The 72,089-nt window shown below is 32.7% G+C and overlaps 4 protein-coding genes and 2 pseudogenes across 9 annotated transcripts; 3 read left to right on the forward strand and 3 right to left on the reverse strand.

Moving 5' to 3' along the window:
* Positions 1-7,852: 7,852 nt before the first annotated feature.
* Positions 7,853-8,646, forward strand: LOC124837403 (ethylene-responsive transcription factor 1B pseudogene; annotated as a pseudogene).
* A 6,775-nt stretch (positions 8,647-15,421) lies between these two features.
* LOC148194197 (uncharacterized) lies at positions 15,422-16,023 on the reverse strand. Its single transcript, XM_088097834.1, has one exon. It carries the CDS (start codon positions 15,985-15,987, stop codon positions 15,697-15,699), a length of 291 nt encoding a protein of 96 aa, XP_087953960.1. The 5' UTR covers positions 15,988-16,023; the 3' UTR covers positions 15,422-15,696.
* A 9,065-nt stretch (positions 16,024-25,088) lies between these two features.
* LOC124837413 (serine/threonine-protein phosphatase PP1-like) lies at positions 25,089-27,279 on the forward strand. 2 transcript variants are annotated; one of them, XM_088097021.1, is made up of 4 exons: positions 25,089-25,467; positions 25,895-26,454; positions 26,549-26,746; positions 26,921-27,279. In XM_088097021.1, the coding sequence occupies exons 1-4, from the start codon at positions 25,293-25,295 to the stop codon at positions 26,957-26,959; spliced, it is 972 nt and encodes a 323-aa protein (XP_087953147.1). In that variant the 5' UTR covers positions 25,089-25,292; the 3' UTR covers positions 26,960-27,279. The 2 variants fall into 2 exon arrangements, with proteins under 2 accessions (XP_087953147.1, XP_047168718.1); XM_047312762.2 differs by having other exon boundaries at positions 25,102-25,467; positions 26,924-27,279.
* Positions 27,280-31,390: 4,111 nt separating this feature from the next.
* Positions 31,391-33,943, forward strand: LOC124837431 (low affinity inorganic phosphate transporter 1-like). The gene is made up of 3 exons (XM_047312792.2): positions 31,391-31,463; positions 32,032-33,068; positions 33,146-33,943. Exons 2-3 carry the CDS (start codon positions 32,052-32,054, stop codon positions 33,731-33,733), a joined length of 1,605 nt encoding a protein of 534 aa, XP_047168748.1. The 5' UTR covers positions 31,391-31,463; positions 32,032-32,051; the 3' UTR covers positions 33,734-33,943.
* Positions 33,944-37,084: 3,141 nt separating this feature from the next.
* Positions 37,085-41,458, reverse strand: LOC124837419 (cryptochrome-1-like). Of its 5 annotated transcripts, none has more exons than XM_088097321.1 (7): positions 41,001-41,444; positions 40,828-40,894; positions 40,373-40,763; positions 39,727-39,948; positions 38,777-39,483; positions 37,613-38,246; positions 37,085-37,221 (listed from the first exon to the last, which is right to left on the reverse strand). In XM_088097321.1, the coding sequence occupies exons 3-7, from the start codon at positions 40,680-40,682 to the stop codon at positions 37,205-37,207; spliced, it is 1,890 nt and encodes a 629-aa protein (XP_087953447.1). In that variant the 5' UTR covers positions 40,683-40,763; positions 40,828-40,894; positions 41,001-41,444; the 3' UTR covers positions 37,085-37,204. The 5 variants fall into 5 exon arrangements, with proteins under 5 accessions (XP_087953447.1, XP_087953446.1, XP_047168736.1 ...); XM_088097320.1 differs by having other exon boundaries at positions 40,828-40,913; XM_047312780.2 differs by having other exon boundaries at positions 40,373-41,258; positions 41,375-41,458.
* A 5,644-nt stretch (positions 41,459-47,102) lies between these two features.
* Positions 47,103-50,858, reverse strand: LOC148194198 (uncharacterized; annotated as a pseudogene).
* Positions 50,859-72,089: the final 21,231 nt, after the last annotated feature.

Raw genomic sequence — 72,089 nt, forward strand, 5'->3', positions numbered from 1 at the left:
TTTTCAACTAGTTGAAATAAAAAAATGTGTCAAATAGTGTAAATAACTCAAATATTATCATCAAATATTTTTAAAACATTAAATAAACTTAGCAAAATTTGGTTAAACTAAATCCTTCAAAGGACTAAATTGGGTTAAAATTTCAAACACATTTATCCCTATCTTTAAAATATATTTTAAAAACCTAAAATCTTAAAAAAAGTGAAGTTAATCGTTTATTTAATTAAATACGTGAAATGTTATTAACAAAATGTTTGTTTTAAATGTATATATAAAAAATGTTTACTAGTAAATATCGTAAAGGAATATTCATTATTAAAATTATGATTTTAAGAATCGATTTAACCATAAATGAAAAACTATTTTATGATCAAACTACATTTACACATAGATAGGGAGAAATTGATATGCATTGGAAGTGCTAAAATCTGAGATGTCACATCTATCCTAATCCTTTGCGTCAACTGATTTACATTAAACGGTATAGTTATATAAGATTAGACATAGGTTTTAGTAAAGTAAAGATAGGTAGGTATCACTTTTTATGACAATTTTTGAAGCTGAAGTGAACTGAACAAGTCAAGCTGAGAAGAAGAAGATGGTAGAAATTTGTGATGGGAGGTCCCTCCAAATGCAATTCTGGGTTGATGCAATGTTTATAGAAGTTCAAATGGATTTGTACACTTACATTTCTTTTACATATAATTTCTATAATCATGACAATGCACTTTTTCTGTCAGTGTTCATTGAACCTCAGAATTTTTTAACATTTCCATTAATGGAATCATTTTGTTATTAGTGATTTGCATAAATAGTAATAAAAAGAATTAAGTCTAACATTTCTCTAAAGGCATAACAGTGCAACTTTAATTTTGGTTAGAATGTGAACTTGTTATTTTTTTCTTTAATTAGAATTTGAAAAAATAATTGAAACAAATCTACGAATAAGAAAAAAAATTAAAAATTTATATATATTAATTTTATGATAAATATTATAAAATTGTGTCTATAATGACTTTTTTCTTTTTAATTAAGAATGTGAACCCTTTTAATTTGTGATTCTTCCCATTCAAAAGGGCCTACCATCATGACCTAGGTTGGAGCTTTCTCAACAATTTTTGTCGACTATCAACACTACTAATCATACTTTGGTTTCCTTTCCAAGTTTTAAATCGACCAAACAATTAATTGAAAAGAAAACAGCATACATGATAGTGAAATGAAAGAACATAAAATTGACCTCTCGACGTAATTTTTTTTTTCTGGAAACATGTTTTTACATAATCATGTTTTAATTTTCTTTCCTTGTTTACTCACGTATTTATCAATTATTATGACTAATTACACTGCTATATGAATTGAAAATTATACCATGTTTTTTATATATCTACGTTTAATGAAGAATAAACTTTCATATATATATATATATATATATATATATATATATATATATATATATATATATATATATATATATATATATATACACACAAACGTTAACTATTGACGTCTAACCATTTAAAATAGTAGTTTATTATATGCGTTGCAGAAAACATGTTTTTTTTTTATAAATAACATTTAACATAAATAAATGATTTTAATATATACATCGTATTCTGATTAAAAACTTATATAAAATATATTTGAATTTATAATTTTTTAAAATATCTAAGAATTTTGAAATATTATTTTTAATTATTTATAACTTAACAAAAACTGTTGAAACTAAAATTAGACGGAGCTAAAAGAGAGCATATTAAAATGAACAAGTACGTACAATAAAAGGATGGTCGAGAGGTTTTCTTTTTACAGTTGCGGTTATAGTAGTGTTTGAGTATGTTTTTTATTATTTTAGATAGGCATTGATAGTCTAAAATTTATATAATGATTTCACAGTACGAGACTTATTTTAATATATTATTTGTTTTAGTACTAAGGATAATTTAAATATATATTTTTTTAATTTTCTTGAATGTCTTTTAAATATGTAACTATGATAAAATTTTAAGTTTTAAAACAAGTAATAAGACCTCAAATATGATAATTTAAATATATATTTTTAATCTTCTTAAATGTCTTTCAAAAATATAATTGTGATAAAAATTTAAATTTTAAAACAAGTAATATCTCTAATATCATAATTGATTATAATAATATTATTTTAGTAGTCTTGAGATTAAAATATTAATATTATTTGTAGAAACAAAAACAATTTTTCGAAATGATTTGAGATTAAAAAAAACACTACAATCATGGCTTTAGATGGATGTGGAAAATTTCAATCTACCTTATCTATTCTTAATGGCAAAAGTTATGTTGGATTGTGAGAATGAAACATGTTTTTGTTAAGTACATTGTTACATAGCCTTTAACACAAACTTCATATTTAAGTTTATTTATTATGTTTTACATAACCTCAATATTACAAAATAATCCCTAATTACATATAATTTAAGACCTGAGCCCGACTTCTAGTCTGACCAAAATATTAATCTAATTCAGAAGTTTTAGGACTTTGTCCAATTTGTTTCAAACACGGTTTGTTTAATTTTTCGAGATGCAATAATCTTTGACATTGACAATGGTGATATACCATTATATTTAAATATGTTAGATTTATTTGAAATAATTCAGGAAAATCAGACATTGAATATTGCAGTGATTCAACTTTGGATTATGTGAGTACACTTTAAATTCATATTATTTAAAAAACTTATGTTTTTTGAAATCAATTTAAACACTGTGAAGTTGTGTCGATGTAGGTATCTGAATGAAATAATTGTCAATGTAGGTATGATAATATCTATGGTTTCCTTAAGCCTATGAAGGTTAAAAAATAAAACAATGTAATCTCAAACTTTACCTTCAACCATGAATTCATGCATTCGAGAAAAAAGTTTACATCATCCCTTATTTTCGTACGTATGTTGAATTCAATCACTTTACTTATTATCTAACTAATTTCAAATTATTAAATAAAATCCTTATTTAAAAGGTCTTATTGGTAATTGATTATTATTTATCTTATAAATCATATTATCGTCTGATTTTGTTTATTATATAAAAAAACAAAGAATTAAAAACTTTAATACAAATATATATGTTAATTACAAAAGTAATGTATTTTATCCATTATGATTATGTTGTAAATAACAATTAACTTCTCTTTTTAGTGTTATTTTATAATATTTCATAAATATTATTTCTCCTTTATAATTAAAATTAATATATAATGAGTTTCACATTTAAATTCTTTATTTATTAAATCATTTTGGATATATAAAAAAATAATAATAATATTATAAATATTATCATATACGCCCTTCCTTTATTCAATATACATAACATCCCAAAAATACAGTCTAAAACTATATGATAGAATAATCACATTGAATAATATTACATATCAGTCTTACATTAATAGAGAATGTACGCTTGTGGTCGAACGGCCTTACAAAAAGACAAGAAAATTAAATATGTACAACCTAAGCATTTCCCGACCGAACGGTTTACAAAAGAGCTATACCGGACAGTCATTCAAAAGAAAAGGGAAAAGATGATCGGACGATCATCTTACAACTAATACTAATAAACTGACCGAACAGTTCTACTGTTCGGTCTTAACTTCTACTTCAACTAAGTTCTCTTCTTCCAGCGCTTCTTCCAGCAGCTCGTCTCCTTCTGCTCACATCCACATGGATGATCATTGCAACAGAAAGATAATCGAACGTACAAAACAGACAAGACAGGAAACATAGGGTAAGCTTATGTAATTCAACTCATATATCAGCATATATTTCACACAATTCAATCACACAAGATAATTCATTAACTCATTCATGTAAAGCCTAATAGTAGACTGACTGTCCGGACTGTATGAATTTTGTGTAGCTACGACGTTCGTTCACCCGGGTGATGTAGTAATTGGGATACCCTCAACAGCTGTCACCCGAGGTTAGTCCTATCTGTTCAAATTAACCATAAGAACTAAGACCTCCTGTCGTTCCCACGCATGACTTACCTTTCTCTACGTGAGAACAAGTAATCACGGAACATCAGGATGAACCGCCAGCTTAGCATGCTCACATTCATACTTTACCAAATTCCAATATCCATTCATGAGATATTCCTCCCCGGAATACTCGTTAAAAATCAATTACGTTTCCTCCATAAAATAATTCATCATCTTTTACTATTAAACCTCAATTTGAACGAAGATCCAATGAATTTGAATAAAATCCCTTAGGATTGCCAAATACCAAACATTCACCCCCAACTCAGAACGAGACCGAACACTTGGAGCGAGACCAAGAGGTCTCCAGTTCCAGAACAGATTAAGACCGAGAGGGTTACTATCGAGTTGAGAAAGAACCAGAGTACAATCATATATCACAAGAACGAACAAAATGAATGTTATTTACCAAGTGAGCCAATTTAATGAACTGAATCTTGAGAGTTCAAATCGAACACTGAAAAACCCAGGCCAAGTACTAAGACTCTAGGCTGAAACCAATGGAGATAGACACTTCAAGACATTCAAAGGATAATATTTAAAAGAATCACATGAAGGAACCGAACGCTTATAATTACTTAGCTTAAATGAGTTTAACATCAAGAAAATCTAATGTCAATCAAAGACCGAGCACGGTAGAGAGAAAACAATATTGAATTTGGACGAACGCTATTTTCATCAGGGTAGATTATAGAAAAGAGAATGAGCGCTTGGTGTAAGACCCAACACTAAATAGTACGAACGCTTGGTGAAAGACCTAGCTCTAAATCGTACGAACGCTTGGAATATAAGATATTATTTAATTAATATTCAAGAACGAACGAACATACTACTACCTATAGACATACTTAAATTTATATCAAAATGTCAAGGAAATAATATCCTTGGTGGAATGCCTGTACACAAATTGTACTAGACAAAGACGCTCGTCCCCAACATAAACTCCTTCCAAATGAAAGAGTTCAGTTCTAAACGAGTCTCCGAGAAAAACCGAACGGTCAAAGACCATTCAATAACGAACATACATTATCACAGGGAATTTCATACTTAGAATTATTTATCTCAATTCGTTTCTCAACATCTATATTCATAATTTCATACATCCATATCATATTGAATTTTCATACAGCCAAAAGATAACAACAATCATATTTCATATTAATTCATCAACTCAACGAGCATACATACAATCCAAATAAACATAGAAATCAAATTAAATAAACTTTTCTTACCTCTAATGTGACCGAGCGTTCACAGAGGCAGAATACAGTTCACACCACTACAAGTCCTTCTACCCTCAATGCTCAACAATTCCCCAAAACTAAACCAAGTAAAATCAAAACACTATCAGAACTACAAATTTTAGAAAGTAACCAACACATGAAACCAGAACTTGGTTTGCATGTCCAGAAAACCGCACGGCTGAGTGAAGAGAAGAACTTACCAGCTCAGCTTCACAAACCGATCGGTTTAATCAAAAGCTCTTGACACCGAGAGAGTAGAAATGGTGCCTTGATCGGAGGAAGAAACGGTGAGGCTTTCCTAGAGAGAAGATGAAGAAGATGTAGTGAGAAGGAGGAGAAAATGAGATTTTTCAAAATCTGGGGAAGAAGGGTGCATGCAGTGAGTGGCGTGAATTACTGAAACTTAGAGTTTTCCTTCCAACGTCAAAACCGAACGGCCACTCAGCTGCTCACACCTGCCTTCCACCATCTGAGTGTCAGACCCCCTTCTTGACACATGTAATCCACTAAGATGGTCCTTGAGTGGATTTTAATGGTTCTGACATGTCTCAAGAATGCCTGTATCTTTTAAATTATTTTCATAAAAGTGAATGAATTTAAAGCAAATTACGAATTTCTACACTTTATAAATAATTCATAAATATTATTTCTTCTTATTTTAGGATAGTTAATATATAATGAGTTTCACATTTAAATTCTTTATTTATTAAATCGGTTTGGATATATAAAAATAATAATAATAATTTGTAAATATTGACACCGTACCCTTATTTAATATACATTTTGTCTCAAGAATGCCTATATTTTTTAAATTATCTTCATTTAAAAAGTGAATGAATTTAAAGTAAATTACGAAGTTTTGCATTTTATTTTTCTTTCCGCTTCTCCACTTAAGTTAAAATATAGGAATATATTTCATAATATGAAATCTTGAAACATTATACAAACACTGTTGGGCACATAAAGCATGAATAGTGGTACAAATGTAAGATCAAAATAATGTAATTTGGTTTTCTTGATTTGACATTAATATATTTTAATAATTTTTTAACAATAAATTACGTTTACTATTTTATTATTTGAAACAGATCAATTATAAATCACTGCGTTGAAAAAAAATTGTAAAAAAAAAATGGTTGGAAAAGATATTTTTCTATTTAAAAATCATAATTTTCCTTCTGAACTTGACGTGGTTTACGTATGTTCAATGATTTCCAACCTAATGATCGCCGTAAATAGAGGGGATGCACTCCTACCATAAAATGGGTCGAAAATTTAAGCTAATTTTATTAAGATCGGTTGAACTAATACATTAATTTTATTTATACATATGTATTTGAAAAATATTTAAATATTTAATTATTTTTAAATTTCTAACTGATTAATGTTTTTAATATGATAAGTTAAAATTATTGTTAATTTTACTTATTTAATTATTTTATAGCAATTAATAATTAAAATTTAATTTATAAATATTAATGATTTAAGTTATGCTATATTATATATATATATATATATATATATATATATATATATATATATATATATATATATATATAAACTATTTTTTAATATTAGAAAAGTGTGATGTTTGATCCGAAATATTTAAAGATGTATTAGAAATTAATATTAGAATAAAAAATATGTAATAAGAAATTCAAAGTTTTTTATATTTTTTTAAAAAATTATTCATTGTGTTGATAAATTAATTAATTTATTTTTTATTAGTAAATAGATATATTTTATTTATGTTATTGAAGTGTAATTTTTGTTATGAATGTGTGTGGTTTTTCTATGTTTTGTATTATTATTTTTTATTTAAAAAAGTTTTCATTGATGAATTTTGGAGTGTCAGTTAAGAGGTCAAAGTTATAGTAAATTTTAAGATGAATTTGTTTGTAAAGTGAAAAAGTCTAGTTAAATGATTAATACGTGAATAAAAGTTACAAAATTTAAATTTAGTTTAAAACAATAGTAAAATATATTACAAAATATAGTTTTTAATTAATAAAAAGTAAGTTTTTTATATAAAAAATTCATATTAACATAATTATTTTTGTGATTAGTATTTATTAACAACACTAAATTAACATTTCTCTTAAGAAAATACTCCACCTGACACGTTACTTCCTCTCCCCACCAAAACATCCAACACACTTTGTTTCATTAATTTATTACAAACATGAATATTATAAATGAGAACTTTTATTGTAATTCTTAATCTCTTTTTGTCCTCCAAAAAGAAGAATATAATTAAAAATAAAGTATTGGAAACATGGTTTGAGAATAGCCAACGGTATCACCTTTAATATAACACCAATTGATTCAATATTTTCCACACTAGCCGCTTATGTAAAAAGACTATTGAGATTGACTCTAGAATAATAATATTTTCTCCTTTCATATCAACTATATATATTGTTGGAAATTTAGATAACATATTTATAGGGATTAAAATTGTTTAATATAAACAATCAAGAATTAAAAATGACTATATCTAGAAATTTCTATGGAGAAAAAATTAAAATGGATTTAAGCGTTTATTTATCCAAGTGTGAAGTAGGTATAGGTGTTGACTCTTAAATTTCATTCCCTATATAAGCTAAAAGCCGTGTGTTCCAAAACTAATCCAAAACAGAGCAACTCTGTTTCCTTCGTATCCCTTCTTCAATGGATTCTTCTTCCATTCTCTATTCATCAAACTCTTCAGAATCTTCAGTGGGATCTCCTCATCACCATCTCCCTTTCAACGAAAATGATCCCGAAGAGATGCTTCTCTATGGCATGATCACATCATATCAAGAACAAAACAACTCATGCAAACTCGTCATCAAAGAAGAAGAGGTGAATTCACAACAACACAAAAGTAGTAGTAGTAATAGCAATGGTAAGAGTTTTCGAGGTGTGCGAAGACGACCATGGGGAAAGTTCGCGGCAGAGATAAGAGATTCTACTCGACATGGCATAAGGGTATGGCTTGGAACATTCGACAACGCCGAGGCTGCAGCGTTGGCGTATGACCAAGCTGCCTTTGTCATGCGAGGCTCTGCCGCGGTACTCAACTTTTCCGTGGAGAAAGTAAAGGAGTCATTGAGAGATATGGATTGCTCATTCTCTCAACTTGAAGGTTGTTCTCCCGTTGTGGCCTTGAAGAGGAGACATTCATTGAGACGCAAAATGACTACAAAGAAAAAGAAAGAAGAGACACAAGAGAGTGATAGTGTTAGGTTAGAAAACGTGGTTGTGTTGGAAGACTTGGGAGAAGAGTATTTGGAACAATTGTTAATGATGTCTTCTAGTGATGCTAGATGTACTTGGTGAATCATAGGAACCATTGTTTTTAATCTTTGATAAACAAATTAGGTCAAGCTATATTGTTATTATTGTTTACTTTATTGATCTTGTTTAATTATATTTCCTATGTTTTTCTAGATTGCTTAGATCATTAGTAAATCCTAATTCTTAAATATTTATCCAAGTTTTGCTTAGTTCAACTTACTCCCGTTTTTTCATGTTTGTTTTGTTCAATGTTTAGTTATATTTCCTATGTTTTTTGTTTTCATTATTTATTTCTTGTGAAACCCTAAGTCTTAAAGATATTTCTACAAGTTATGTCCTTTCAACTGACTTTTCTATGTTATTAATTTTGTTTGCTATTTTAGAATGATCAAATCACATTGTTTCAGTTGAACTTTTTGTTTTTGTTTTTATTTTAAGTTCAAAATACGTAATATTTGGGACCTTTTTCTTTTTAGCTGGCATGTTAATATACATGAAAGGAACATAACACTCATCTCTTTTTGGATAAATATGTGTATAAATAATTTCAGCTAATTTTCTTCTTGTTTTTGATAAAACTATATATTGCATGGTTCCATAAGAGATTCATGTGAATTTAATACAAATGAGTTTCTTGATTTGTTTTCTTCATTTTCTTGTGGCAAGTGTGAATTATTTTAAACGTTTACTGTTGGATGTAAGACTTTTATTAGGTATACGATAGGAATATGCTCGGGGATAAATTTTTAAAGAAAGAAAACAAAGTAATATAATAAATATTCTTCAAACAATTTAATGGTTTTTATAGTAAAAGTGAAAAATAAAAAAAAATTAATATAAATTTATAATGTTTTGATGTTTTTATTTCTATAACGTTATATAATTTCTCGTAATTTAAAAAATAAAATATTTCTTTCTTTTTTTTTTCATTTAAAAATATTGTTTTAAACATACCCAAGAGTATATTCTCTTCTTGACAACCAAAGATTCATTCCTTCCATAGAAAATTTCGATACTTGGTTGTCCTTTTTGTGGGGCTTTTAATTTACTGTTATTAAATTCAAAGGAAATAAAAAACAATAGTTTGAGTATTAAATTCATGAAAATTATCAAAAGGAAAGCTTGTCCTTCATACATTAAATATAAATGTTGCATCTTTAAAAATTATAATTTGGAACATTAAAAGAAATAATAAAAAGTAGAATTTAAACATCCATCAAGTAAGAGTTTACTTTTCTAAGCATTTGAGTCAATTTGTAAGGCTAAGGTTTGCACACGTGTAAGCACACACGAGGGTTTCTTATGCCTATTGTCTTGAAGGGTGAAAAATTTTCATATTATGACAAATTTTGAGATTTATGAAGCAAGACAAGAAAGAATAGTGTTTTTATGTGATAGTTTTATGACGATAACGATCGTAAAAAGTGATGACAACATTTCCAACAATTATTTCATCGATGATGCATGGTTTAGGGTCCCATGTTGATTTAACATTTTTATTTTTATTTTTATTTTTATTTGAAATGGTTCCTTTTCATGACAAGTGTATATGTTCAAAAGAAGTGGCATACCTATCTTGCCATGGTAGGAGGCTAGGTTTCCCTCGTCACCTTTTATAACTAATAACTAATTGCTTACAAAAACCAAAGACTCAGATGAACATAGTTGATTAACAAGTCAACAGTCAAAATAATTAGTGTTATTTTCATATTAATTCACAAAATCAATGTATAAAGTGAGACCTATACATTTGTATATTATGTCATATCTTTTATATATTATATCATGTTTTTAATTAATGTGAAATTTATTTTAATAGTAGATGACATAATAATTCTAACAAACTAGATTATGATAAGTTTTGAATGATTATAATATCATAAAATTGAATTATATGATAATGTTTATATCTCATTTATAAATTATAATTTAATTATGTTTCTAATTGATTTGAAATTTTCAAATTAGATTTTTAAGTGAAATTTCAAGTTTTATAGATAAAAAAATGAGAAATATATTAAAAGTAACTCTTGGTATTTATAAACAAGGGAAGATAAATGGAGAAAAATTGAAATTATTTTTTCAAATTAAAATTAATTTATTGTGAACAATTGTTTAAAAGGATTAACTATATTTTTGTAGTCTCTAAACTTGAATGAGAAATCAAAATTTGTCTTTGTTTTCAAACTTTAAAAATGAATGGATATAGTTATCTTAATCTAATAATTTTTTTTTGTTTTACATGTTAAATGATGTTTTAAACTAACATTTGAATTGAAATGTGTTAAATCGTGTAAACAATTTAAATGTGAGTCTAAAAAGTTGTTTGACACGTTGAAACTAAGGATGATAATAGGTCGGATCAGATTAGACATAAATAGAGCCTACTCACTATCCGACTTACAACAAAAAATTTTATCTGCCATCTATTCGCTAGCCGTGTGAATATCTATTTCAAAAATACCTGCGGATACTTATGGATATCCACAAATATTTAAAAAAAATTAAAATTAAAATTTAAATAAAATTACAAATATATATATATATATATAATAATAATATAAATTAAATTAAATTTTAATTAAATTTAACTTGATAAATATAAATTAATTTTAATTTAATATAACTTAATAAAATATAAATTATTTTTTATTTTTATTTCTTTGTAAGTAACGAATTCCAACGAGTATGAGTAGTATAATATTCACACTCGGATTGTTTATAAGCGAGTACTAAAATTTCTGCTACTGCAGATAACAAATACTCGTAGGTACTAACTATCTGTTGTAGATTTTGTCTGTGGATTTTATTTGCAGGTACGAGTATTTTTGTCATCCTTAATTGAAACATAATTGGATTAGAATGATTATGTAAAATATAAAATTTTAATTTCAAGTAAAAATTTATATTTAGTTCTTAATTCTGATGCAATAGTTTCTTCCAAGCAAGTTCTTAATATTCAAGTTTTATTTTTTGAGACAGGGACCAAGAAACCAAAATTTAATTGTGGGAAATGGAATTAAAAAATGCAAGGAGAAGAAAAATATTAGGATGTGATGAGCAATGTTTTGAAGAAAATGAAAATGGAAAGGGCAAGGAAAGAACCTTAAACTAAGTTGGTGGAATGTCGAAAAACGTTATCAAATCCAAACTTGGTATGTATAATATTAAACTCCTGGTCATGTTTTACAGTCCAAGTTTGAGGCAAAAAGAAGCTTCTTCTCCCAATTCCTATTACATTGGTCTAACTCACAAAATTGACCACAATCCAACATCTTCTGACTTCTTTTGAATTTTAATCATCACGTGTCATTATTATATCCTTCTTAATTTTCCACGATTTTCTCTTGGTTTCTTCTTTCGGTGGTCTTAAAAACTAAAACTAACATTTATCTACCAATTATTAAAATCTAATTCCCATTTGATTAATGAATATTAATGGAAATTTCATGGTCATGGTCAAGTCAAGTTAGCATGGTTAGTTTGGTATTAGTGGAAATCCATGATTTAACTTTGATTGATTGTGCTTCCCACCTTCCATGATTAAGTGAATTTGGCTAACATTTTGAAAGAGAAGTACAAATGCTCCAAGTATTCTCATTATATACTAATCATCAAATTATTCATCAATGACAAGTTGACTAATCAAGTGTTTATCAATATTATCAAATATTTAATTGTTTATTAGAGCTGCCTTACAAAATAGATTTCACAAGCCCATGCGATATTCGACCCATCCTTTTGGGTCATGTGGTTGTCCAAATTCGCATCCCCTCCTTTTCTAATTGCACCCCTTAGTTTCTCAAACTTGTGAATTTCTCTTACTACCCCGCTCCTTCCATGTAAAGATGATATTAAATTAATACCTTATGAGAGCCATGATAATACAAAAGCTTGTTTTTAATTAATTAAGTAACTTAATTTTACTTTTAAAATTTTTATACTTTTCTTAAATAACTGAAAATGGCTGCACCGCATGAAAACCGATAAGAAGAAAAATAGAAGAATGCTCAAGTGTTACTACATTGGTCCTTTATAAAAACAATAACCATGGATTTATTTTATTTATTTAACAGTATACTTATTTTCTTTTCAAACATATAAAAAATGTTATGTTACTATATAAAAAAAGAGTAAATATTGTATATTTCTTATTCGATAAAACTGGGTTGTGACATTGTTTTTATCGTAACATTCCATTTAATAAAGAATCTAAGTAGTTTTTTTTTTAATTAGGGTATTTGTTTTATTAAATATTTTTTTTATTAATTTAATTTTAGTTTAATGTATTTATCAAACTTTACAGCTTGTTTCTAAAAAAAACCCTTAAATTAAACAATGTTACATCTAATTTATATTTTTGTTATCATGGATATAGCTTATTTTTATTAAATTTAATTGTAAATTATTATTATTATTATTATTATTATTATTTTAATTTAGATAACATATTGTGACAAGTTATATTTTGAAAATTAAAATTAAAAAAATGTCACATCTAAACAAAGACCTTTTTATGTGAAATTTCAAATGAAAAAGTTGTTTGGAAAGAAAGAAAGGTGAAATTTGTGTTAAACGATTTTAGTATTATTTTAAAGGAAATTAATAACTACCCAAAAGTTTCTCAAAAATTGGTCTCAAACTATCTTTATCCTAATTTAAAATGCAACCTACCTATCATCATTATTTTTTTTAATTACTCTTTAAAGAGTTAAAAAGCTGAGAAAAGGTCAACATTTTTATTAGGTTATGGGGTGCAAATAGCAAGGTCTATCATTGTTCTGGATAAATCAAAAGGTCATTTTGTTTTTGACGTAGTTCCTTGTATGAGTAAAATATTTTTCTGCAAAGCTCAGTGATCGTGAAAAGAATTATCAAGCAATCTTCCTCTTGCTTTCGGTGCAGTACGTGGTGTAGTGCGTTTGTGGTGTAATGTGCTTGTCGTGGTTCCTTTCCAGGTACGTAGTCATAATCCTTCCAATAATCCTAAACCCTAAACCCTAAACCCTTCCAATAATTCTTCCAATAATCCTTTAACCCTAAAACGTAAAATGAAAACGAAGCCTAAACGGATGACATCCTTCAACGGATGACATCCTTCAACGGATGTCAACATCCGTTTAAGGCAAAACGGATGTCGACATCCGTTTCGCCTTAAACGGATGTTGACATCCGTTGAAGGATGTCATCCGTTTAAGCTTTGTTTTAATTTTATGTTTTAATTTTATGTTTCTGTTATTATTTTATTAGATATTTTAATATTTTGATTTATTATTTTTGAATATCTTTTTAATGTATTTTAATAATGTATAGAAAATTCAAAGCTATTAATGAAAGAGGTTGCAAAACTTGTTAGTGAAGGACGTGTATGACCATACTTTATATATATATATATATATATATATATATATATATATATATATATATATATATATATAAACACTTCTACAAGAAAAAGAAAACCAAATACAAAAATATTTTCTTTAATAGTCAAAATTTAACTTATATATAAATTAATTTTAACTCATAATAAAAAAAAACTTCTTAAATACTAAAAGGTTACTCTAGAAGATACGGATTTTAAACTTAATTTCTTCCTTACTCTCACAAGCAAACAAGATATTTGTACCAAAATTTCAAAATAACATTATAAAAGATATAAGCTATAGGTAGCTTATATGTTTGGTTTTGATTAATTTATATTTTTACAAGTAATTTGAAACAAAAAAATTAATAAAAAAATAGGAATGTAGTCGGCTAACTTAATTTTAACTCAAAAGTTAAAATAAAAAAAAAATGAATATATAAAAACTAACATTGGTCTAACTTATAATTTTATTTAATTTTAATATATATTTATTTAAATTAACATTGATTAGGTTGGTTCTAATTTTTTAGATTTATATTTATTTAAATAAAAATAAATATAAGATTGAATAATTAATATTAATTTAACTTATAATATTATTTAACTTAATATTTATTTAAGCCCGTATTAATTAAACTGATTCTAATTGTTTTTAATATTTATTAATGTTGCTGTCTTTTTAGTTGAAATTAATATTATTGCTTTTAATATTTTTATGTATTTAGACAAAAGAAACTCATATTTAAGCATGATAAAATATTGTGATATAAGAACTCAAGATTTTTTTAAACTTATTTCTCTATATAAATTCTTACACTTAAATATATTCTCTTCTCTCAATAAAATGGAATTCTCTTTCTTTTAAAATGGTCATTTTTCAATTATTCTTTGAATTTATGTGTAACTCAATTTATTTTGTTATTTCTATTTATTTGTTTGTTTCTTACGTGTGTTGAAGATGAAAAAGTAGGTTAGTTGCAAAATTATTCATTTATAATAATGAATTATATTTTTTAAAATGTTACCATCATTCTAATTAAAAATTAATTTAGAACATATTAGTTTAGTTTAGTTTAAAATATTTAAAGTCGATCTTCAAAAATCACGCTTTTAAATTAAAATATAATTTTAAAGTTCATTATATATGTGATGAAAATTTGATGTTACTAACTAGTATACACATTTGCTTAACATTGATTTTTTTATCGATATTAAATACTTATTTTCTTGTAATATATACATTTGCTCAAAATTGATTTTTTATCGATATCAAATACTTATTTTCTTGTAATAATTTATTTTTCTATATAAATTAAAGGTTTTGATTAAAGCGAACTTCTTTTTATTAAGTCTGATTTTTTGTGCAGAATAATATTCTATAAAACTAATAATTAATTCTATTTTTCATATATCAGATTTGAAAGAAATTTGATTTTGGTTCTTTAAAAATATAGCATGTGTGGTTGTAGAAATTATTTAGCAGTTCTATATTCTTGATTGACATTATAATCTCAATGATAAAGGAAACACAAATTCATTTTATTGAAATATCAAATTCTCACACAGCTGCATATTACGAAAATAGAAATTAGATTACACGTAATTGCATGCATATGTAGCATGCACATATATTCCTTGGACAAAGCCAAAGTATTAAAAGCAGACACCAACGTACGAATACAAGAAAATAACATCAAATTTCTTTATTTCAAGAGCCAAAGGATTACGCTCTAAGTAAACCATAAGAGTGCATGCATGCATGCATGACAGTAGAAGCTTCACGAATGGCAAGACTAGTTTCCCAAAGGAGGATGCTTCTTCCATGGTTTTTTCTTTGAAGGAGGCTTATGGTGGCCATCCTCTTCCTCAGTGTGTTCTTTGTTTTCTACTTTTGAAGGTTCATGTTGTGTGGTTGGAGGCCAGTGTTTTCTTGGTGGGTGGTGATGGTGATGATGGTGGTCATGGCTGTCTTCCACGGAGGATTCCTCCGTTGAAAGTAAACGACGATCAGCTAGGGAAGTGGTGACCAGAAGGGCCATCCCAAGTATTACCAGGAGGCATAGGGACATGAATTTGGAAGACATTTTCTGTTCTTGATACTGGGTTTTATGTTTCGAGTTATGGTGAAAGTACAAGAGCCATAACATCATATTTATAGTGTTGTTCGAACCTATCTTATAATGACACGTGTCTTTTTTAATGCATTATTGGTGGTGCATTGCTATCAAGGTTAAATTAGTATATAGATTTTTCTTGTTTGAGTTAATCAAGATAAGATTAATCATTATTGCACTCAATCTTCAGTTTCATGAAGTTTGACCCATTCCTCGTATTTTGTCTTTGGCGTGGGATATAATGTTAGGTTAGTAGATTGTGGGTGGATGAACTTGTTAAAAAAATTCGATATTTATTGTGTTTTTTTAATAGGATTAATTGGAGTACCAAAGTGCTTTGTTATTATATTTATTTTCATAAAAAAAAAAGAAAAACATTTTCATATATCTTATCATCATATTGAAATGTGATTGACTGGCTGTGATTAATAAAATTTACTATCCCCATATTCATCTTAGTTTCATAATAGAAAAAAAAAATACTATTTAGGTGAATTAATTATTATCTGTGGATACTTTTCAAATTACTACATGCAATATTAAGTCTAACTTTGCAGAGATCATTCTAGAATTTTGAAGAAATTTCAAAACTGTTCAGTCCACGCTAACCTCAATTTCTTTACCCACTCTCACTAACAATCAAGTTAAATCTTTAATATTTGAACTAAACTTGAAGATAAAATTGAGACTATATTATATATATGCAATTTGAAAACTCTCTCTCTCTCTCTCTGTATATATATATATATATATATATATATATATATATATATATATATATATATATATATATATATATATATATATATATATATATATATATATAGCCACTCGTTCTTTGCCTCTTCTCTTCATCTCTGTCTTTGTTAATTTTTCAATTTTTCTTATCTAACTTAAGGATATTTATAGAGCCAACAATTTTGAAGATTGTTTTGCTATTTTATATATATATTTTTTACTTCTGAAGCAATTATACTCATTTATCAGCACGAATGATAAAAAGAGGAAGCAAAACTAGTATGAGAAATTACTGAATTTAGGTGAAATTGATGAGTGTGGAAAAAGGTGGTAAACGCAAATAAGTATTCATCCGAAGGGAAAAAATAGAGAGAATTAAAAGAAAAAAAAATTACATTACTTTAAAATGTGAAATATTTATTTGGTTAAAGAATCCGAATGATTAAAATAAAGGATCATTAGCACAAAACGTGCATTTCACATCACAAGTTTGTAAATGTTAACGAGTAAATTTTAAATCTAATTTAATCATGAAAAATTAACTTAAGGTAAGACTTGCATTTATTAATATATTTTAAATTGACTTTATCACTAGTCGATATAAAACTTCCAACACATATCCTAAGTCGAGGTATATATCTCATACGTGAAACTTAACATTAATGGATCGTTTAACAATGTGATAGTGGGTGAAACAATATGTCTAACAAACAACAAATTTTGCAATCCAATTCTTACTATTTACTTTTTTTTGTTCAACTTATAAGGGTTAATTAAGTTTTTGTGTTTTACAACACTTTTCGCAGAATGAAATTAATCATAGACTTCAAAGTTTAAATAAAAGTATATTTTTAAATTTTATGTAAACTAAAATTAATTGATATTTATTCACATGTATTACTTTATTTCAATACATAATATACTATTTAAAATATAATCATATATACTATCACAAAAATAAATTTTTACCTATGTTATTTTTTACATTTAATGTTTGAAGAAATTTTGACATCTTAGTCGAAAACGTCAAATAAATGTTGGTGTTGAAAATAAATATCTAAAAATTTTAGTCATACAGACGTCTATTGATGCAGTAACATGGTTAAATGCTACATTTTTTAAAACTATTTTTTATCTACAAAATTTACCCAAAAATAAAAAATAGGAAGTGTTTTAAAATAGTTTATAAAATTTTTAGTAGATTATATTTCAAAATTAAAACTGTTGTTGATGGGGGAGCTAAACCTACCTCTTTATATCTTTGTTTTTTATGATGAATAATAAAATAAATCCATTATTGATAAATGAATCATACTTAAAACAAATTGATAATATCATTGTTGGTTGAAATAATTGATTAAACACAGTATATAATGAGTTAGATTTAACCTGGTTATTTAGAAAGCTTAATAGGGGCAAACTATTATGTAGTAATCGATTATACAAAGTATATAACCGATTAAAACAGAGAAAATGCATAATCTATTATATAAGTGAGATAATGTATTAAAGATGAATAATGGATGACTAATATAGACAATTATAGAAATAATCGATTACATAAGTTTGCTAATCGATTAAAACAGAGAAATAGTCTAATCAATTATATAAATAGCCTAATATGTTAAGATTATTCAATGAATCAATAATAGGCTTAAGTGTTTAAATAATCAATTATACTCATAGGATAATATGTTAAAATAGAAAAAAAGCATAATTTATTATGCAAGTAACATAATCGATTATAATGCGGTATGATTTGAAAATCATATATATATATATATATATATATATATATATATATATATATATATATATATATATATGTATGTGTGTGTGACTTGAAACCTATTCCAATAACTTTATCATTTTCAAATATTAACATTTTTCAGTGAGTTGTGATTATAGGTGCTTTCAAGAAGAGTTCTTGAAGAATCTACAGTACTTTGGTTGATTACCCATCAAGATTCATTCAAGAGTTTGTGCTAAAGATGTTCTGTTTTGATCTGCACTAGAGGAGTGTAACTTAGAGATCAGGTTCTTCATAGACAATCTTTGTATTGTTTTCCTGTGCGGGTTTGCTAGGGGTTAAGGGCTGTGAGTGCTCCTGTATTGTAAGAGATTAATGATTGTTCATCTCTTGGATTTCTATATTGATTTTGAGTGGTGAAAGGAGTGCATTGAGAGGGGTATCTCTATATTTCTGTAAACTCAATCAATTATGGTGGATTCCCTTCAACTAAGGTTGTTGAAGGAGGATTGGATGTAGGCTTGTGTTAGCCGAACCAATATAGATTGTTTATGTTGATCTTTCTCTACTCTTTCTCTCTTGTTAATTACTTTTTGTTTATTGATTTCAAGAAAGCAAAGAACTCATAAAGATTTTGAAATGATCATTTTAAAAGGGTTAATCCAATTCACCTCCCCTCTTGGCTTGAGATATAAGGTCTTTCTTTTCTAACAACTATTAAAACACAAAATGTAACTTTTAACACTAAAGTTATAAAAACTAAAACTATTAAAACAAAACTAAAATTTTCATAATAAAAAACTTGTGTTAGACAATTTTCAAGCAAAATACATGATAACAGTAATTCTTACCATTATTTGAGGTTAATTTTAGAGACAAAATTAACTCCCTTTTAGCTTATTTCTTGCTTAAATCCTCTCTTTTATCTTGTTTTAATGTTATTTATATTTTGGGCTACATTGATATAAATTCATCACTAATCCCCTTATTTTGTAGCTAATACTATGCTTGGAAGAACTTCCACTAATGTAGAGAACTGAACCAACCACAAAAGCAACAAAATAGCAAAAAGAGAGAGTTCTAGAATTCTGTCGTTGAGCTGCCGCTAAACTGCCGCTGGGCTACGCTGAGCGGTGAAAATCCATAATTTGCCAGAATTTTGCGCTTGGGCGCCCCATCAGGGGTGATGAGCGCCATCCAATTCTGCAGAGGTCGCATTGGGCACCTCTATAGGGGCGCTGAGCGCTACTTTTACTGATGTGGCAGTTTGAGCTTATTTAAACCTAAAACGCGAAGAAGTTTGGGTCTTTGGTGGTTTAGAGGTGCGATTTCACTTAGAGGAGAGCTTGAAGTGGTGCTAGGGTTCGTGGGAATACTCCCTTCTTCCCCTTTGGGGTTCTTATTCTTCTTCCATGGCCATTTTGTAAGCTCTAAGGTTCTCCATGGAAATGGAGAGCCAAACCCATCTTGTTGGGGATAAATGTAACATTTGAACTCTTGTGTATTTGATGAACGATTTGAATATATTTATGCCTTTTTTATCAATTGCTAGTATTCTTGTTTCCATTCATGGCTTGATCTTTGATTCATGGGTATGAGAATGTATCTTGTGTAATCTAGAACTTAAACAAGAGTCCTAGTGGTTCACTGATTCTAGGAATGAAAGATGATTCACTTGTTGTCTTAGATCCTAGTTCTTAATGCGAGTTTTGCTTGTTGGATTTTCCAAGAAATTGGAGTTTAATAGGGAAAAGCTAGGCTCTTTCCCCTAAGGAATTAGGGCTAGAGTAATTTTGTGGATTGACTTTAGTAATTTGATGGAGAGGAGATGAAATTGTGTATGCACAAGAGTGAATCAGTGAAAACTAACCTTAACAATGTCATTTCATACCATTTCTAGTCTAGTCCATGTCTAAGTGTCTTCAAACACCAAAGTCCAAACTTGTATAGTTGAAATTTTATCTTCTTTGCACTTGTTTTTCAATTGATTTGTTGTTCTTCAGTCTATATGAGTTGTTAATAGTGCAATTAACTAGTATTACGCGAGTCTCTTGGGAAACGATACTTGGTCTTACCATTTTATATTACTTGAACGATTTGGTACACTTACCAATAAATTAACAATACAATTGTTATTGTGGGTCTTAACTCCATTGTTCTAGTAAATACAATGCTCACTCCTATCTTATCTTCTTCATTGTGTTATCTGTTATAGGTAATGGATTCTTAAACTGTTGGAAAAATAACACAACTTCATTATGTGTGGATATTAATGTTTAAAGTTTGATGCGATTTCTAATATGTGAAAGATATATATTATTACCTAAATCCAATCTTCTCTAATTTTTGCTTGAATGATGATTTTTATCCATTACATGACATAATAGCCACGTGCCTATGAACCTGACTGCTTGTTACACTAAACATGACAAAGAAACTAATCACATATCAAGGTCATAAATTGACACATGAAAATTAATAACTTTAAGATGAAAGAATTTCAATCTTTGAACATAGTACTTGAATTTGTTTTTCTTTGAGTTTACCCATAATTCTAATTAAATTGAAATATTTGAAACATAAGTTAATGTTAATATAACTAAGTAGATTATATGAAACAAAGTAAGAGTTATGTTTGTAATATAGATTTCAACTTAGGTTTCATATTCCGATGCAGGGAATAAAACCATACATCTATGCATTATCTTGGTATGATGACTATTAATTGCTTAATCAATTAATTAGCATTACTTCATACAATATTACATTTAGACACCTACTCATCAATTTATATGGTGCAAGGTACAAACATGTCAACAAAACCTCAAAAAAAAGCGATGAGAAAAACTTCTCCAAAAAAAGTTCCTCAAATCCCTAAAAAGAAATTGGCCACGATAAATAAAATAATGCGAAACATAATGGTAAAATCTCATTCAGATCAAGTCATATCGAAACTTGCTAACACGTATACGAAATATTCATTCAATATTTAGCGTACAAAACAAAGCTTGAATGAAGTTGGAGGATATTGGAGGAGTCGTCGTTGCCGTTGGTGAGGGAGAAAAGATAAATCGCGCTGCTACTTGAAGGTGTTCAAAATAAAGTCCCAACATGAAAACAATCGATAAAAATGAAAGAAAATCATATCCAAGACAACTAAGCAACATGCATTTATGTTAAAAGAAAGAAATCTTACTTCTGGTGGTGGTCGCATAAGTCATTGCAACTGCTTGGAGGCTTGAAAAGAGAGAGCGTGAAGAAACATTAAATGGGAAATGCTCTCACACTGTTTTTCTTTTAATTTTTTTAAATTGTATATAACATTGGATTCTATAGGGGCCGATATGATATCTCATTAGACTTTGGGTCTGTAGGATGGTCAATGTTTAATAGGTATAGGAAAATGACTTTCACGATGAATTTTTAATATTTTAAACACCATTAGATGTTGATCACCTTACTACTAATGGTTCAGCAAGTCTACCGAATCGTTTCAAATAATAAATTGGTAAGACTAAATATCGTTTCCCAAGAGACTCGTGCAACACCAAACAATCACATAATTGCTTAACTAATCAAGACTAAAGAATGATTCCATTAAATGAGACTTAGATGCAATCAAAATTAATACAATGCTTCAATAGTAAAATGAGCTTTTGTAGCTAAAACAATTAGAAATGGAAATGATTAGAAATTATATGAATTGGTGATGTTTGGGGTATAATTTCACCTACTTCATTCTTTTGCAAATATAATCTACGCCTTCTTCATTAATGTGCTAATGTCAATCTTCTAAGTTACTCAAACTCAATTTCTTGGTAGAAAGAGCCTAAACTTACTTATTAAACTCCAATCCCTTGGAAAACCTAACAAGTTCATCCGCTTTATGAAATGAGATTTGAGACAACCAAAGGTCCAAGTTCTATTTCTAGATACAATTTCCTTTATGTGTTTAATTTAGTTCTAGATTCACACAATAATTTCTAATATTAAGCAAACTAAAAAATCATGCTATGGTTGATCAAATTGTAACAAGCTTTAAGAGAAGGAAATAAACACTAACAATCAATGAGAGAAGCTTAATATCATTAAGAATAGTTGCAATACATAAGAGTTTTGTGGTTACATCATTCCCCAACAAAAATGGATTTAGCTTTCCATTGTCATAGAGAGCTCAAGCTTACAATGGAATAAAATGGAAGAGGTGGAGACCCAAGGAAGAGGAAGGGAGAGCTCCCACACCCTAGGCTTGCTCCAAGTGCTCGAAGAAGGTGGTTTTGTGCTTCAACCGCCAAAAGATGGCATCCTTGTTGCATGTTAACATTAAATATGTCACAAGTGCCACATCAGCAAAAGTTGCGCTCAGCACCCAGACAGGAGGGCGCCCAGGCGCCAATTCTGCAAAACTGGATGGTGCTCAGAGCCTTGGAGGGGGTGCCCAGGCGCGACAATGCCGAATGAAATGGCGCTCAGCGCCTTGGTTGGGGCAGCCAGGTACCAAGTTTGCGCAACAAATGGCACTCAACGCCCTAGATGGGGTGCCCAGGCATGGTCTTTGCGAAGCAAATGGCGCTCATGGCCCTTGGAGGGGCGTCCAGGCATGATCATAGCTTCATGAGATCATGCTTTTGATGCTCTTGGTGATTTTCCTAGGTTTCAGCACCTTGATTTGCTTGATGTTCTTCCAAAGTACAAAATTGACCTACAAAATGAGGGAATCAGTAATGTTATTTCCTAAGTGTAACCTAACTACAATTATTTACAAAAACAAGATAAAAGAGAGGATTAAGCAAGTTTCAAGCTAAAGGGGAGCTGATTTTGTCTATAAAATGAATCTTTGATAATAGTAAGAATCAGAATTATCAAACAATCTAACATCTAATTAAATATGATGTCAGTTCCCATACAATCCGACATCTAAAGAATACATAAAATGTTCTTCCCAGTTTGCTTTTTTAAATGTTTAAAAATCATATGGCGTGGAACTCCCTTCTAACAAACGCTTCTAACAAACGTCTATGGTATGAGGTGGACTCCTTAAATTTCAATGTTAAACTCTTTGAGAACATTAACTTTCAATTATTTTTTTAAATATTTAAAAAGCATATGACGACAATACTTTTCAAACTTATATCTAAAGGTGGTATGATGTCGGTTCATTTAATTTTAACATTAAACTCTTTAGAAACATTATCTTCTTATTGACTCTTTTTAAATGTTTAAAAAATACATGACATTAATTCCTTCCAAAGAGACTTTTATCTTGATGTCCAACATTAAACATTTTATTTTATTTACAAAATAGAATTTTTTTTAAGTTGGCTTTTTCGTGGATTTATGGTAGATGAGATACGTTATAAGTTCATTTTTCATTATGTAACTCTATAACATATATCGATAAATACAGTTTATATTTTTTTTCCAAACATGTTTTCTTTTAATATATGAACGACTATTAATTTTCCTGGTAATATTTTCTTTTATTAGTTTTTTTAAATTTCCACAAAAAAATATTCTGAAAATGAAATTAAAAGAATATATCAATTAACGGCCAAGAAAAAAAATTCTTTCACGCGTCGACTCATAGCATATTAACATTTGCGATAAGAATTAAATTCAACAGTTTCAAAGATTTCTTTGCGCCACACGGTTTTAAGTGCAAGGAAAAGAAAAACTAATAACTTTTACTTTTATTCATTATAATCTTATAAATTTCAAGAAATTCAAATAAATAATACATATTGTATAAAATTACCAAAATACTGCCCGTACGAACGATACTAAATAAAGATTATTTTTGAAAAGTTTCAAATTTGAGTCTTCTAAATATTAAAATGGGTAAATGGTTAGTTTGGAATTTGAAAGTATAAATTAGTATCAATTTAGTCTATAAAAAGACAGAATTGCGTATTTCTTATTACAATGTTTAAGAAAATGTGACAAATATATAGATCTTGTAATACCATTTTATAAAAAACTAATTCGAAATTAAAGTATAAAGTTTAGGTATCAATTTGTATTTTTTTTTTCTGTATACTAAGAAACTAAATTAAATTTTTGGTTCTCTCAAGAATTCCATTGTTATTGATCTACATAATTATGAACTACATTTGTCATTTATCCAACAAAATGTAAGTAAAAATAATCTCTAAAATTTGCAAGAGAAATTAATAGACCATTTGGGTATAAGAAATTTTTTATTAAACATTCTATATATAGTTACTGAAATGATTAAACCTGTTTGAAATTACTTTGAAAAAGAAAATTATGAGTCTTTTGGACGAAAAAACATATAAAAAATGATTCGTTATCATTGACAAGACAAATAGTTCATCATAGTTAGAAAAAAAAGTACTATAAAGAATGTTGAACATTACAAAGACTGAGTGAAGCAGTAATCACTTACACGAATAAATCAAATTCCACTTTGTTCTTCAATGGCTTCCTTAATCTTATTCTTCATTCGTTTCTTCCCTCCACAACGACTCTCTATTTGCCTAATAGTTTGGTTTAAATTCTACTCTTTCCTCAACAGAATATATTCTTGTCCTTCCAATTCAACTGCCACCACTCGTTTCCAAGACACAACCAAAAGTGACCCTCAAAAGATTACATATCAAAAACCAAGGCATTGATTCCCTCCTTAATTTTTGTTCAAGTTATGTCCCAGTTTTCTTTTTCCAATGAAATGCTACTTATATAAGACTCAACAACATAAGTTTCCTGGTCTCTGCTTTTCCCTTCTTGCATTGGTGTTCTTTGCTTTTGTTGGTTATCTTTGAGGGCAATGGAACGTGGAGTTCTTGATGGCATAATCAATAGACTGCTTCAAGTCAGAGGGAGACCAGGGAAACAGGTGCAGCTCTCAGAGGGAGAAATCAAACAGCTTTGTATGGTTTCTAGGGATATCTTCTTGAAGCAGCCCAATCTCTTAGAACTTGAGGCACCAATTAAGATATGTGGTATCTATTTGCTTTCCCATTTTCTTTCCTTCTAATTTCATATCTTCTTTAGTTTCTTACTCGGTTTCAGTATATGGTCATAAACTTTTCTGTGGAAGAAATGGTGACACTGGTGTTAGATTCTGTAATCTCATGCATAGTATTCAAATCTGTCACTAGATAAGTTGTAATGATTTTGAGGATGGTTTAGAATACAATTTGGGATGAGAAAAAGCTGTCCCTTTGATTTTGAGGCATATTGTTCATGGGAAAGAAAGATAATGTATATGAGCATAGTGAAACAGATAAATAGAAAAGAAAAACTGTTTGATGTACAAAACTATTCTCAGTTGTAGAAAGAAGCCATGTTTCTCAGTTAAGCTTTTTTGTTACGAGTACAAGGTAGGAGAAAAAACTGATATCTTGTTTCATTTCACTGTGTTACCAGGAGACATCCATGGTCAATATTCTGACCTTCTAAGACTTTTTGAGCATGGTGGTTTGCCTCCTCGCTCCAACTACTTATTCTTAGGTGATTATGTGGACCGTGGAAAGCAAAGTCTAGAGACAATATGTCTTCTTTTGGCCTACAAGATGAAGTACCCTGAGAACTTTTTCCTTCTTAGGGGAAACCATGAATGTGCTTCCATAAACCGTGTCTATGGGTTCTATGATGAATGTAAACGAAGATTCAATGTCAAGCTGTGGAAAATATTCGCAGATTGCTTCAACTGCATGCCTGTGGCAGCCATCATTGATGAAAAAATCTTGTGCATGCATGGAGGACTCTCTCCCGAACTGCACAATCTAAGTCAGATAAACTCTTTGCCACGTCCAACAGAAGTACCTGACAGTGGTCTACTCTGTGATCTCTTGTGGTCTGATCCTAGTAAAGACTCCGAGGGTTGGGGAGAGAGTCAACGTGGAGTTTCATACACTTTTGGTGCCAGCTTGGTCACACAATTTCTTGGAAAGCATGATCTTGACTTGATTTGTAGAGCACACCAGGTTTTTATATGCTTTTGCTTTTGCAAATTTTGAGTTTACAATTGTGAAAAGTGTTCAAGTGTTGTGTAATATGCTTGTGTGTTTCTTTCTCTAGGTTGTTGAGGATGGATATGAGTTTTTTGCTAATAGACAACTTGTGACTATCTTTTCTGCTCCTAACTACTGTGGAGAGTTTGACAATGCTGGAGCTATGATGACTGTCGATGAGACACTTATGTGCTCTTTTCAGATACTGAGGCCAGTGGAAAACAGAAAGCCTAAGTTTGGTGTTGGGAGCAAAACTTCATTCAAGGCTAGTGCTCTTTACAAAAGTCTTGATCTTTTAGTTCTTGAATCATGTTGGTGTACATTTTTCTGGTAGTTTCTTGTTGTTAGATGTGGAACCAGTTCGATGAATCCATCAAATTTTTCTATCAAAAACACTGCACAAAATCGTTCTGAGTTTTGTATTTCTTTCCTTTTGAAGCAGGCAATTCTTGATGCTGCAAGAGTACGTCCTCATTGAGCTGACTTAGACCAATAATAAAGTTTGTAACATAACTAAATTGACTTGAACAAAGTCACAACTCTGTTCACTTCAATGTGAAGGAAGATTTCAACCAGCAGTGCAAGTTGAGGTCTATGAAGAACATAGGAAAATTTATGTTTTCTTTTTAGTATAGCTCAATGTCTTTTTATGTGCTGGAACATTCTCATCATGTACAATGTTGCCACCACAATTTAGGGGTCAGGTTTCACTTTTCCTTTGTTTCAGTTTTTTTATGTGAGAGACAGTTATATGTCCACTGTTGTATTATAAATGGCAGCATATGCATTTTGGCTTTCTTTCCTGTCACAGCAATTCATTGTTTCAATATGATAACATGTTATTTGTGCTATAAATATGCTACTTCTTCCATAAACATGTCTGATCAAACGTGTTTTCATTGTCTAATACCAGTAATTAAAGCTTAATTTAGTTGGATTAGAAAGGTTATTTGTGCACAATGAGAACATGTTTTCTGTGTTCAACAAACCATGCTTCGTTACATATTATGCACAAAACACACTCTGTTTGAATACACAGAACACATCATCCTAACAGAACAAAAACACGTATTGACTGTGATTACAAAGATATTCTTTTTTGGTGTTAGAGTTTGATAGGGTATATTGTTACTCTTACTATTTTCTATTTAATGGCAATTATATGTGATTTAGTTTTATTCCATTTTAATTTATTGTAAATGTTAACAGTTATCAATGAAAAATAACAATTAAATTTAAGGAAAGAGATAATTAAAGAGTAAAAATAATAAAAATATTATTTTAATTTTAAAAACTTTAAGGATAAAATTAAAAACAAATATTATATATATATATATATATATGGGTTTGCTAACGCGTGTACGCCTGTTTTTCAGTTGGTACATTTTAGCAATGTGTACCGGATTTTAGTAAACAAAAATACCCTTATATATCATGGATTCTAACTTTTAAGGTTAAGGGTATTTTAATAATTTTTATTCGTTGGGTGAAGTCAACGTTAGAGCTACTAACTTGGTAACTTGGTGGTTACTGGGTGAGAATAATCTCGTTGGACAAAACCAAAGTTAAAGAGCTAAATGACTTGACAGTGGCTGGACGACATAAGTCTCACTAGGTGACTTTAGGAGAATTTCAGTTTGAGTTTCAATTATAATCTCGTTGGACAAACTATCTGATCATTGGGCGAGTGTGTGCTTTTAAGTACTACTCATTTGGTGAATAGATATTCTCGCTGAGTGAGATTAACAAAACATTACTATATTTTCTTATATTTTCTTTTGGTATGTTTAATGTGTGATTTTGTGAATGTTAAAATGATGGCTTGTTTATGATAGTCATTTGAGAATGGGTTGTACTAATAAAGGAAGATTAGTTGTGGTTACAATAGTGTATGTATTGATATATGAATTTTGTATACGGAGTTATCTTGTTGCTCTAATAATCATCCAATCTTAAGTAGAGAAGGGTGAAAGATGTGGTAAGAGGAGCATGATGTCTTAGTCTAGGGATTTTACCTTGGTCAAATGTTAACAAACTAGTCTTGTATGTACTAGAGTGAAACTCATTGACGACTCTGCAAAGCAGTAGAGGTCACCACAAGTGTATAACTCACCCAAGTCTAATATTAATATATGTATTTGGATCATCTAATTTAGTAAGTCTTTTGTATGTGATATGATGTTGTTATGAATGATTATATGTGATAATATATACCTATTTTATGATTACTTTTTTTTGTACATTAACTTACCTTTTCTTTTGTGTTGTTTTGTTTGTGTATTATTTTTATTAATAATAATCACTTTAATGGCGGAAATAGGTAATGTAACAATTGATATAATGCAAGACAATAATGGTATGTGTTGTTATGAATGATTTATACATGATAATATATACCTATTTTATGATTATTTTTTTTTGTACATTAGCTTACCTTTTCTTTTGTGTATTTTTTTTATTAATAATGATCATCTTAATTATGTGAACAATATGGCAGTATAGTTTTAGGGTTGATCTTGTTATGTAAAATCTTTTTCTTTTTGTCATATATGGAGTACATGCTTCTATGAACGAGATGTTGCAGATAAACTTTAAATTTAAGGATTAAAGTTTGAAGTACGTTACAAATTTATTATTTTATGTTTTGATGAATATAAATATATTATTATTAAAATATAATTATATTTTAAAAATCTTTAAAAAACTAATTTCACGCGCGCGCATATATATATTTTGTAAATGAATTATTTTATTTCTAAGTGTCCTCAAAATATCATAAAAGTGATTTTGTTTGTCGTTAATTTCCACTTAAAGTAAGTTTTTATTTTTGTAAATCAAATGCGACTTTTATTGATTGTGACACCAACTGGTTTCTTTTGTTCCCACATAATAATTAATTGTATTTTCTTGCAACTACAAAAGCATGAGATAATTTGCGCGTTATTTGACTCGAATAATATGATATAAGCAAATAATAGCGATATGATATGTAAACTAATAATAATTAAAGAACAAAAAAAAAAAAAAAAGGACAATGTTTTTGATTTGTATATTAGAGACATTATCTTTATGTGTGCTACTTCTGGTCCACATGTCTAAAAAAAACAAGTACGTGTTCGAAACTTGTACGTTTTGTACTTGTTTTCTTAATTTAGTGTGTTAGTATTATGTAGTAAATAGTTGCCTATAAAAGTTATTATTTGTGTTATTATCACATCTATAAATGTTTAAATAAATAACTTCACTTAAAAAAAATAAAAAATAAAACAATTGAGTGACAAGTTAACAATTTCAAGTACGAATTTCTGTAATAAAACTTTGAAATTTTTTTCAGTTCTCTATTACTGTTTTTTGTATTTCTGCTTACTTTTCCATTTTAAATTTTGTAACATTTTATCTCTATTGTTTTTGTTTGTCTTCCTCTAACTTTGTAGTATTTCTGCTTACTGCTATTAAAGTTTTTAGTTTTTCTTACTGCTATTATGTTTGCTTTTATTAAGTTTTTGCTCATTGTTTTATTTTAAGTTTTTTTCTTAGTATTTTTTATTTTTTTTATTTTTTTATAATGTAAAAGTTGTAATTAAAATATGACGTCTTTATCGCTATTTGAAATGTAAAATTATACTTATATATATGTGAGGTTTAATTTATTTTTTTACTTACGGGAATTTCTACGCAATTTTAATGAAGTTTTACTTATCATCATGACTTTTCTATTGATTTTTTACATATTTTCTCATAGAAATTTTCATGTAATTTAGTAAAATTATAATTTGAATGGTAAATTTTGAGTGAACTTTTTTCTATATTAAGTAAAAGTCATTTTAATTTGAGAGCTTCTAAGATTTTTTTTCTTATTTATTGACTTTATTTAAGCAAAATCTTATTTATACGGTAAGTATTGTATGATTGACTTATCAATTAACACCCACGAATCGTATCTTGGTTTAATTTTTTTATGGTACAAATGTTAGTTTAATTGCAAATTGCTAATGTGGCTAACCATAAACGTGAGTTTGAGTTGTTGGTCAAATCTTGTATTATCAATTTGTTCAGAAATAAGGCAGTTGCATCATTGCATGTGTCATGTTGTTGTGTTGTGTAATTACACATTATTATTCTCATTATTTATTTATTTAGTTTAATTTAGTCACAAATTAAGAAAATATTTAATAAAGATAAACTAGTTATTAAACTGTTATCGATATTATATAAATATATATATATATATATATATATATATATATATATATATATGATAAAAACTCATTTCAATCTTACCCTTTTGCCTTAAAGAGTTTTTTTTTTAAATCAAAGTTTCGTATATTAACAACAGTTTTCAAACGCTCTCTTAATCCGTCGACCTGGATTTTAAAGACAAAATTAAATTACCATGAAGCCACCAAAGTTCAAATTAAACAACATCCTAATATTATCTTTTTTCTGTCTTTTTAAAACAAAACAATACCTTTTATGAAGGTAGTGTATTCCAGATTAGAATAATAGGTTCCTGCACGCTATCATCAAGTGTACTACTTTTATATATGTTTGGAACGAAAACAAATCATAATGAAAATGTGATGAATATATAGAAAATAAAGGGAAATATAATTTTTTTTATAAATTTGTGATAATTAACAGGTGAGGAAACATGAACATGTAACATATTGTTGGTTTTGCAGCTAATACAGTTGTTTCTTTCTCCAAGTAGGAACAATACCTCGTTGACAATGCATAAACTAACATTTTTTAGTGTTGTTTGTGAAGAGTTGACATATTGAAGAATATGAAAGCTCAAGCATATGCTGCGGATGCTGAGTATATGCTTTTGACTTTGGAAGTCTTTAATTCTAGGGATGGTTGGTACTATCTTATATATATATGTGTGTGTGTGTGTGTGTGAAGCTTCATTCAATGCCATGCCATATTCTTAAACCTTACAAAGTACTTCTTCTACTCCTTCAGTCTGGTTTGGCAAGCTGGTTTGTGTTCTCTCTCTATCCCTCTTGGTTTGGTTTGAAAATTCTGCTGTTTTTTTTCTTTCATGTAAGGAAAGAGTTTTCCTATAGCAAAAATATGTGTGATTTTGAGATCATTCTGATATATTTCTGCATGATATGCAGTCACCAAATTTTCAATGGATGAAACTTGTCTGTGTGTAACATTAAAATTTCTGCATCCACAACACAATATTTTGGTCTCTGGACCTTCATCAGAGACATGAGCATAAAAAAATTTAATAAAAAAACCTTCTTTCAAAATATATCTAGTTCTTTATCCAACATAAAATAGTTGGCTTAATTAGGACTGTTATGCCAGATAATTTAGTGCAAGAATCAGTTCGTTTGAATATGATCATCACTAAAGTTTTTAATTCAAAATATCCATGTCTTACATCAGCTCTTGGAAAGGTCAAAATTAGCTGCAGCAGTTTCCCAAACTATCATTAAACATAAGTAAATTATAAGAATCGTACAATTGTCTCTTCTTTATGCTGGAATTGAGGTAGAAAGAAATTGAAATTGTAAGATATTTTGTTTGCATGTGCAGAAAGCTTGTAGTGAATAACAATGGTAGGAGAACTCAGAGTGTTGACTGCACTTGATGTGGCGAAGACACAATGGTACCACTTCACAGCAATTGTGATAGCAGGAATGGGTTTCTTCACTGATGCCTATGACCTCTTCTGCATTTCCCTGGTTACTAAGCTGTTAGGGAGACTGTACTACACAGAACCAGGTGCACCAAAGCCAGGAACTCTTCCTCCAAGAGTTCAAGCTTCTGTCACTGGTGTTGCTCTCTGTGGCACCTTGGCTGGTCAACTATTCTTTGGTTGGCTCGGTGACAAATTGGGGAGAAAAAGGGTCTACGGTCTCACTCTTGTGCTCATGGTGGTGTGCTCCCTTGCCTCAGGACTCTCCTTTGGCTCCACTCCAAAGGGTGTCTTGGCCACACTTTGCTTCTTCAGGTTCTGGCTAGGGTTTGGGATTGGTGGTGACTACCCTCTTTCTGCCACAATCATGTCTGAATACGCCAACAAAAAGACTCGTGGGGCATTCATTGCAGCAGTGTTTGCCATGCAAGGATTTGGAATCTTGGCTGGTGGAGTAGTCGCCTTGATTGTTTCATATGCGTATGACCAAAAGTACAACCTTCCCACATACGAACAAAATCCAGAAGCCTCCATTGTGCCGTCATTTGACTATGTTTGGAGAATCATTTTGATGTTTGGTGCAATTCCGGCAGTACTCACCTACTACTGGCGCATGAAAATGCCTGAGACTGCACGTTACACAGCCCTCGTGGCCAAGAATGCAAAACAAGCTGCTTCAGACATGTCTAAGGTGTTGCAAGTGGAACTTGAAGCTGAAGAGGAGAAGGTGCAGAAACTGACACAGGAAAAGAGCCACAGGTATGGTTTGTTCAGCAAGGAATTTCTCAGACGCCATGGCTTGCATTTGGTTGGAACCACCACCACTTGGTTCTTGTTGGACATAGCATTCTACAGCCAGAACCTTTTCCAAAAAGACATCTTCAGTGCAATTGGGTGGATCCCTCCAGCACAGACAATGAATGCAATTCATGAGGTATACATAAAGTTCATGAACTAACTAGTGAACAAATTTTGTTCAAAAATCATGTTTTCCCACTGATTTTCTTGCAGGTATACAAGATTTCAAGAGCACAAACACTGATAGCATTGTGCAGCACTGTGCCAGGTTACTGGTTCACAGTGTTTCTGATTGATTACATGGGCCGTTTTGCCATCCAATTGATGGGGTTCTTCTTCATGACAGTATTCATGTTTGCTTTGGCTATACCATATGATCATTGGACTAAGAAAGCAAACAGAATAGGGTTTGTGGTGATATACTCCCTCACCTTTTTCTTTGCCAACTTTGGTCCAAATGCCACCACATTTGTTGTGCCAGCAGAGATCTTCCCAGCAAGGCTTAGGTCAACCTGTCATGGAATCTCTGCTGCTGCAGGAAAGGCTGGTGCAATTGTGGGAGCATTTGGGTTCCTATATGCTGCACAAAGCAAGGACCCTAAAAAGACTGATGCAGGCTACCCTACAGGAATTGGGATTAAGAACTCCCTCATTGTGCTTGGGGTTATCAACTTCTTTGGAATGTTGTTCACCTTGCTGGTTCCTGAATCAAAGGGTAAGTCACTGGAGGAGTTGAGTGGGGAGAATGATCGAAGTGCTGATGCTGAGCCTGAAGTTTCTGCTGCGACAAGTCGTGTTTGATTGAACTCTGATCTAAGTTTGTGTATTCAAATTAATGTGTTATTTTGTACATTTTAATACTTGGTTATGGTTGTGAGATATGTTTGCACATGATTCATTATGTCGTGGATGTGCTAGTTTGTATGTTTTTGTTTGTCTAAGATTGATACATGGTAATTGTAGTTTTCCTTTTTGGATAAAAATAACAGCAATAAACAATACAGAGTAATACTCTATTACACTGTCTTAAATGCAATATATGTTTGATAATTGTCTTAATATTTTTAGAAAATCATAATTAATAATAATAAGATTAGATACATTTTTAGTTTCTAAATTTTCATACGAAATTGAGATTCGTTTCTAATGGAAAATTTGATATATTTTGACTCTCAAGTTTTAAAAGTAAATAGATAGAGTATTTTAATTTAATAGCTTAAATATTTTTGACATGTAAAACTTGTTTATTAGTTAATATTAAAATGAAAATTTAACACGTAAAAGAAAAATAATTTTATTAAAAATATTATATCTATTGTAAAATTCTGTATTAAAGTTTTTGATAAAAGTGAATTTCAATTTTATAAAATTTAAAAACTGAAAATATATTTATCTTATAATAATACATGTTTACTGATATTATTATATAAATAATGCTAATAAAATCGTAAATATAAGTTGGACTTAGATTTTAACCGTTAAAATTTTTATTTGTAATGATTTTGAATTGTTAAATTTTTAACCATTATAGATATCATGTTTGCCTAATTCTCTTAACTTTTCAATATATATAATATGGATTCTTTTAAGACATTTGATAATAAAAATAAACGGAATATGTATATGTATATATTATTTATGAATCAGGGAATAACTTTTGAACTACTTAATAATTAACACTAAGAAAAGAGATTTTTTACATATCATATCTATCAATTAGAAAAAGATGGTATATCTTCATCATTCTTCTTCACATGATTGTACACTGTATACTCATGCAAAGTCAAATGTCAACGGTGGAAATATTGTGCAATTGATTGAATAAAATATTGCAGTTTAGTTATTTATTAATAATTTATGGAAAAAAAACTAAATCAAAATAATCAAGTAAGTAAATTATCGTAAGCATGACAACTCAATTAATTAAAGATTGTAAATGATTAATTAACTAATATTGTAACTTACAATTAATTAACCCAGAATCGATTAAAGTCAAATCCAATGATATCCGAATCTTCTTTAAAAAATATAATTTTTCATGTCTGAGCTGAGCACGTAATATAAAAGTTTTATAATAAATTTTGGAAATTTTCTAAAAAAAATGTAAGGATTTAAAAAGTTATTTTTCTCATTACACTTTATTATAGTTATAGGAATCCTTCTGATTCATTTTGGTTTTTGTTTTTTACATTTGTTTTTTCTCATTACACTTTACTTTTGCTTTTTACACTTTAATAAAGAAACAGCCTATATATAATTGCCACGAACATCACCAAAGTGAGTTTTTAAATATGAAGTTTACGTATATATTAATAGAACTTTCATTAGACTCGAGAAACCTTTTTGTTTGGATAAATTTCTCTACTAATATATTTAGAAAAGGTACAAAAATTATTATTAACTTCATAAATTAATTTATATTAATTTTTTCACATGAGTTTTCTAAACTTTTAGTCCAGTCCTTGCGAAGAAGTTTGTCTACACATGTTTCAAGTATATAGGTTATTGATATCAGAGTTAAGTATGATTTTAGTTTTTGATGTGAAATTAAAATTCATTTTTATTCAAAATTTTCTTTTATTTTAATCTTTAAATTTTAAAAATAAATAAATATAAATCTTTTAATCTAATTGTATTAAATTTTTTAGATATATTAAATTTGTTTTATGTTAACTTTTGAATTTTTTTAACATATTTTTACTTCAAATATTTGTTAAAAAATGTGCTTGACATATTAAAAAAAATTAATATAATTAAATTAGAAAGATTATATTTTCATTTATATTAAAGTTTGAAGATCAACATGTGTTAAAGTTTTCAACAAAAATAAATTCCAATTTTACACAAAATATCAAGAACTAAAAATATATTTAATTATTCATATTATTCTTATTACTAATGAAAATACATGTTTACTTTTTTTAAGATAGTAAAAACTAATAAAATTATTATTATTGCTATTTTTATAATTATTAAATTAAATATAAATATTTTTTTTTCTAATTTTATTGTAATTAGTTTTTATTTATTTTATATAATTTTTAACAAAAAAATGATTAAGTTTAAGAAAACGATCAAATAGCAAAAAGTGTGGCTAAATTTAAAAAAAAATGTAAAATTGATAAAACAATTATTTTAATTTTAAAAAAAACTTTTATTTAAAAGGTAAAAATGAAAAACAAATGTGAACACAAAAACATGAGAATAATATTTTATATATAAATATAGATTATTCAACCAAATTAAGGAATATTCTTCATTGTCACTTTTTCATGAGTTTTCTCACATGTCTTTTGTAGGAAAATTTTACACAATACTAGTGAAACAGAAGTTCAATTTACATAAAAAAAAAAAAGTGAACATTATATTTAATTTAAATTTTTAAGAGAACGAGTTTATAAATCTTATTTTTTATAAAATCTACAACTTTTTTTTTTATCTCTATTCAGTATGAACTCATTCTTAGATTTAAAAGAAAAAATGTGTATATAAAGTGACTACGAGAAACTCATGGATACTTCTATTAGATGGTTATAAAAAAAATTATCAAAATAGCTTCTTTGAAGTGGTAACTGCTACACAGTTTAAACCCTTTAAACTAAGTCTACAGGACTTGTTTACAAGTATACATGCACACCTTACCATTCTTCCCATGACCAATTTGCTGAAGTACTTGCTTTCTATACACTTTTTCCTGCAGGTCACTTTAAGAAAAAACATTTTTCACATCCAATTCATGCAAATACCAATCATATAGCTGTAAGAGGTACATAATTTTATAGAAGCAAGTTAGCAACTGAAGCAAATGCTGAAGAATAATTTATATCAGCACAATCCTAAGCATCTCCAACAATAGTTAATGCAAAAACCAACTTTAACTTATGGGAAAGTTTATTTCCTTTTTCCTTCTTCCAGCACTATTTGTGGAAAAGTTTATTAAAATAAATCTTTAGAACTTACCAAAATCTGATAAGTCATCGTAAAGAACAAAGGAAGAGATAAGATAGATATATACTTTTACCCTTCCACAGTGATCAGATGATCAGGTAAATATGTTTGTCTGATGTTTCAATCCTGTGTTATTCTATTTTGATTTCAAGATCTTTAAGCCTTTATTAAAATTAAGCATGCATGCCTTAATGAGATAGAAGATATAGAAAAGTAAACATATACTGAAAACATTAAAGAGTAAAACTTAAATATGGCACTTATGTTTTCCCTGCTGAGAAGTGTAACTAACACTGTATACTACATTTATGATTGCAAGCAGCATCACCCTCCCAAAGCTCCTGCATTGCAATTATTAACTATTAGCAGCATACCAATTGAATCATTTTTCCCCAAGAAATTAGACAAATTTGAATAGTATAGAAGCTTTCATGAACTACTGAACATGCTTAATGCCGCATCAACATTGTTCAATGAATCATGTGTCCTAAACTTGCTCTTTGTTCAAAACTGTCTTTTTACTTCTTTTACACTTTGGAAATAGCACAAATACTAATCACTAGTATCTTCAAGGTGCTGGTTAATAAACTGAGAGTTGAAAGTGTATATTAAAAGAAATATTTACTATATGAAAAACAGAAATAGTTTAATATTTGCTTATTTTAAGTGAAAACATTTAGTAGTGTACTAAATGTTCATAAGGTAGACCCTTGCAAATATAGTTGTACTTACCATCTTTGCTAGAACTGGTTTCCATGTCCAGCTGATCTTGCCATGAGCACCTCATATTGGAAGATGAGGAACACTGTTCTGGGACAGAGAATGAATAAGTGCTTGAACTCTGCCTCCTGCATGAAGATTCAGCTGTGGAGGAAATCTCTTGATCAATGCTTGACACTCCAGTGTCCTTGCTAAGATTTTGTGAACTTTTCTGCTTATGATTGATCTCTGCAGAACATTTTAATCTCTTTCTATGAGGAGGATCGTTCTGGGGTTGGTGAAGTGTTGGCACCTTCTGATCATTAGATGAAGAATTGGCCGGTGGAGCCTTGTCCTTCAAGAAAACTTTTGGAATGGCCAAATTTTCACTTTCATCAACAACTTCATGTCTTCCTTCTGAACCAGACCCTTTTGAAGCTGCCTCATTTTCCCACATCTTGAATATAGCTTCTCTTAACTGTTCTCTTGCCACATCTATGTCGATGATTGGTTTTGGATAGTTTTGTCCCAACTCAACTCCTGATGCTCTTAGCACAGTAAGGGGTGCATTCCAAGGATGGTGAATCCACTCAGCTGGCATTCTTGCCAACTCAGGCAGCCATTGACGTACATACTCTCCTTCTGGATCAAATTTAGCCCCATGAATCTGTTCCCAAAGTGATAAAAATTAGAAAAGTTCTACTGCTAGCTTTAATGTGTTAGGATTTGCCAATGCTTTGAGTAAGTAGTATTTTCTTCTTGTTATGTATATTTTGACCAAAAGAGGATCTTTTTGTCTATCTTAATATAAAACCAGATGTAGTCACTTCAAAAATTTGTAAGTAAACATGAACAGAAAAGTTTCTACAGATACCAAATGCATCAAAGAAAATCTGAATTAAAATCTATAGCATTTTACTCCCACTAGGACCAAATAAATCTAGGAAGCAATTTGTCTAGTCAAACTCAGACTTTGAATGTTGACACATGAGGAAGTAAAGAAAACAAAGTAAAGTGAGAAAAAAAGGAAAGAAACTTCACTTCAGCATAATCAAATACAACAACAAATTCTGATATACTGTATAGATTGTGTTGATCATACAAGCATAAAAATGAATATAAATTATGAATCTCAGATACTTGAAACCTACTATGACAAAGAAAATGTACAAAAATTTACAAGAAAACATGACATACCGCAGGATCATCTAAACGCTCAAGCTTGTGGCCATCAGGTAAGCAACCTGAGATATACTGCCACCCCAAGATGTCACTTTCAAGGTCTGCATCCAAAAGTGTGTCCCAGAAGTATTTCATTCCCCATCTCCATGGTATGAGCAACATTTTTACTGCAAAGCTAGAAACTATGACTCTTATTTTGTTGTGTATCCATCCTGTTGCCCAAAGTTCTCTCATTCCTGCATCAACTAGAGGATAGCCAGTTCTACCTTGTCTCCAAGCCTTAAAGTTATCAGGATCAGTTTCCCAAGGAAAATATGTCAAGTTCCCAAGAAGAGGCTTCTCTAATGTGAATGGGAAATTGAAACAAAGATAACGTGAGTACTCTCTAAGTCCAATGGCTCTGAGAAAAAGAGTTACACTCTCTTCACCAGCATTGTTTCCTTCATTTGCCCATAATATCTGCTTGGCACGCGCCAACTGAAAAACTTTCCTCACACTCAATTCTCCAAAATGAATATATGGTGACAATATCGAAGTGGAGTCCCCACCAATCTTTAACCTGTTTTTGGAGTAGTGAAGTAGGTGCTGTTCAAAAAATTCTCTTAAAGCCTTCTCAGTCTTGTTCCAACCTGGACACCATGCTCTTCCTAACAATGCATTGCTGGATTTCTCTGATTCATCCTCAAGACCCAGTTCTTCAATTGAACATTTCCCAACTTTTCCTGTCGTTAACAGAAGAAGATAAACAAATTCTAATCTGAAACTTTTTTTTGATGTGCAAAATTGTATTGCAATATGAAGACAGAGTGGTAATAGAAACAGAAAAACATCATCACTCAGCTGCTAGTTGTCACAAGCAGTTATTATATGCTCTAATTGGTTTTAATATCTAAACTCTAATGAAATCATGTTATCAATTATCATATTGTCAAGAAAAAAACACAGTAGCTTGATTAAAGTGGTACCTTCAGCTAGGATTAGTTGACAAGAAGGAATAGATGACAAAGATTGCATTTGCATTTGCAAACATCTGTTCCAAAAGGGATCAAAAGCTGTAAAAGCATGTCCACTCTCGTCATATATATTCCATGGCTCAAACAACAAATCTCCATTGTAGCTTTGCACACCTATACCATGTTCCACTAGTTTTTCTTTGATGTTGTGATCACGAACAAGAGAAACTGGATCTGACAAAAGAATAGTGATCATATATCTAGCATTGAACTTGGAAGAGATAGATCATAATGCTTTTTTTCTTGTTCATTATGAAGCACTACTATCAATTTTACCACATCATATGAAGTTTCAAGTAAATTACTTTTTATCCAATATTCAAGATAAATTGTTAATAGCAGTCTCAGTGAATAATATCCTTCAGAATTTGTTATTTAACCAAATACATTGGTATTGTGTGATCCATTAAGTGAATCTTGCTATTGAGATAATTCAATATTTTAATAGAACCTACTTGCTTCCTCAACTTTTAGGTTTTCAAATATTTTAATAACATCAAAATAAGTAATACTATAAAGCAATACTAATATGGCTTGCACCTTTAACAAACAAAGTAATTCTGTAAAAAGCTATATCTTGTTGGACAGAAGCACTTACCATAGAGATGGTTAAACACTACTTTTGTTGCTTGAATTGCATTTGCACATTCCAACAGAGCCTCAAGAATACTATCAGTTTTGATCAGCACAAGTTCAGCTCCAAGTGATTTCAACGAATTATCCAACTGAGCAAGAGAATGTCTCAGCCACCACCTTGACACTCGACCAGGATAAAACTGCCCTTCATCTTTGGGGCACCAAATATAGACAGGGAAGACAGAACCTTCCCTAGCAGCAGCAGCTAATGCAGGATTGTCCTCAATTCTAAGGTCCCTCCTAAACCAAACAATAGTCTTGTTCATACCCATAAAGGATTCTTCAGATTTCACATGCCAAATCCAAAGCCTTAACCCTCATCAAACTACAAGTACTTCACCTCAAGCTTCCTTCTACACACAAAAAAGCAAAGTGCTCACCTTTAAAACTTTGTGGTTTCCTATTGAATACTCTTACCAGCACAACACAGCACAGAGCAGCTGAAGACCCTGGCAGTGGCTGTAAAACTTCGATCTGGAATCTTCTGAATAACACAAAGCTATCTATAAAATCAGCAGCAGACAGGCTCAAATCACTGTCAAAAAGGACTTGACTTTGAAGATATGAGACCAACAGGTTGATTATCTTACCTAATCTTCAATTGCAAATTCTTTGCCTCTTTGTTTTCTGTATGTCATGCAACCTAAATCCAACTCAGAAACATTTCCCCTCATGTCTCACAATCACACACTCATCAATCTAAATTCCAAACCCCACCAATAATAAAAACGAGTAAATGGGAAAGAAATCTCCAATCACTAACCAAAAGAGACTAAGATGAACAAGAAGGTTCTGGGGCATAAATAGCACGGTTCAGCTCAAAACCATGAACAACAAAACAAGAAAGACTGCATATTTCAGAAACCACAGAGCCAAAAAAAAGATGAGTAATTCATAAAAAGCTTGAATTCCAGACACAAACAAACCCAATTCAAAACTTATGAGGTAGAAGTTCAGCGTTTACCAAGCCATCATGAAGTTTTGTTGAAGGGTCATTGAAGGAGCTAATCAAAAGTAATTTAGTGTAAATTAGGCTTACCTAGTGAGGTAGACTATTATACGGATTGGCAAAAGGTCAAAAGTTATTGAATCAAGAAATTGTCTTTTTCCAAAATTTGTAAGGTGAGGATCCCACCAAAGTCTATGTGTGTGGATCACGTGTGATAGAACACATTGAAGAGACGCAGCTGATAATGCCTCGCAGACACATCACACGTGCCATGTAATTTCCTAACTGAGGTAAAGCAATAGGAAAAAGATACTTAGATATCATGATGTTTAAAAACTTATGCTTTCTGACGTTGTTTAAGAAAGACGACAATAATCCGAGGTAGAAAAACATTAAAAAGAAAATAGTATAAGTGATTTTTATATTATTTAATTTAATAGTATAACCTAACTTTAAATAGTAACATTTTTTTTCTACCAATCATTCACCAGTTGTTGGCAACCACCGATATCAGCAATTTCTTTACAGCACGTGTTTAAAGAAAAGCAAAAACCACGGTAAAACATATTTAAGTTAGTATTTATGGTGTAAAGATATAATTAGAGTCAATCATTATAGGTTTAATAGCCAATTTAGTCCTCAGGTTGAAAAATCTCAATTTAGTCCCTCGTTATAAAAGTATTTTACATTAGTCCTAACTTTTAAAATAGTGGGTCAGATTGGTCCCTTTCGTTAAATATAAGTTAACGAAATTAATGGATGATGATGTGACACAGCTTAAAGCTGATGTGTTAGATTGGTCCCTTGTTAGCCTTAAGTTGTGTCACATCATCATCCATTAATTTTGTTAACTTATATTTAACAGAAAGGACCAATCTGACCCACTATTTTAAAAGTTAGGACTAATTCAAAACACTTTTATAACGAGGGACTAAATTGAGATTTTTCAACCAAAGTGAGGACTAAATTGGCTATTAAACCATCATTATAAATGAATGAAAGAACACATTTACAAGAATATTTAAATCATTTTAAATTTTAATTTTTAAATGATATGAATGAAAGAACATCTTTAAAAAGAATATTTAAATCATTTTAATTTTTAATTTTTAAATGATGTGAGATTATTAAATGTAGTAGAAATATAATACATTTTAAAATAAAAAATCATAAATGATAAAAAAAAGTTTAATCTCAAACCTCAACAAATACTAATGTTGCACGATATATGACTTTGCAGTATGGGATATGTTTCAGAAAGAATAAAATATTTTACTTTATATTTATAATTTCTTTTAAATAATATGTTCTTCATTTATTCTTTACTCTTTCCTCTAAACCTATAAAACTCTCCCTACGTTACTTGGTTAGAAGAAAAAGAAAATATAATTAATATTATAATGTAATTGTTATTATGGGCTTGTAACTGTTGGATCCGGTGACAAACTGAATGGAAATGATCAAAGGGTAGACAGACGTGTAAGAAAGCGCCTCGGTCTCAACAACAGTTGAACGAAGTTAAAGCGCAATTATTGTTACAACGATTATTGATTAGTGATTAATGTTTGCATTAATAATCATTAAGAAGTAAATTAATTGTTCAGATTCCTATAAACTCTATAAATAGAGGATTAATTTCGTGATAAACTCACTTTTTCATAATTGAATTACTATAGACCTACAAACTGTATAAATAGAGGATTAATTTCGAGGTAAACTCACTTTTTTCATAATTGACCTATAGAGAAACATTTTGACTTGAGCGTCGGAGTGTATTCTGCAGGTCACTCCCACACCGATCGGTTACGCAAAATAAGGAGTGGAGCGAACATTCGACAAACACAGAAACTTCACATAGGCATCATCATCGTCCCATTTCAACAGAAACCGTAATAAAAAGTGAAATAATAACTATTAATGAAATATTTAAGTCCTTGCTTCACTCACTTCGTGAATAATATAGATTATTTTGTGCTACATATGTTATTTTATGTTGATTTCTCTCAATAAATAAATTAAAAACGTGATAATTTACTACTTGTTTGTAAATAGTATTTTATACGAAAAATAATTGTTTTTTTTTCTGTCTAAAATTTTCTTTAAAAAAAATATAAAACAGGGTGATTGTGTTAAAATAAATTAAATTGTTGATTTAGTTAATTTTCTCATAAATTTAAATATTTTTAATTAAGGTGTTATTAAATATTTTCAGTATGTTGTGTTGTTTAGTTTTTTTCAATAATTTGGTGATGTGTGTATTATTTTATCACATTGTTTCGTTGTCTTCTTCGTTTGAGAGATGATTAATATAAAATAATAAAAAAATAATTTTGTTAATTTAATATAAAGAAATAAAAATTATTTGTTGTTTTACATTAATTATAATATTGTTTTATATTGATCATACAAGTCCATCACTCTGTTGAATAATAAAATTAAACGACATAATCCAATTAAAAAATATAAACATTACAAGTAATCAATAAAAAAAATCAATTAAAATTTAATTTAAAATACTCAAATTTATGATAAAAAATTGAAACTTAATTACTCTAAATTATGTTACAAAAATTTAAACTATTTATTTGAGAACATGTGATTTCCTTTTTATAATAATCTCGCTGAAATTATTAAAAATCACTATAATCAATTTGCTAACGGACATACTATTGTTAAATTATATTTTTTCATAAATATAAGACATCAAACATTTATTAACTCTTAGACTTAATTGAGTAACTTCGAATATTTCAAAAGTTTAATTCCCCTGATTTAAACTGTGTTTGGCATTGGTATCCTAAGTTTTTTTTTTCAAAAGTAAATCAATTTCCCTTTTTATCAAAAACACAAACAAATGTTCCTCTCATAAATGTTCTATAACCTCAAATTTACTTTATAATGTCTACAAGTGGTTTTGTTCTTCTAGATCATCACGTTTTTCACTACCCTAATGTGATCTTCTTTCATTTTTATATTCAATTACCTTTCTTCATACAAATTCAATGAAGAAAAGAATAGCAAATGAATCAAACAAACAAAAAGAAGCAAAGGAAGAAGACATTATGTTTTGACTGAGCAAGAAAATATGAAACAGAACAAGTCACATGTCCCTGCCTCCGTGTTTTAAATGTTTATAAATATAGTCCACACAAAAAATGTCATCTTTCTTTAAATTGCATAATTTGATCAATTATTACTTTTTTTTTCAATCTAAAAGAAGACATTTGAGAGAAAGTTTAACTAATATATTTATAAAAACTTGATTTTAGTTTTTTATATACATACTAGTTCAATTTTATAGAAGAACTGCAGCAGAAGCTTCTGAGCATTTGTGGAAGTTCACAAAGTCGCATCTGTGTATGAGTGAATGCATTGTGGAAGAGAAGAGAATAAACCCACAAAGATAAAACTGTAAAACACACTTTCGTATTATTTGAATAAAATGTATATTGTACAACACATATAAAGTTTATATAAAAGAGAGGGAAGAAACAGAAAGAGAAACAGAAAGGGGGAAAAGAAAACAGAAAAGAAACGGTGGAACGGTGCGCGTGGAGCAATTAATGAGAGGCAGTGGCATAGATGTTTAGAATGCCAAGCTTGGAATTGATGGTATGTGATGAGTCAATATTTTATTCACTTCACTTAGTTTAGTGTGATAGAATTAATCAGGGAATTGTGCTTAAATGTCCACTATTTTCCCATTTTTCCTAATTGTGCTCAATTTGATCAGAAATTCTTATTTTAATTAATTTGAGTTGTTTGAGACTAATTACTTGCATTATTGATTGTAGGGAAATTTTTGGACAATATTTTGGGATTTAGAGAAATGCCACATCCATTTTATTTTAAGCTAAAAATTTTATTTTAAGCTAAAAAGAGAAAGGAGGTATGGATTTATTTTTGGGGGTGCACACGGACAATGGTTAAAGGAGTTCTTGGGAATCATCTTAGGAGGTGCGGGGAGAGAAATGGGAAACTGGTCCACGCACACGGGAGTCCAGTAGCACATGAGAAGCAGCACACTCCAGCGGACGGCTTGGACACGCGGGCAGGGGGTGACGTCCAGCAAATTAAAGGTGATGGCCTTGGAGAATAAAAGGGTTTCATCATGAACAACACACAGCCGCCACAGAGGCCAGCCCCACTTGTTTTTGTTTTCTCTCGGTCTTGGAAACATGAAGAGAGTGGAACGTGGTCTGGAATGAATGAACAGTGTGCTTCATTATTAAACTGTATGGTGTGCGTGGAGTTGGATGTGTCTCAGTGTGCACGGGAAGTGGATGCAAGAAGAATGAAATGGAGGAGTGTTGTGCTGGAAGGTTGATTAAAGAAGGAGCTGGAGAAGATTGAACGAAGAAGAGAAGCACACAGAGAGAAAAGAATGGTGATGGTTGATATAGAGTGCAGATGGTGACGTGCTGGAATGGAAGATGTGCTGATGTAGGTGCTGGAAGGAGGTGGGCATTTCACTTTGCTGGAATGGAAAAACGTGGACTTTAATTGGAGAAAGCAACACGGAGCTGGGATTTATTTTTGGAGCCACTTATTTTCTTTTCTTTCTTCCAGAAGAGATGCACTTGGTCACGTACAGCTAGCAAGCATTGATTTCAGTTTGGTGCGCTTACGGTTCTTTAGATTTTGGGTGAAGAGGTGTCACGGCCTGGGTAGATGCATTTTATTTTTTTTGCAGTGTCATTATCACATTAAGCGTTGGAATTTGTCCTTTATTTTGCTTTAGCTCTAGAAGGTTTCTTTATATTGTGTTGGTGCTTGAATCGGTGGTGATTTTGGTTTACAATTTCCAAGCTTTATTTCAATGTGCATTTAATTTGTCAGCTCAACATTGCATTTTAATAGCTTTAATTGTGTTTGGATATTTATCTATTGCATTGTTCAGTTTATTGTTTACGTTCACTATGTTGTCTACTTTGTTCGGCTTTAAGTTCTACTGTTCAGTGTTACTTTTATTGTTCAGTTTCGAGTTTTTCTTTCCTGCATTTCACTTGCCTCACTTGCTTTAGATACTGTTCGGTCTCAATGTGAAACTGTTTCGTCTTTCTTTAGAGACCGTTCGGTCTTATTGTTTTCCACATTTCCTTCCGCATTTTCAATTATGTTTTGGTTGTATTTAATTTCCAGTTTTAAATTCAGTTCATTTAAAATCACAAAAAAAAAACACTTTCAAACCCCCCCCCACTACGTGTTGATCTGAGACTGAACCCAATTTGGTCCTTGAGAGACGACCTAGGAGTCACTTCCTAGTCTATACTGCATTCTTTTATGCACAACTTTTGTGGGAGGTGCGACCCTCTCATCAGTATGGAAGGTGGAAGGGCCTTCGTTAAGATATCAGCGAGCTGTAAAGTGGTATGGATGGGGAGAAGCTTGATAGTGCCTTGTTGGACTTTTTCACGAATGAGGTGACAGTCTATCTCGATATGTTTGGTTCTTTCGTGAAAGACCTGGTTAGTAGCAATTTTGATTGCAGAGTGGTTGTCACAAAAGATGGTAGCAGGTTGAGAGAACGGAAGGCGAAGATTAGTGAGAAGACTGGTGAGCCATTGAATTTCACAGGCAGTTTGAGCAAGAGCACGATATTCAGCCTTAGAAGAGCTGCGCGAGACGGTTGATTGCTTTCTGGATTTCCATGATATTGGGGAATCACCCAGGTAAACGACGTATCCCGTGGTGGATTTGCGAGAGTCAGGGCAACCAACCCAATCTGAATCGCTATAAGCTTTTAATGTGAGAGCTTTAAAAAAAAACCCTGACTTGGTGTTTGTTTGATGTAGCGCAAAATTCTGAAATCAGCTTGATGATGAAGCTTAGTTGGGAAAGCAACGTGTTGGCTTAAGCGGTGGACCGCATAGGTGATATCAGGACGAGTGTTGGTGAAGTAGATAAGTCTCCCAATTAATCTTTGAAAAGCAGTAGGATCATCAACAGGATCACCTTGAGAGGAAACTTTGGTAGAGAAGTTCATTGGTGTACTGACAGGAGCAGCATCAAGCATCCCTGTTTCGTTGAGAAGATCCAAAGCATACTTGTGCTGGGAGAGATGGATACCTTCACTGCTTCGTGCTACCTCAAAACCCAAAAAGTAAGACAAGTTACCAAGATTTTTAATTTTAAAACGATCATTAAGCATGTTGGTAATGTGATTAATGTCATTGGTGTCATTTCCTGTCAATATTATATCATTTACGTAGACAAGCATGATAGTAATGTTATCACCATTGTGTTTGGTAAAGAGAGAATGATCACCTAATGTTTGTGTAAAATCTTGAGAGAGGAGAAAAGAAGATAATTTATCATACCATTGACGACTAGCTTGTTTCAAACCGTAGAGAGATTTGTGGAGGAGGCAAGCTTGGTTAGGACCTGTTGCAGTGACTCCTGGTGGTAATTGCATGTAGACTTCTTCATGCAAGTCTCCATGTAAGAAGGCATTATTGACGTCTAATTGCCTTAGATGTCAGTTATGAGCAGAGGCAAGAGATAAAATAAGGCGCACATTAGTAAGTTTTACCATAGGTGAGAAAGTTTCAAAGTAGTCAATGCCCTCCGTTTGAGTGTACCCATTTGGAACAAGGCGGACCTTGAATCTATCTATTGTGTCATCAGCTTTGTGTTTGGACTTGTAAATCCATTTGCATCCTATAACCTTTTTATTTGGGGGTAGAGTAGTGATGGTCCACGCATGATTTTGTTCCAAAGCAGTGATCTCTTCCTGCATGGCCGATTGCCAACGTTGGTATTGTATGACTTCTTTGTAGTTTTGTGGATCAACAAAGCTGTCTAAAGAAGAAATAAAAGTTCTATATGCAATAGATATTGTATCAAATGTTAGAACATGATCAATAGGATATTTAGTGCTAGTGCTACTATAGGAAGAGATTTGAAAGTCTTTTAAATATGTAGGGGGTTTTCTTACTCTAGTGGACCACCTTGGAGAATGAGTGTCATTCTCATTCTCCATATTGTCTTCATCATTGTTTTCAGAATCAGAGGAATTATTGGAAGTAAGAATTTCATAAGGTTGATCATGATCATAAGACATTTGATTATTATTCAAAGGTAAAGGAACATGCAGATTATCAATAGTGGTAGAGTTTTATCAGTTTCATAAAAAATAACATTTTTGGATATTTTAATATCATGCTTGTCAAGATCATAAGTTATATAACCTTTGGTAGTAGGATGGATCCCAAGAAAGAGATTGGGCTTGGCACGGGGATCAAGTTTCTTCTTATTAGCTTGAAGGGTGCTCACATAACATAGACAACCAAACAGTTTGAGTCTACTAATATCAAAATCTTTCTGATCATAAGGAGAACTATTTTGTAGAAAGGGTGTAGGCATGATATTAATAAGGAGAGTAGCATAATTGAGAGCATAAGTCCAGAACTGAACAGAAATATTAGAATGAAAAATTAAAGCTCTAATGACATTTAGAAGATGTTGATGCTTCCTTTCAGCTATACCATTTTGTTAGGGTGTTTCATTACAGGATGTTTGATGAATTATGCCTTCAGTCTTATAGTCATCATGCATAGTATATTCACTGCCATTGTCAGACCTAATGACCTTTATGGTAGTTTTAAATTGATTTTTAACATATGCAATGAAATGAATGAGATGTTGGCGGATTTCAGATTTAGTTTTCATCAAATGTACCCAAGTATATCGAGTATGATCATCAATAATGGTTAGAAAATATCTATGAGAGTGTAAAGAAGCAATAGAGCATGGTCCCCAAACATCAACATGTTTAACATCAAAAGGATGTAAAGCATAAGAGGTACTAGAAAGAAAAGGGAGACGTTTTTGTTTAGCAGCATGACATGCATTGCAGTTATGAGATCTAGAGTCAATACAATGGTATTTTTGTTTTAAGATATCTAAACGTCTATCAGACATATGACCCAAGCGATTGTGCCAAAGATTATTATATCTAACTTTACATATTTGGTGAGTATTTGCAGGGTTGTTTGAGTGTTGCTTGATGTTATTGTAGTTACAAAAGATGTATAAACCAACATGAGAGTTAACTGAACCAATCTTCTTGTTTGTTATCATATCCTGAATATAACATATGGTATTAGTAAAGGTAAGGCATAAATGATTGTGTGCAACCAATTTACATACAGAGATAAGATTATAACAAAAATCTGGAATGAAAAGAACGTCCTTTAGAATGATCTTGTCATATATCTGAATAACTCCTTTATGAGTAGCTTTTGTTTGCATGCCATTAGGTAAATTGATAGTAATTGGGGTAATCTTTTCATATGATTGAAGATGATTAAGAGAAGAAACAACGTGATCTGTTGCGCCAGAATCTAAAATCCAAGAGACACTACCTTTTTCTTTGTGTGAATTAAGACCAAAAATGGTTTTACCTGTAGTAGTGGAGGTAGAGACTATAGAACTAATTTGATTAGTGGATGCATACCCTGTATCATTGGTGGGTTTGATAAGAGCCATTAAAGCTTGATATTGTTGTTGAGTTAGCCGAACTTCATGATCAGGAGCATCGTCTTGACTCTCGGTCTTGGTTTCTTGATTTCTGGTCATGAAGCCTTTTCTACTGTGAAGTCTACGACCGGGAGGAAACCCATGTTTTTTGTAGCAAACCTCAATGGTGTGGCCAGCTTTACCACAGTGAGAGCAAGTCTTTCGATTGGTATAATTTTTGTTGGCAGGGAAGCCATTTTTCTTGAAACAAACAGACTCAGTGCGCCCATTTTTACCACAATATGAACATGAAACAAGATTAATAGCAGCTACACTTTTTGTTTCTAAAGCATTAAGAAAGTTGTTATTCATAACTTGTCTTTCTTGTTTCACAACGTATGAAAAAATTTTGGAAATAGAGGGCATGAGATCCATTAGAAGGACATGGGATTGAATGTTACCATATTGCTCATTCAACCCTCGAAGAAATTGTAGGACACGATCTTCATGCTTTCTTTGGGCAATAATCGTCATTGTGCAAGAACATGGTATTTCACACGAGCAAACCGGTTCAGGACGAAAATTCTCAAGTTCATCCCATATGATTCGAAGCTTAGTGAAGAATTTTGTGACAGTGATATCTCCTTAACGCAAGCAAGCTGCTTCATTTTGCAACGCAGAGATCTGTAAAAGATCTCCCTGAAAAAAATCTGGATTTGATGTCATCCCATATGGCTTGAGCACTGTCCATCCAAAGAATGTTATGTCGTATGTCAGGTGAAACAGAGTGGACAATCCAGGAGACCACCATACTGTTACACCTCTTCCAGGCATTGTGAGTGACGTCCTCCTTATGTGGTTCATTAGCAGTCCCATCAACAAACTGGACCTTGTTCTTGGCACTTAAGGCAGTAAACATGGATTTTCTCCAAGCATGGTAATTATTTGATTCAAGGAGTGGAGACACAAGAGAAACGGTTGGGCTTTCACCAGGATGAAGATACAGAAAACTAGAAGAATTGTTATAATCTTCTACCATTATGCAAGAAACTATGAAAGAAAACAAAAGAAAGTAAAGAAAAGGAGATTTAGGGTTGGCGCAACAGAGCTCTTCAAAGAAGAGCTTTGATACCATCATAGAAGAACTGCAGCAGAAGCTTCCGAGCATTTGTGGAAGTTCACAAAGTCGCATCTGTGTATGAGTGAACGCATTATGGAAGAGAAGAGAATAAACCCAGATAGATAAAACTGTAAAACGCACTTTCGTATTATTTGAATAAAATGTATATTGTACAACACAGAGAAAGTTTAGATAAAGGAGAGGGAAGAAACAGAAAGAGAAACAGAAAGGGGGAACAGAAAACAGAAAAGAAACGGTGGAGTGGTGCGCGTGGAGCAATTAATTAGAGGCAGTGACAGTGCTTTTAATAGTTCTCTGACACAATTTTGATGTTTTGAATTGTGTGATATGTTTCGATTTAAAAAAAAAAAGAAGTATATAAAAATGTAGTGACAATTTTAAAAGTTTCACGAATTTAAAAACTTCAATTGCAAGACATAATGTTTTGCTTTGGTTTTTGCATAATTAAGACATGTGCATGCAATTTTTAAATTGTAGTTATTTTTTTAATTATTTTATTTGAGCGATGAGATTTGACTTTGCTTTATAAATAACCGAAATCATACATACATTCTTCTTCAATTTTTAAAAAATCAAGGCCAAAAGATTTATCAAAATTTTAAAATTGTCACTATTTTTTAATTATTTTATCTTAGAGAAAAAATTTATCTTTGATTTTGGAATAATTGAAGCCATACATGTATTCTGCTTCAAGTTTTAAAGAATTGAGATCCAAAAGTTGATCAAAATTTTAAAATTATCACTCATTTTTTTAATTATTTTATCTTAGCACGTAGATTGACTTCGATTTTTAAACAACTGAAGTCATACATGTATTCAACTTTGGTTTCTATAAGATCGAGGCCAAAAGTAGTTGTCTTTATGCTTTAGTTTTATTAATAATCGCTTCACCATTATTACCACTTTTCCACTCCTCAATTCTCTTTTCTTCCCTTCCCTTCTACATCCTCAACTCAAAACCTCCATTTTATTTTCATTTCGAAATCATGAGAGAGAGGTTCAAGAGAGGTTTCCTGAAGTTTTTTTTTTTCTATTTTTCTATTTGAAAGGTTAATGCAACTTCTTTTTGTTCAAGTTTTTCACATCAAATGTAATTTGTCACTTGGTACTTTGAAAATTTGAGAGGTTTCAAGTTTCAACTTGTTTTGTGTTTCTAAGTTCATAAAAAAAAAATTCTATATTTTATAAATATATTTTTAATATTTTTTTTGTATATTTATGTTAAACTATATTCTTTTAATGTATTTTTTTTTATATTTGATATATCTTGTATTTTTTTTATAATTCGTAATTATGTGCTTAAATTTTGTTTTTATGAGATTGTTAAGTTAATCTTAGATTCTCAACATTTAAAACAAAAATTATTTATTGCCTCTAAATTTTATAATATATTATGTTTTTTAAAAATTAATATAAGATGAGACCATACTAATTATGTATTAAATCTTGAATTATCCGGTTGAACAGTTTAAGAAGATTAATTTTTTTTTCATAGTTTATTAATGCATATATATTTTAATATACATATTTTAAAATATATGAATATTTTTTATTTGTGTTTTATATTGATCTTCGTATGTATATTTGATTGTGATTGATAATCACTTTTATAATAATTATAATTTTGTTTTTTATATACTAATTGAAATTATTGTCATTCTGTTTTGCATAAATTCAAGACTCTTACATCAATTTTTGATAAGTCCATTGAGTATTTAAGGATAATTTGTGCAAAATAGATAATACAAATGTACAAAATTATTTAGCACACTTACTTGTGTTAAGGATAACACATTTTTGTATTTATATTTTGGATTATTTTGGGTGTGATAAATATAATGTGTTGTTTTTGTAATATTTTATAAAGATTTAATATGTAGGAAAAAACAAAAGAAAAAAAAATTATTATTTAAAGTGATACTAGGCTTCGATACTGTGATAACCAAAACATATTACCCTGTTATTTAAAATTATTATTTAATTTTATGGATATTAAGAACAAAACCCAATATATTTTTAATTTAAAATATTATTTAATTTTAAAGTATTAACCTTGATTATTATTAGACTTATAATAACTAAAACAAAATATTTTTAATTTAAAATATTATTTAATTATAAAGATATTTGGTTTCGGTTATATTTGTCCAAAATCTAATATCTTTAAAATAAATAACCTTTTAAATAAGAAAGAGTTACCAAAATCTAATATCTATAAAATAAATAACTTTTTAAATAAGAAAGAGTTTAAGTTTCGATAGTCTATACAAATCAAAACCAAATCCTCATTTTTTTATGGGAAAGAAAACATAATAAAGACATTTATGTTTTAGAGAAAAAAATTATAATTTTTTATCTTCTTCTAAATATGTTCTGATTATAAAATCAAAATTTAATGTCTAAAATAACTTTGGCTCAATTTTTTTTATTAGTGATAATTCTATTAAATATAAAGAATTTATTTTTGTTGTTCGCTAGTGTTTCAGTAGGGGTGTGGAGACCAAGATACGAACCTAACAACCTTGCTCCGCTTCTATCTTGCGCTGGTTTCACTGTGTTGTATTTCCCTCTCTCTTCTCAGATCCTCGTAAGCAAAGTGGGCTGGGTACCTGCAAAGGCACTCCGACGCTCAAGTCAACAGGGGTGTTGTTCGAAATATGAAAATCTCAATCAATTTTCTCTTAGGGGAAAAACGTACCTTTTTTCTGGTGCGCTTCGTATATTTAAATTAACATAATAAACCGTTTACCTGAAAATCCGGTCAGTTACTGAAGTAGAAGTTGTAACCGTCGAATTGTGCGCTGATACTGAGTCAATTATTTCCACGATAAATGGTCGTGATTCGCGGCGTTATTCAGTCAAGGTGTGTAACCGCTTAACTGCTAGATCACGGTGTCGCATTCTGTATGTCGATCATCATTCGTGTCGACCTAAGTGGATGACGTGTCGGACGTATGTCTCATGTCGCGACATCGCTTATGCGGCTGTCGAGCCTCAAATGGTCGAGAGCGTCACGTGGTCGTAAGCTATTACGGTCGGTTATCAAGTGATCGACCAAGCTGTGTGGTCGAACGTCATTATAGTAACCTTCAGTGGTTGTTATTGGTTGACCGTTGGAGGGTTAGGTATCCTATAGTACATGCCCCCCAAGTCCGAGTAAATGGGTGACAAAGTTACGAAGGACTTTTGAAGAATCGAGGGGAAGTGGAGTAGATGAGGAGTCGTGGAGAAAACGAGGAGACGTGGATAAAACGTGGATGACAGCTGGGCATGGCGTTACGAATTTTAGGGTTTTCCCGCTCCTTTAGGGAAGTGAGGAGACGCGAATTAGTAGCCGTTAGATCAAAAAGAATCCTACGGCGCCTGACGATTAAACGGTTTTGGCTTCTTCAGCACGATTCAGAAGGGGTTTAGTGTCACTTCTGCGGAAGATCAGACATTGAGAGCGCGTACTGCTAGCGAGAGTGCTTCTTCTTCCGTCAGTCTCATTGCCTGCGTTACTACAAGAATCAACCAGGTAACCCTAAAATCTCTTTCGTCTTAGTGTACTTACTGTTGATCATGGAAGGGAGGGGGCAGGATACTGGGGGCGAAATGCCGGGGCCGTCATCTACGGTGGAATGTCCCGCAGTTACCACAGTACCGTATGGGGAGAGAGCCTTTGTATATGGAAACGTATGTGGCGAGGGTCCAGGGGGACGCATGATATCTCTGATTAGCGGAGATGAATACGCCTGGGCGGCGCGTGAAGTAAAGGAACTGAGGAGTCAATTTAGGAGTAGGGCTATCCTTATGGATTGGATTGAGAATAGTTGTGTGCTGAGGACCCTAGGGTATCAGACTTGTGTGAAATTGGTAGCGTGTCGGGAGGATGAGAGGGTTTGTCATGGGAGGGAGAATGCTTCTGATGAATTCTTTTACTGTTATGCTGCGATATTCTACGATTTGTATGTAAGATTGCCTTTCACCACTTTCCAAATGGATGTTTTGCGAACCCTGAATGTTGCACCGAGCCAATTGCATCCCAATAGTTGGGGATATGTACAGGCCTTCGGGGTGTTGTGTGGGGTGTTAGGAATTAGGCCTACTGTAGGTTTGTTTTTGTACTTCTTTAGATGTCGCCCGCTTGCGACGAAGGGGTGGGTGTCACTGATTTCAGAACCAGGCAACGCAATGTTAGAGCTTTACCTGCAATCGTATAGGGGTTTTAAGGAAAAATTTTTTAAGGTGTCGATCACCGATGCTGGTCGACGATTCTTTTTTGATGATGAGGGGAATCCCAGATTTCCCTTATATTGGACACAGGAGCCTCTGAAATTTACCTCGTGGCCGGAGGATAAGATGACGATTGAAGAGTTGGAGGCTTTGAGTGTGTTGACCTCGTTGCCACGCCCCTTCTCTTCACGTCAGATTATAGATTGCCTCGAGTTCGATGACGCGGGGCGAGGGTGTTTGGTATGTGTCTTTACCTACTACTTTTGTAAATTGTTATGTTGTTGCTGACCAGTGTGGATGGATGTTTGTGTTTGCAGAGATAATGGGGAGGAAAGGTAGTGGTCGCAGTTGGTTTCAGACCATTGATAGCGAGAGGGATGAAGGTAATCGTCCGGGGTCGTCCGTTGAGCAACAACGCTCCCAGGTGCTACCAGCTGGTCCACCTCCAGTCGTAGTGGCGTCGGTTGGGGAGACGACACAAGTTGAGGTGCCCCTTGTGCGTAAAAGGAAGGCCAAGACAGTGGACCCCAACCGCGAGGTGTCAAAGAAAAGTAAGGAGGTGGTTGAAGACACTGAACGGCCCCTTCCACTGGGCATATGGGATCGCGCCTTCATGCCGGGTCATAGAGTGGACCTCAACATGGATGCTTCAGAGAAGAAGGTGATCGAGAATATGAGCGAGCAACAAATTGCTGGCAGCTTGCTGGAGATGAACACACGAGCACAAGCGCTGGCTTGGCATCTGGCGTATGCTTCGGATAGGGGTCAGATGCGGTCTGAGTTAGAGAAGGTGCGTGCCCAACTGAAAGAGCTTGCCGAGGTCCATGCTGGCTGTGAGGCCAGGCAGAAGCGTGCTGAAGAACTTTTGAAGGAGGGCGAGGCACGGTGGAATAAGACTCGGGAAGCTGGGGTGGTCCTCCAACAAGAACGCGATCAGATGGCGAGGGATTTGGATCAAGCGAAGAACTCGATGCTGATAGTGGCCCGGGAGAGGAATGCGCTGAAGGTAGAGATCTTTGAGCATAAGGAGTTGATCGAGGAGCTGAAGGATGCTGTCATGGATGAACATAAGAAGGGCTTCAGGAAGGCTTTGAGGCAAGTCGGGCACTTGTTTCAGATATCGACCAAGGGAGCTGACTTTGACGTCCGTAAGGACGTGCATGAAGGTCACCTGAAGCCCTTGAAAGAAATTCCGGAGGACGCTGTCCTCGAGGGGGAAGAGGATGAAGAGGTGGTCGCCAACAACGAGCCCGAAGGAGCAAAGGAGGCGGACGAGCCCGCCAAGGAGAGTGCTGAAGCTGTTGAAGGCGACACATCCAAAATTGTAATAGATTAGGATGTAGTAGGGATTTATACATACATACTTGAATATTTTGTTGATGACTGTGATCGTGAAACTTGATAATACATGAATGTTTGACGCTGAAATAGAGTGCGTTTTGCATGTTTGGCGATATTGCAGTTTGTTTTTTAACTCAGGTGATTCTGCCACTTACTTGTAGTGATCGTTAAGTGTGAGTGTCGAGTGCGATAGTCGAGTGACGAAAATACTGTATGTTCGAGTGTGAACATCTACCCGAGGGAGTGTATCCTAAGCATATTGGGTGTTCAAGGGTGAACATCGACCAATGGGAGTGTATCCCAAGCATATTGGGTGTTCAAGGGTGAACATCGACCAATGGGAGTGTATCCCGAATGGACTGGGTGTTCAAGGGTGAACATCGACCAGTGGGAGTGTATCCCGAACGGACTGGGTGTTCAAGGGTGAACATCGACCAGTGGGAGTATATCCCGAACGGACTGGGTGTTCAAGGGCGAACATCTACCAGTGAGTGTATCCCAAGCACATTGGGTGTTCAAGGGTGAACATCGACCAATGGGAGTGTATCCCGAACGGACTGGGTGTTCAAGGGTGAACATCGACCAGTGGGAGTGTATCCCGAACGGACTGGGTGTTCAAGGGTGAACATCGACCAGTGGGAGTGTATCCCGAACGGACTGGGTGTTCAAGGGTGAACATCGACCAGTGGGAGTATATCCCGAACGGACTGGGTGTTCAAGGGCGAACATCTACCAGTGAGTGTATCCCAAGCACATTGGGTGTTCAAGGGTGAACATCGACCAATGGGAGTGTATCCCGAACGGACTGGGTGTTCAAGGGTGAACATCGACCAGTGGGAGTGTATCCCGAACGGACTGGGTGTTCAAGGGCGAACATCTACCAGTGAGTGTATCCCAAGCACATTGGGTGTTCAAGGGTGAACATCGACCAATGGAAGTGTATCCCGAACGGACTGGGTGTTCAAGGGTGAACATCTACCAGTGGGAGTGTATCCCGAACGGACTGGGTGTTCAAGGGCGAACCTCTACCAGTGAGTGTGCTCTTAACCCCTTTGTGTGTAGAAGGGTCCGGTACGACAAGCCTGGGACTCGACATTAGCACAGTGATAAATGAATCTGAACAATAACATGATGTAATGTAATCTTTATTTGATAACTGAAAAAAGAATGAACAAGACAGGTACGTTAACTAAAGTAATGTTTGAGGTGGGTGGCGTTCCAGGTATTGGGGACCGCTTGTCCATCAAGAAGCTGGAGGCGATATGCGCCGTTCAACATGTTCTCTGCAACCCGAAAGGGTCCTTCCCAGTTAGCTGCAAGCTTGCCATGGGCTCGATTCTTCCGAGCCTCTCCCCGCTTTCGCCACACCAAATCGCCACTTTTGAAGGCTCTGGGCTTGACCTTGGTATTGTATCGTCGAGATAGCATGCGCTTCCGGGCCTCAGCGCGGATGGTGGCAACCTCTCGACGTTCAGGAAGGACGTCGAGATTCGTCCGTAACTGCTCTTCATTAAGCGACATATCAGTGATTTGGCGTCTTAATGAGGGCTCGCCTACCTCGACTGGGAGCATGGCATCAGTGCCGTAGGTTAAGTTGAATGGCGTGTCCCCGGTAGACCCATGGGGAGTGCATCTGTATGCCCAAAGGACTTCTGGTAGCTCCTCCACCCATAAACTCTTGGCGTCACCGAGTCGCTTTTTTAGCTCTGTTAGAACTGCTTTGTTTGCGGCCTCGGCTTGGCCGTTTGTTTGAGGATGCTCGACTGATGAGGTGACATGCTTAATGCCTAAATTGCTAAGGAAATCCTCCAACTTGCGTTCGATGAATTGGCGACCATTGTCGGTAATGATCTTCTGAGGGAGACCGAACCGACAGATGAGACGCCAAATGAATTTCTGCACTCGTTGGGCGCTGATGACAGACAGTGGCTCAGCTTCTATCCATTTTGTGAAATAATCGACCGCCACTAAGAGGAACTTGTTTTGCGCTTTGGCGATCGGCAGAGGTCCCACTATGTCGAGACCCCATTGGGCGAACGGCCAAGGAGAAACAATATTATGCAAATCTTCGGGAGGTGCACGTATGTCGTGACCATGTGCTTGACAGGAGAAACACTTCTTGACAAAAGCCTCACAATCGTGGTCGAGCGTAGGCCAGTAGTACCCTGCACGGAGTACACGTGCTCTCAGGGTGCGTTTGCCAGAGTGGAAGCCACATATTCCGGTGTGCAATTCACGCAGTATATAGTCCGCCTCCTCTTCTGAGATGCATTTCAGCAGAGGAGTGCTATGGCCGCGACGATATAGATCGTCACCTATACACAAAAAACGCGCAATGCGTTTGGAATCAGCCACGGTGATGTTATCTCCTTTCTCCTGCCGCTCCATGAGATGTTTGATGTTCTGTCGCCAGTCTGTCATAGGTGTTGACACATTGGTGACGAAAGCTTCCACCACAGGACGGTCGAGTGTCATCCGAATGACGGAGGATAACTGTGTTCGCTCTTTACAATGAGTTAATTTAGACAAAAGGTCTGCTCTTGCGTTTTGCTCCCTGGGTACATGGAGGATATTAATTTCGGCAAAATCTCGGAGTAAGGTCTGAACCGTGTGGAAGTAACGTAACAGCTGATTGTCCTTGACTTGATAGACTCCATTCACATGGCTGACGACCAACTTCGAGTCCATCCGACACTCTAAATGCTCGACCGAGAACTCTTTGGCCAGGGATAATCCGGCGATCAGGGCTTCGTACTCGGCCTGGTTGTTGCTAACTGGAAAGTTGAATATGATGGCTTGTTCTATAACTGAACCATCAGGTCCTTCTAGGACGATGCCGGCACCTCCCCCCTTTTTGTCGGAAGAGCCGTCGACACTGAGTAGCCACGTTGTCGTTGAGTCTTGTTGGGCAGGGATTAGCTCAGATGCGAAATCTGCCAAATGTTGGCCCTTGATAGACCCACGTGGCTCGTAACGGAGTCCGAACTCAGATAGTTCGACTGACCAGGCGACCATTCTTCCTGCCAAGTCTGGTTTGCGGAGGATCTTGGCTATGGGGTGATCTGTGCGAACTACCACCTGATGGCTCTGGAAGTACGGGCGAAGTCGTCTAGAGGCGGTGAGAAGGGCCAATGCGAACTTCTCAATTCGAGAATATCGCTCCTCTGCCCCGTGCAATGTACGACTGGTAAAGTATATTAACTTGAGGGAGGGTGTTTCCTGTACCAAGGCTGCACTAACGGCATGCTGGGAAGCTGAGATATACAGCTGCAAGTCGGATCCCTCGTCCGGCCGAGCCATAACTGGAGGACTGGTTAAGATGTGTTTGACGGTGTTGAATGCAGTTTCACAATCATCGTTCCAGTGTTGCGGGGAGCCCTTTTTCAAATTTCTAAGAATGGGTTTGATGTGTTCAGCCAGCTTTGGAATAAACCTGGATAGGGCGGTGAGGCGGCCCACTAGACGTTGTACCTCCCTCAGAGTCTTTGGAGAAGACATGTCTAGTACCGCCCTGCACTTGTCGGGGTTGGCTTCGATGCCTCGACGTGTGAGCATGAATCCTAAGAACTTTCCTGCGGGGACGCCGAAAGTACATTTGGAAGGATTGAGGCGCATGCTGTACCGTCGGAGTTGGCCGAAAACCTCCTTCAAATCCTGCAGGTGCTGTTCCACAGAATTGCTGCGAATGACCATGTCGTCAACATACACGTCCATACAACGTCCTATCTGATGATGGAAGACTTTATCCATGAGGCGTTGATAAGTGGCCCCGACATTTTTCAATCCAAACGGCATTACTTCGTAGCAGCAATTGGCGCGTTCGGTGATGAAGGCTGTTTTGCTTTGATCGGGGTGATACATAGGGATCTGGTTGTACCCCGAGTAAGCGTCGAGAAAACTTAATACGACATGACCCGAAGCTCCATCTACGAGGCGATCGATGCTGGGCAGGGGATATGAGTCTTTAGGGCATGCCTTGTTGAGGTCAGTGAAATCGACACACATCCGCCATTGACCGTTCGACTTCTTGACCATAACTACGTTTGACAGCCACGTAGTGTACTTTAACTCCCTGATGAATCGGGCGTTCATCAACTTGTCGACCTCAACCTGGATGGCTTGACGCTTTTCCTCTCCGAACCTTCGCTTCTTCTGGGCGACTGGTCGTGCCTCCCGGAAGATTGACAACTTGTGAGCCATAACCCCTGGATGGATTCCTGGCATGTCAGCGGCTGTCCATGCGAATAAGTCTGCATTGGTTCGCAGTATATGACCTAGGGCGTGTTCCTCGCCCAAGGGAAGGTCTCCGCCAATGCTGGTGGTTTTAGACGCGTCATTCGTCAGGGATAGGAGTTTGACTTCGCCTTGCGGATGAAGACGTTCGTCTACATTGGTCCGGGGGTCTAAGTCAACTGCTGCTGCCTCGACTCCTTTTGTCCTTTTGGATGGAACAAAAGGGGTGACTTTCAGCCCGGCGACATAACATTGTCGGGCTGTTTGCTGGTCGGCTCTGACGGTACAAATAGTACCATGATCTGTCGGAAACTTCATGGCGAGGTGGGGAGTAGATACTATTGCCCCGAACGCATTCAGGCAAGGTCGTCCTAGCAGAGCATTGTACGACGTGTTCGCCTCGACCAAAAGAAATCGGACCCGAAGCTCAGGAGCTTCTCGACTTGTTCCGAGCCGAGTCCGTAGGTCAAGGTATCCCCTGGTGTCTACTCTTTCCCCTGAGAATCCGACAATCTGCTCGTTGAACGGGGCGATGAGATCCTCGGATAGGTCCATTTTCTGAAAGGTGGACCAGTACAAGATATTGACTGAACTTCCTTGATCGACGAGGACTTTGCTGACATCATAACGAGCTATGTTAGCAGTGATGACCATAGGATCGTCATGGTCGGGGTCGGGTGCATGGAAGTCAGCGTTTGTGAACGTAATGTCGGGGATTGACCGAGCCTGCCGCTCGACCATATGGACCGACTTCAATTGTCTCAAATGTCGCTTCCTCGCCGAAGCCGACACGCCTCCCCCAGCGAAACCACCAGATATGGTGTCGATGCGGCCTCGGACTGAGCGTTCTCTCTCTATGCGTCGAGGCGGAGTGCGCGACCGCCTGCGATGTCGATCATCCCTAGGGGGTGATCGCTGGGGACTTCGCCTAGGAGGGTCTCTTCGGCGAGGAGTTGGTGCTCTAGTGGAAACTCTCTCCTTGACATAGTTCTGGAGGTAACCTGCACGAATGAGTCGTTCTAACTCGTCTTTTACAATGTTGCACTCTTCCGTGTCGTGCCCATGGTTCATGTGGAAACGGCAGGTTTTGCTGTTATCCGCATTCTTGGGAGTGACTTTTCGTCGCACGGTGAGAAGTTCGGCGTGTAAGGCCTCTTCCAGTACCCTCGCCCTTGGTGCGTTGAGGGCCGTGTAACGATCATACTTAGATGTCCACCCCGACTCCTTCCGAGGTACTCGGTCTGGCCTGTAGTCGTTGGGGGGTCGTTTCGCTGGTTTTCTTGTCTCCTGGTTAGGGGCATTTTGGTGGTGCTTCTTGCTGGCCGTACGGTGGTCTTCAATGCGGATGAATTTTGCCACAGTAGATTGTAATTCTTCCATGGATGCTGGAGGATCAGCGTATAATTGTTCTGAAAATTGCCCCGGCTCTAAGCAGGACGACAGATTGCTGATGATGAAAGTAGGAGTTATGTCTGGCACCCGCCGGGCTGTCTCGATGTACCGCTGCATGAAAGCTTTCAAGGTCTCATCCTTTTCCTGTCTGGTATGGACAAGCTCAGTAGCAGTCATCGCCGGCTTTTTATTGGCTGCGTACTGTTTCTGGAATAAAGATTCGACGGTTGCGAAGCAATCTATGGAATTTCGGGGAAGTTTATGGAACCATTCCAGAGCTTCCCCCTTAAGGGATAAGGGGAAAGCCCTGCATGTCACCGGGTCGCTATCGGTATAGAATGCCATGGCATCTATAAAATTGCGTAGATGGTCATCAGGATCTTCGGAGCCATTGTAGCGTTCCAGAGTTGGAGGAGGTTTGTCCGGCATGTTTGCTTGCATGATGGCTTCTGTGAATGGAAGCAGGTTAGTGAGGCGCATTGGAGGAGGCCCCCTCCTTCCTCCACCGGCCCGTTGGGAGGCTTCCCCATGATGGCTGGCATCGTTATCCTCCTATCTGTTGGAAGCAGATAACTCTGGCGTTGGGATCTGTGCTCGCAGTGCCGCCATCTCCTCTGCGTGTTTACGTTGAATCTCCTGCATGGTTTGTGCCTGTGTCTCAAGTTGCGCTTGCAATTGCCTGATCAAATCGTGCGTATCAGAATTTTCCATTGCTCCGGTGGTCGTTGTTGGGATAGTAATCTCGGGCCCCACGGTGGGCGCCAAAATGTTTCAGTAGGGGTGTGGAGACCAAGATACGAACCTAACAACCTTGCTCCGCTTCTATCTTGCGCTGGTTTCACTGTGTTGTATTTCCCTCTCTCTTCTCAGATCCTCGTAAGCAAAGTGGGCTGGGTACCTGCAAAGGCACTCCGACGCTCAAGTCAACAGGGGTGTTGTTCGAAATATGAAAATCTCAATCAATTTTCTCTTAGGGGAAAAACGTACCTTTTTTCTGGTGCGCTTCGTATATTTAAATTAACATAATAAACCGTTTACCTGAAAATCCGGTCAGTTACTGAAGTAGAAGTTGTAACCGTCGAATTGTGCGCTGATACTGAGTCAATTATTTCCACGATATATGGTCGTGATTCGCGGCGTTATTCAGTCAAGGTGTGTAACCGCTTAACTGCTAGATCACGGTGTCGCATTCTGTATGTCGATCATCATTCGTGTCGACCTAAGTGGATGACGTGTCAGACGTATGTCTCATGTCGCGACATCGCTTATGCGGCTGTCGAGCCTCAAATGGTCGAGAGCGTCACGTGGTCGTAAGCTATTACGGTCGGTTATCAAGTGATCGACCAAGCTGTGTGGTCGAACGTCATTATAGTAACCTTCAGTGGTTGTTATTGGTTGACCGTTGGAGGGTTAGGTATCCTATAGTACAGCTAGTATATTAAACTTAAATGAATTTGCTTCAAGTAAAATCCTGAAAATGATTCAAAAGCTCATTAAAAACCAAGCTATAATTTAAATCTACGATAATTTTGATGAAATCATCTCTGTAATTTCAACCTTTCAAACTATAATTACAGATTTAAAGCAATTCAATAGAAAATAAAGTTATGAAACACGTCAAAATCTTGACCTTGTGATCCACGATACAACGCAGAAAATTATTGCCTTTCAGGGTCTAAATAAAAATGAAACGAAAACCATGTTATTTATCCAAGAACAAGTTTATACATACATATATATATATATATATATATATATATATATATGTTTATTTTTGAAGATAAAAAATAATTTCATCTTTCTTTTACTATGATATTATATATTTATATTTTCGTGTGTGCTTAGACGAGAGAAAAAAAATGCATAATTAGTTATTTCCCTGCCGAAGACTTTTTCATTTTGTTATGCCTAAAATAGCGTTGTCCATATAATCACCTTCTTTTCAAAATATGTTAAAGACCTTTTCGATAGGTTTCAAATTAATCTCTATTTAAGACCACGACTTGTAATTACTATAGTAGTGATTTAAGGATTAGGTAATTAAGAACGACATTGTAGACTCTATATTCTCGAATTAGACCCTTTGAAACATTTATAGATTATAGAATAAAAAATTATATTTTACATTTTTATTTATTATACAATTGGAAAACATTTCTAAATTATGTAATTTATTATATTTATGCTATTAGAGGATTTAGAATTATAATCCAAAAATATTTTAAATTATATAATTTACACTATGGTTTCAAATTTACTTATTAGATGTTATAATGTGGTGGGATGATAGAAAAAATACTAATATGGCAATGATGGCCCAATTTAATTGGATTTCATTCGGCCCAAAAGGAATTTCCAAAGCCCAAAAGGAATGTCCAAACAAATAGTAGGTAACTTTTTGCTGTACCTCCATCAATGTTGATAACAGTGTTTTAGTTTAATTAATTGCCACATGCTTTCAGAAAGAAAGGTATATATGCTCCTATACATGGTTGATTAATGTAGAACACGTTATATATCCCAATTACTATTAGATAATAATGATAACAATACACTCAACGTGAGACACATAAAAAGAAAAAAAATAAAATCTCATTTTAGTTCTAATAAGAAGTTTAAAGATATAAAATATAATAAATACCACACAAGAAAAAATAATTTCGTACAATACTCTACATAAATTTATTTTCTACCCATTATTTTAAGTTCTATTACGTAATATTATGTCTTGAAATGACAAATAGACATATTTTTCTAAATATTTATAACTTCGTAATTCTTTTGTTTTTCATAAATGGTTCAACTAGTTTGATTTCTAAAAAGTTTTCTTATATTTTCAAAATCCTTTTTATTTTATTATATTTTTAATTATATTTTTTCTTTTTACAATTTTATTTCATGGTGTATCAAATTGATTCTAGACCACACATTTTATTGTTTTTATTTTTTATTAATTTTATTTTCTAACTCATTCTCATAAATACAATTTTATCATTGAAATTGTATGATGCCCTCAATTACTATAATACAATAATTTGATATCACTATTATTATATTCAAAATAATTTGATATCACTATTATTAAATTCAAAATAATTTGATATCACTATTATTAAATTCAAAATAATTTGATATTAAATTCAAAAGATGAAAGATTTATGTCTAAAATAATGTATGATTTCATTAAAGCAGTGTATTATAATTTTCATTAATATATAAAAGAAAATCATTATAATCCAAAGAAAAGAATAAAAGAGATATTTGAAATATTTTTAAAATTATATATATAATTTTTCAAAAATATCTTTTAACTTTACTATTACTATACTAGAAAAATGTCTTAATTAATATGATTAAGATGCCATGTGTCGTTTGTTAAGTTAAGAAGAGGTAGAATGATAGGATTCCATATGTTATTCAAGTGAAGGTGTTGAAATTAATGTTGACTAAGTGGGAGTGTGCCCTCATCAAGAAACTAAGACAAACTTGCAACAATCTCTTTGAATAGTGTTCTAAAAAAACTCAATTTTGTTCTTGCAAGTCTCATCTTTTTCCTTCTTTTCCAAGAAAGTGGTTGACAAATCAAACCTAATTATCATTCTTTGGAGTTTCGATTCATTTAGTTACATAACTGAAAATGTTGTTGTTTCTTCAGTCTAAGATTACAAAAATATGTTTCTCATCTTCTTTAAAAAAAAAAAACAACATAAGACGTATTTTTTGGAAATTATTTTTGACCAAAATTTCCACCAAAACATGTGGAAGTTTAACTTTTTCAAATTTAATGACAACGAAAACACATGTTTCTCTTGTCAAAACATTTAGTATCAAAATAAATTAAAAAAATTACTAAAATACATTACTCTTTCATTATTAGAAAACTTATATAAATAAAAATATTTTTGCCAACCAAAACAAAACCTAGTCATACACAGTAATTATAATTCATCAAAGCGATACAGTAACTATCATAAATTCATCATCATAAATACTGTTCAAGTTTTCCTTCCAAACTAACAAAGTTTAAAAGAGTTATTTTCCGTTTTTATTTGATCATTTGTTTTAAGTTTAATAGTTTTAGTAAATAATTGTTATTAATTGGGAGTTATTTTTCTAAAAAAAAAATTGAGTCATATTACATTATTATATAGATTGATAGATTGAAAATGATTAGATATGTGACTTCATGGAAAAATTCATTGTATGACTAAAGTCGTCACTGCATGTTTCGTAAAAGTCTACATGCATGCACATAAACGGAGAAAATCAAAAACATGTTTTTGTTAATTTTATAACGTGAAGGCTTATTTATTTATTTAGCATATAAATTTATGCTTATGTGCCTTGTCTTGTAATAATGCATGCTTATATATATATAGGTTCAGGTTTAAATATTATTGGATAATTAATAAATTATCTGGCAGACATGCTAACATTTTTTTATGATGATTTTTTAAATTAATTGCTTTCAAATACACGTGGTCGTCTAAATTAAGAATTCTGAAAGTAAAATATATTTTATGAGCATTTTAAGATGCATGCACTTGAAAAAATAAATAAATAAGTAAAAGCTAACGACAAAGATTAATTAACTCTTTCACGGAATGTCGTTATCCTTTGGAGAAAAATACAACATGTATGTTTTGAGAATTGTTTACGGATATTGGAAAAATGGTCAAAATTGACTATAATCCTCTGTTTTGTTTATCATAACTTTTTATATTATTTAAATATAATTTTGATTGCTTTAAATTAAAAAAAACTCAAATTTTGATGATGTGTGTTTTAATCTACTGTTATTAGAGAATTCTCCATCCTTTTTTGAGATTATTTATAGAAAAGAAAGTCATAATTTTAATACTCGTTAACGGTTTTGATCGCTTTAATTATTAAAATCAAATCTAAAAAAAAAATATAACACGAAAATTATTGATATATATAAAGATTCATAAATGAAAAATGTAAATGATTTAACTAAAATGAATACTTTCGAAGCTAATTTTTTATTTTTATTGAAATATTTTATATATTTTCCGGTGTCAATTTTTATACAAATCAATACTATATAATACGTCCGGCTTCAATAGGTTTTACTTATTCTAACGTTTACTATAATAACTATTGAATGAGGTTTTTTTGGGTGCATTATCTTTTAAAAGTTAAGAAATTATAAAATCTAAATGTGAATAACTAAAACTTAATAAAAATTATGTAAATGTTAAAGTATGAGGACTAAAAATATAATAAGTCATTATTCTGCTGATACAATATTGTTTTAACTTATTTTAGAGTTTATAACTTTATCAGTTTAAGAAGAATTCTTTTAAAAAAAAACAACGTATCTATTATTTTTAAGCATCCGTTCTATTTAATCAATAAAATTGTCTATAGAAATTAATATCTCATATATGATGGAGTGGATTTTCCTTTTAGAGTGAGAATGTAACATTTCATTATCTCACACTCGACATTTAATAGATTTTATAAATATCGTAACATTTCTACATTCGGTCACACGGTAATATACATACTTCGCACCTAATAATTCATAGTTGATATATTGTTGCATTACACCATCACTCATAATGAATATAAAGAATATAAAGGACTTCATAATATATATATATATATATATATATATATATATATATATATATATATATATATATATATATATATATGTTTTAAACTCAGATTTCAACTAAAAACTCATAATATAACTCGAACTCTTCTAACTCTTTCTTTATTAGCACTGAATCAGACGATATTCCTTCATATATTCCCGTATAACGAATTATACGATCATCACACAAACACAAGTAGGGGTGAGCTAACATGAAACAAATCATTTGTAAAACATGCATAATTACATTAATACACTTAACAAACATCATATAATAATTATGTCATACACCCTCATACTATCATACAACAATTACACCATAGACACTCATCCCATCATACCATAATCCCTAATAGACACTCATCCCATCGTACCACAATACCCAATAGACACTCATCCGGATGATACGTTGATGAGCGGTCACGGGAGGTTATGCACTTGTGATAACTTCTACTTCTTCTTACAAATACACTTCCAAAATACTCCATATCATCCACAAGGTTAGTCCTCAACACTATGTCCAAAACCGGCACATAGACCAGGACCTCCTGCCCCTCTCACCACATAATTCATCCTTCTCTACTTGAGACTGGATGATTATTAGAGTATCGGGATAACCTCCAATAACAGGACCCTCAACATCAACATATACACTAATACCATGTCATTACATTTATACACTTGATAATTCATAATTTATATATTGTAACATTACATTTACGGTAACATCACATAATCTCACACTTAAAAATTCATAGTTGATATATGTCTATACATGTTTTAAACTCAGATTTCAACTAGAAAATTTTAACTTGAGTTCTTCTACTTTATTCTTCTATCTTTCTCTTCATTGGCACTGAGTCAGATGACATTCCTTCATCTGCTCCCGTATAACGAATTATACGATCATCGCACATACCCAAACACAAACACAAACAAAAACAAGTAGGGTGAGCTAACATGCAACCAATCATTTATAAAACATGCATAATTACTTTGATGCACTCAACAAACCTCATATAATAATTATGTCAGACACCCTCATACCATCATACAACAATCGCATTATAGATACTCATCCATTACTCAACAAACCTCATATAATAATTATGTCAGACACCCTCCTACCATCATACAACAATCACATCATAGATACTCATACCATCATACAACAATCGCATCATTGATACTCATACCATCATACAACAATCGCATCATAGATACTCATACCATCATACAACAATCGCATCATAGATACTCATACCATCATACAACAATCACATCATAGATACTTATACCATCATACCACAATCGCATCATAGATACTCATCCCACCATACCACAATTACTAATAAACATTCGTCCCACAATACTCAATGGACACTCGTCCCACAATACTCAATAGACATTCATTCCACAATGCCCAATAAACACTCATTCTGATGATATGTTAATGAGCGGTCAACGGGAGGTTACGCACTTGTGATGCCTTCTTAGTCCTCAACACTATGTCCAAAACCGGCACATAGACCAGGACCTCCTGCCCTCCATACCATCCACAAGGTTAGTCCCCGACGATATGTTGATGAGCGGTCAACGGGAGGTTACGCACTTGTGATGCCTTCTTAGTCCTCAATACTATGTCCAAAACCGGCACATAGATCAGGACCTCTTGCCTTCCATACCATCCACAAGGTTAGTCCTCAACACTATGTCCAAAAGCGGCACATAGACCAGGACCTCCTGCCCCTCTTACCACATAATTCATCCTTCTCTACTTGAGACTGGATGATTATTAGAGTATCAGGATAACCTCCAACTTCAGGACCCTCAACATCAACATATACACACATACCATGGCATTACAGAATCTCTCCGCGAGACTCATACCATGCTCACATTCCTCAACTCATATTATACCCTTACGAAATCTCCCCATAATACTCATATCATGTTCAGACGCATAAATTCAAATCCAATATAATAAAATACAATCATCACAGAAATCATACAAAATGAATATATCACAAAGTAAATTAACAATACTAAAATATCACCATAAATGTGTTAGAATCGCTGCAGCGGAATTATTAGCGTGGTAACAAACCAAGAGGGGGGGTGAATTGGTTATATTCTCTTATTATGCCTTTTTAATATTTTTCTCTCAATTCTTTCTTACTAAGCAGATAATTGAATGTAAATAACAGAGTAAGGGAAAGAGAAAAATTGCACAGGTGATTTTATCCTGGTTCAGATCACTAGGATCCTACGTCCAGTCGCTTATCTCAAACAAGATAAACCTTTTTCACTATCACAAAACAGTTACAAATATTAGTCACACAGAAAAACAATTTGTAACAGTTTAGAAATTACCACCTCTCTTGAAACCACAAGAGATGAACTTACACCTCCTTTGAATCTTCACAAAGGATGACCACCTCCTTCGAATGCTTCACGAAGGATGATCCTCTTCCAGACACTTCCTCGGACACACCAAGGATGAACAAGCTATTCCTCTGTCACCGCAGTAGCACTTCAGGACTTTGCAGACAAGAGTTTCCTTAGCTTCAACAATCTCACAGAGTTCTCAAAGAGTTCAGAGATCTTTTGCACAAGGGAAGAGTTGTTTTTGAGATAAAGAGTGAGCCATTTTATAGACTCAGCCTAATACCCTTCCATTCTTCGAAAACGGGCCATCTAACGCATTTAATCGATTAACATAAATATTAATCGATTAATAATGAGTACAACGGCTAGTTTTTCAAATCTGAAACCCCCAACGGCTAGTTTTTCAAATCTGAAACCCCCAACGACTAGTGTTAATTGATTATTCTCAGGAATAATCGATTAACTAAATAAATCAAATATAAATTACAAGAATCAACCCTAATACATATTTGAGCACTATTACATCAACTTTGATTATTATAAAAGCTTTATAAAATACAGAGATCTTCAATTTGTCTTTATGGATCTTGACTTGTGCAAATCTGTTCATCATCAAAACTTCATCTTTGATTTTTGCTAACATTCTCCCCCTTTTTGATGATGATCAAAAAACTCCTTTGATTTAAAGCTTTTAGTAATAATCTGGATAAAACACAACTTATGGAAGAAAAAGTGCATTAGTGAATAAACACAAATAAGCAAATAAGCTTAAATAAGCTTTAAACACTTTCTCCCCCTTTTTGATCATAATTAAAAAGGTGTGTTTGATGTTCTCCCCCTAAGATAATACTCCCCCTTAATAAAAGCATGTATGCATATGAGCTAAAAATATTTCAAATTTAAAGATTCATTCAAACATACACAATAGGATATTTAAAGCAAATAATTTTAGGATGAGGAACTTATAAAACATTGTTTAAACATACATTGAACTATATAAGATAGGAATTTTAAAGCATACAAAAATATGGCTAATTTTTCAAAATTGCAAAACTGGAACGCATTTAAAAATTTAATCCTAAGATATCTCTAAAGATTCTTAGGTCTCTTCTAATGTTTACCCCTTTAGATATGCCTCCAACTTCGTAATGATAATCCTCTAGGTTGTTTCCACATTTTGTTTAGATCTTCATCTTGAGGATTGTCATCATTCTTCGCTTCATTTGTTGTCTTCTACAAATCTTCATCATTGCTTGCATCTAATTCAACTGACTCAAGAGGTTTTGCCTCAAGGTCTACAATTTCATCAAATACAACATGCACACATTCTTCTATTTCAAATGTTTTCCGATTGAAAACTATATATGCTTTGTATATTAGAAGATATCCAAAAAAATAGTTTCATCGGCCTTGGAATAAAATTTTCTTAAATTTTGTTTTAAAGAAATTCTAAATATTAAACAATAGGTACCCAACTACTTGTATGGGTCCTTTGGGTTAGATTTAGAAAAAAGAAATCATTTTACAACCCAAACATATCTACCACTTGGAACACCATAATGCTTAATTTTACATTTATTTGAAGTATGACCCTTTTTCATACAATAAAAGCATGATACAAAGTTTGTGTTCCTATAAGTTGTTCCTTTTTCTACCCATGTTCTACGGGTTCTATTATTATGTTTATTTTTAATTTTAGGAACATACTTATTTTTAACAACCTTACTTTCGTTATTTTTACTACATTCTCCTAAGGTTGTGTGTTCTAGTAGTTTCTTAAAATTTTCACAAGAAGCACATTCATCACTACTAGTAAATTTATCCTTTTCAAAAAATAAAACTTTATTTTTCAAATCTTTATTTTCTTCAAAAATATTTTCAAAATTTAATTTTAAATTTTTATTTTCTTCAAGAATATTTTCAAAGTCTGATTTCAA

This window comes from Vigna umbellata, chromosome 8 (genome assembly GCF_029865625.1).
Source record: "Vigna umbellata cultivar VRB3 chromosome 8, Vumbellata_1.0, whole genome shotgun sequence".
Taxonomy (NCBI): domain Eukaryota; kingdom Viridiplantae; phylum Streptophyta; class Magnoliopsida; order Fabales; family Fabaceae; genus Vigna; species Vigna umbellata.

Coding starts and splice junctions, on each gene's coding strand:
- LOC124837419 (XM_047312780.2), bottom strand. CDS start 40,682: ATGGGTATGAACAAGACTATTGTTTGGTTTAGGAGGGACCTTAGAATT. Junction 39,949..40,372: donor AGTGTTTAACCATCTCTATG/GTAAGTGCTTCT, acceptor TTCTTTTGTCAG/ATCCAGTTTCTCTTGTTCGT. Junction 38,247..38,776: donor AGCGTTTAGATGATCCTGCG/GTATGTCATGTT, acceptor CTTTGGGAACAG/ATTCATGGGGCTAAATTTGA.
- LOC124837413 (XM_088097021.1), top strand. CDS start 25,293: ATGGAACGTGGAGTTCTTGATGGCATAATCAATAGACTGCTTCAAGTC. Junction 26,455..26,548: donor TGATTTGTAGAGCACACCAG/GTTTTTATATGC, acceptor TTCTTTCTCTAG/GTTGTTGAGGATGGATATGA. Junction 26,747..26,920: donor GGAGCAAAACTTCATTCAAG/GCTAGTGCTCTT, acceptor TTCCTTTTGAAG/CAGGCAATTCTTGATGCTGC.
- LOC148194197 (XM_088097834.1), bottom strand. CDS start 15,987: ATGTCTTCCAAATTCATGTCCCTATGCCTCCTGGTAATACTTGGGATG.
- LOC124837431 (XM_047312792.2), top strand. CDS start 32,052: ATGGTAGGAGAACTCAGAGTGTTGACTGCACTTGATGTGGCGAAGACA. Junction 33,069..33,145: donor CAATGAATGCAATTCATGAG/GTATACATAAAG, acceptor ATTTTCTTGCAG/GTATACAAGATTTCAAGAGC.